At 34.2% G+C, this 52,716-nt stretch overlaps 2 protein-coding genes across 2 annotated transcripts; one reads left to right on the top strand and one right to left on the bottom strand.

Moving 5' to 3' along the window:
- Window positions 1–29,710: 29,710 nt before the first annotated feature.
- tdrd15 (tudor domain containing 15) lies at window positions 29,711–36,396 on the bottom strand. Its single transcript, XM_041064948.1, has 4 exons — window positions 36,341–36,396; window positions 30,559–35,772; window positions 29,917–30,086; window positions 29,711–29,724 (listed from the first exon to the last, which is right to left on the bottom strand). Exons 1-4 carry the CDS (start codon window positions 36,394–36,396, stop codon window positions 29,711–29,713), a joined length of 5,454 nt encoding a protein of 1,817 aa, XP_040920882.1.
- Window positions 36,397–38,233: 1,837 nt separating this feature from the next.
- On the top strand, window positions 38,234–47,854 carry rfx6 (regulatory factor X, 6). The gene is made up of 20 exons (XM_041064677.1): window positions 38,234–38,390; window positions 40,482–40,638; window positions 40,881–41,004; window positions 41,372–41,433; window positions 41,606–41,683; window positions 41,983–42,010; window positions 42,109–42,216; window positions 42,388–42,465; window positions 42,587–42,700; window positions 43,268–43,317; window positions 43,507–43,666; window positions 43,773–43,914; window positions 44,141–44,250; window positions 44,374–44,491; window positions 45,106–45,228; window positions 45,487–45,693; window positions 45,937–46,246; window positions 46,410–46,780; window positions 47,269–47,472; window positions 47,676–47,854. Exons 1-20 carry the CDS (start codon window positions 38,234–38,236, stop codon window positions 47,852–47,854), a joined length of 2,880 nt encoding a protein of 959 aa, XP_040920611.1.
- Window positions 47,855–52,716: the final 4,862 nt, after the last annotated feature.

Genomic DNA, 52,716 nt, shown 5'->3' with positions numbered 1-52,716 from the left:
TTTTGACTTTTTTTGTCCGAAAAAAACGGCATACTATACTATGATGTTTTTTATGACTTTTTGAGGTCAAAAAAATTTTTGACTTTTTTTGTCCGATTTTGACGCCTTACTATACTATGACGTTTTTTATGACATTTTGAGGTCAAAAAAAAATTTGACTTTTTTTGTCCGAAAAAAACGGCATACTATACTATGACGTTTTTTATGACTTTTTGAGGTCAAAAAATTTTTTGACTTTTTTTGTCCGAAAAAAACGGCATACTATACTATGACGTTTTTTATGACTTTTTGAGGTCAAAAAATTTTTTGACTTTTTTTGTCCGATTTTGACGCCTTACTATACTATGACGTTTTTTATGACATTTTGAGGTAAAAAAAAAATTTGACTTTTTTTGTCCGAAAAAAACGGCATACTATACTATGACGTTTTTTATGACTTTTTGAGGTCAAAAAAATTTTTGACTTTTTTTGTCCGAAAAAAACGGCATACTATACTATGACGTTTTTTATGACTTTTTGAGGTCAAAAAAATTTTTGACTTTTTTTGTCCGAAAAAAACGGCATACTATACTATGACGTTTTTTATGACTTTTTGAGGTCAAAAAAATTTTTGACTTTTTTTGTCCGAAAAAAACGGCATACTATACTATGATGTTTTTTATGACTTTTTGAGGTCAAAAAAATTTTTGACTTTTTTTGTCCGATTTTGACGCCTTACTATACTATGACGTTTTTTATGACATTTTGAGGTCAAAAAAAAATTTGACTTTTTTTGTCCGAAAAAAACGGCATACTATACTATGACGTTTTTTATGACTTTTTGAGGTCAAAAAATTTTTTGACTTTTTTTGTCCGAAAAAAACGGCATACTATACTATGACGTTTTTTATGACTTTTTGAGGTCAAAAAAATTTTTGACTTTTTTTGTCCGAAAAAAACGGCATACTATACTATGACGTTTTTTATGACTTTTTGAGGTCAAAAAAATTTTTGACTTTTTTTGTCCGATTTTGACGCCTTACTATACTATGACGTTTTTTATGACATTTTGAGGTAAAAAAAAAATTTGACTTTTTTTGTCCGAAAAAAACGGCATACTATACTATGACGTTTTTTATGACTTTTTGAGGTCAAAAAAATTTTTGACTTTTTTTGTCCGAAAAAAACGGCATACTATACTATGACGTTTTTTATGACTTTTTGAGGTCAAAAAATTTTTTGACTTTTTTTGTCCGAAAAAAACGGCATACTATACTATGACGTTTTTTATGACTTTTTGAGGTCAAAAAAAATTTTGACTTTTTTTGTCCGATTTTGACGCCTTACTATACTATGACGTTTTTTATGACTTTTTGAGGTAAAAAAAAAATTTGACTTTTTTTGTCCGAAAAAAACGGCATACTATACTATGACGTTTTTTATGACTTTTTGAGGTCAAAAAAATTTTTGACTTTTTTTGTCCGAAAAAAACGGCATACTATACTATGACGTTTTTTATGACTTTTTGAGGTCAAAAAAATTTTTGACTTTTTTTGTCCGAAAAAAACGGCATACTATACTATGACGTTTTTTATGACTTTTTGAGGTCAAAAAAATTTTTGACTTTTTTTGTCCGATTTTGACGCCTTACTATACTATGACGTTTTTTATGACATTTTGAGGTAAAAAAAAAATTTGACTTTTTTTGTCCGAAAAAAACGGCATACTATACTATGACGTTTTTTATGACTTTTTGAGGTCAAAAAAATTTTTGACTTTTTTTGTCCGAAAAAAACGGCATACTATACTATGACGTTTTTTATGACTTTTTGAGGTCAAAAAAATTTTTGACTTTTTTTGTCCGAAAAAAACGGCATACTATACTATGACGTTTTTTATGACTTTTTGAGGTCAAAAAAATTTTTGACTTTTTTTGTCCGAAAAAAACGGCATACTATACTATGATGTTTTTTATGACTTTTTGAGGTCAAAAAAATTTTTGACTTTTTTTGTCCGATTTTGACGCCTTACTATACTATGACGTTTTTTATGACATTTTGAGGTCAAAAAAAAATTTGACTTTTTTTGTCCGAAAAAAACGGCATACTATACTATGACGTTTTTTATGACTTTTTGAGGTCAAAAAATTTTTTGACTTTTTTTGTCCGAAAAAAACGGCATACTATACTATGACGTTTTTTATGACTTTTTGAGGTCAAAAAAATTTTTGACTTTTTTTGTCCGAAAAAAACGGCATACTATACTATGACGTTTTTTATGACTTTTTGAGGTCAAAAAAATTTTTGACTTTTTTTGTCCGAAAAAAACGGCATACTATACTATGACGTTTTTTATGACTTTTTGAGGTCAAAAAATGTTTTGACTTTTTTTGTCCGAAAAAAATGGCATACTATACTATGACGTTTTTTATGACTTTTTGAGGTCAAAAAAATTTTTGACTTTTTTTGTCCGAAAAAAACGGCATACTATACTATGACGTTTTTTATGACTTTTTGAGGTCAAAAAAAATTTTTGACTTTTTTTGTCCGATTTTGACGCCTTACTATACTATGACGTTTTTTATGACATTTTGAGGTAAAAAAAAAATTTGACTTTTTTGTCCGAAAAAAACGGCATACTATACTATGACGTTTTTTATGACTTTTTGAGGTCAAAAAAATTTTTGACTTTTTTTGTCCGAAAAAAACGGCATACTATACTATGACGTTTTTATGACTTTTTGAGGTCAAAAAAAATTTTGACTTTTTTTGTCCGATTTTGACGCCTTACTATACTATGACGTTTTTTATGACATTTTGAGGTAAAAAAAAAATTTGACTTTTTTTGTCCGAAAAAAACGGCATACTATACTATGACGTTTTTTATGACTTTTTGAGGTCAAAAAAAATTTTGACTTTTTTTGTCCGATTTTGACGCCTTACTATACTATGACGTTTTTTATGACATTTTGAGGTAAAAAAAAAATTTGACTTTTTTTGTCCGAAAAAAACGGCATACTATACTATGACGTTTTTTATGACTTTTTGAGGTCAAAAAATTTTTTGACTTTTTTTGTCCGAAAAAAACGGCATACTATACTATGACGTTTTTTATGACTTTTTGAGGTCAAAAAAAATTTTGACTTTTTTTGTCCGATTTTGACGCCTTACTATACTATGACGTTTTTTATGACTTTTTGAGGTAAAAAAAAAATTTGACTTTTTTTGTCCGAAAAAAACGGCATACTATACTATGACGTTTTTTATGACTTTTTGAGGTCAAAAAATTTTTTTGACTTTTTTTGTCCGAAAAAAACGGCATACTATACTATGACGTTTTTTATGACTTTTTGAGGTCAAAAAAATTTTTGACTTTTTTTGTCCGAAAAAAACGGCATACTATACTATGACGTTTTTTATGACTTTTTGAGGTCAAAAAAAATGTTGACTTTTTTTGTCCGATTTTGACGCCTTACTATACTATGACGTTTTTTATGACTTTTTGAGGTCAAAAAAATTTTTGACTTTTTTTGTCCGAAAAAAACGGCATACTATACTATGACGTTTTTTATGACTTTTTGAGGTCAAAAAAATTTTTGACTTTTTTTGTCCGAAAATAACGGCATACTATACTATGACGTTTTTTATGACTTTTTGAGGTCAAAAAAAATTTTGACTTTTTTTGTCCGATTTTGATGCCTTACTATACTATGACGTTTTTTATGACATTTTGAGGTAAAAAAAAAATTTGACTTTTTTTGTCCGAAAAAAACGGCATACTATACTATGACGTTTTTTATGACTTTTTGAGGTCAAAAAAATTTTTGACTTTTTTTGTCCGATTTTGACGCCTTACTATACTATGACGTTTTTTATGACTTTTTGAGGTAAAAAAAAAATTTTTGACTTTTTTTGTCCGAAAAAAACGGCATACTATACTATGACGTTTTTTATGACTTTTTGAGGTCAAAAAATTTTTTGACTTTTTTTGTCCGATTTTGACGCCTTACTATACTATGACGTTTTTTATGACATTTTGAGGTAAAAAAAAAATTTGACTTTTTTTGTCCGAAAAAAACGGCATACTATACTATGACGTTTTTTATGACTTTTTGAGGTCAAAAAAATTTTTGACTTTTTTTGTCCGAAAAAAACGGCATACTATACTATGACGTTTTTTATGACTTTTTGAGGTCAAAAAAATTTTTGACTTTTTTTGTCCGAAAAAAACGGCATACTATACTATGACGTTTTTTATGACTTTTTGAGGTCAAAAAAATTTTTGACTTTTTTTGTCCGATTTTGACGCCTTACTATACTATGACGTTTTTTATGACATTTTGAGGTCAAAAAAAAATTTGACTTTTTTTGTCCGAAAAAAACGGCATACTATACTATGACGTTTTTTATGACTTTTTGAGGTCAAAAAAATTTTTGACTTTTTTTGTCCGAAAAAAACGGCATACTATACTATGACGTTTTTTATGACTTTTTGAGGTCAAAAAATGTTTTGACTTTTTTTGTCCGAAAAAAACGGCATACTATACTATGACGTTTTTTATGACTTTTTGAGGTCAAAAAAATTTTTGACTTTTTTTGTCCGAAAAAAACGGCATACTATACTATGACGTTTTTTATGACTTTTTGAGGTCAAAAAAAATTTTGACTTTTTTTGTCCGATTTTGACGCCTTACTATACTATGACGTTTTTTATGACATTTTGAGGTAAAAAAAAAATTTGACTTTTTTTGTCCGAAAAAAACGGCATACTATACTAAGACGTTTTTTATGACTTTTTGAGGTCAAAAAATTTTTTGACTTTTTTTGTCCGATTTTGACGCCTTACTATACTATGACGTTTTTTATGACATTTTGAGGTCAAAAATTTTTTTGACTTTTTTTGTCCGAAAAAAACGGCATACTATACTATGACGTTTTTTATGACTTTTTGAGGTCAAAACATTTTTTGACTTTTTTTGTCCGAAAAAAACGGCATACTATACTATGACGTTTTTTATGACTTTTTGAGGTCAAAAAAATTTTTGACTTTTTTTGTCCGAAAAAAACGGCATACTATACTATGACGTTTTTTATGACTTTTTGAGGTCAAAAAAATTTTTGACTTTTTTTGTCCGAAAAAAACGGCATACTATACTATGACGTTTTTTGACTTTTTGAGGTCAAAAAAATTTTTGACTTTTTTTGTCCGAAAAAAACGGCATACTATACTATGACGTTTTTTATGACTTTTTGAGGTCAAAAAAAATTTTGACTTTTTTTGTCCGATTTTGACGCCTTACTATACTATGACGTTTTTTATGACATTTTGAGGTAAAAAAAAAATTTGACTTTTTTTGTCCGAAAAAAACGGCATACTATACTATGACGTTTTTTATGACTTTTTGAGGTCAAAAAAATTTTTGACTTTTTTTGTCCGAAAAAAACGGCATACTATACTATGACGTTTTTTATGACTTTTTGAGGTCAAAAAATTTTTTGACTTGTTTTGTCCGAAAAAAACGGCATACTATACTATGACGTTTTTTATGACTTTTTGAGGTCAAAAAAATTTTTGACTTTTTTTGTCCGATTTTGACGCCTTACTATACTATGACGTTTTTTATGACATTTTGAGGTCAAAAAAAAATTTGACTTTTTTTGTCCGAAAAAAACGGCATACTATACTATGACGTTTTTTATGACTTTTTGAGGTCAAAAAATTTTTTGACTTTTTTTGTCCGAAAAAAACGGCATACTATACTATGACGTTTTTTATGACTTTTTGAGGTCAAAAAAATTTTTGACTTTTTTTGTCCGATTTTGACGCCTTACTATACTATGACGTTTTTTATGACATTTTGAGGTAAAAAAAAAATTTGACTTTTTTTGTCCGAAAAAAACGGCATACTATACTATGACGTTTTTTATGACTTTTTGAGGTCAAAAAAATTTTTGACTTTTTTTGTCCGAAAAAAACGGCATACTATACTATGACGTTTTTTATGACTTTTTGAGGTCAAAAAAATTTTTGACTTTTTTTGTCCGAAAAAAACGGCATACTATACTATGACGTTTTTTATGACTTTTTGAGGTCAAAAAAATTTTTGACTTTTTTTGTCCGAAAAAAACGGCATACTATACTATGATGTTTTTTATGACTTTTTGAGGTCAAAAAAATTTTTGACTTTTTTTGTCCGATTTTGACGCCTTACTATACTATGACGTTTTTTATGACATTTTGAGGTCAAAAAAAAATTTGACTTTTTTTGTCCGAAAAAAACGGCATACTATACTATGACGTTTTTTATGACTTTTTGAGGTCAAAAAATTTTTTGACTTTTTTTGTCCGAAAAAAACGGCATACTATACTATGACGTTTTTTATGACTTTTTGAGGTCAAAAAATTTTTTGACTTTTTTTGTCCGATTTTGACGCCTTACTATACTATGACGTTTTTTATGACATTTTGAGGTAAAAAAAAAATTTGACTTTTTTTGTCCGAAAAAAACGGCATACTATACTATGACGTTTTTTATGACTTTTTGAGGTCAAAAAAATTTTTGACTTTTTTTGTCCGAAAAAAACGGCATACTATACTATGACGTTTTTTATGACTTTTTGAGGTCAAAAAAATTTTTGACTTTTTTTGTCCGAAAAAAACGGCATACTATACTATGACGTTTTTTATGACTTTTTGAGGTCAAAAAAATTTTTGACTTTTTTTGTCCGAAAAAAACGGCATACTATACTATGATGTTTTTTATGACTTTTTGAGGTCAAAAAAATTTTTGACTTTTTTTGTCCGATTTTGACGCCTTACTATACTATGACGTTTTTTATGACATTTTGAGGTCAAAAAAAAATTTGACTTTTTTTGTCCGAAAAAAACGGCATACTATACTATGACGTTTTTTATGACTTTTTGAGGTCAAAAAATTTTTTGACTTTTTTTGTCCGAAAAAAACGGCATACTATACTATGACGTTTTTTATGACTTTTTGAGGTCAAAAAAATTTTTGACTTTTTTTGTCCGAAAAAAACGGCATACTATACTATGACGTTTTTTATGACTTTTTGAGGTCAAAAAAATTTTTGACTTTTTTTGTCCGATTTTGACGCCTTACTATACTATGACGTTTTTTATGACATTTTGAGGTAAAAAAAAAATTTGACTTTTTTTGTCCGAAAAAAACGGCATACTATACTATGACGTTTTTTATGACTTTTTGAGGTCAAAAAAATTTTTGACTTTTTTTGTCCGAAAAAAACGGCATACTATACTATGACGTTTTTTATGACTTTTTGAGGTCAAAAAATTTTTTGACTTTTTTTGTCCGAAAAAAACGGCATACTATACTATGACGTTTTTTATGACTTTTTGAGGTCAAAAAAAATTTTGACTTTTTTTGTCCGATTTTGACGCCTTACTATACTATGACGTTTTTTATGACTTTTTGAGGTAAAAAAAAAATTTGACTTTTTTTGTCCGAAAAAAACGGCATACTATACTATGACGTTTTTTATGACTTTTTGAGGTCAAAAAAATTTTTGACTTTTTTTGTCCGAAAAAAACGGCATACTATACTATGACGTTTTTTATGACTTTTTGAGGTCAAAAAATTTTTTGACTTTTTTTGTCCGAAAAAAACGGCATACTATACTATGACGTTTTTTATGACTTTTTGAGGTCAAAAAAATTTTTGACTTTTTTTGTCCGAAAAAAACGGCATACTATACTATGACGTTTTTTATGACTTTTTGAGGTCAAAAAAATTTTTGACTTTTTTTGTCCGAAAAAAACGGCATACTATACTATGACGTTTTTTATGACTTTTTGAGGTCAAAAAATGTTTTGACTTTTTTTGTCCGAAAAAAACGGCATACTATACTATGACGTTTTTTATGACTTTTTGAGGTCAAAAAAATTTTTGACTTTTTTTGTCCGAAAAAAACGGCATACTATACTATGACGTTTTTTATGACTTTTTGAGGTCAAAAAAAATTTTGACTTTTTTTGTCCGATTTTGACGCCTTACTATACTATGACGTTTTTTATGACATTTTGAGGTAAAAAAAAAATTTGACTTTTTTTGTCCGAAAAAAACGGCATACTATACTATGACGTTTTTTATGACTTTTTGAGGTCAAAAAATTTTTTGACTTTTTTTGTCCGATTTTGACGCCTTACTATACTATGACGTTTTTTATGACATTTTGAGGTCAAAAATTATTTTGACTTTTTTTGTCCGAAAAAAACGGCATACTATACTATGACGTTTTTTATGACTTTTTGAGGTCAAAACATTTTTTGACTTTTTTTGTCCGAAAAAAACGGCATACTATACTATGACGTTTTTTATGACTTTTTGAGGTCAAAAAAATTTTTGACTTTTTTTGTCCGAAAAAAACGGCATACTATACTATGACGTTTTTTATGACTTTTTGAGGTCAAAAAAATTTTTGACTTTTTTTGTCCGAAAAAAACGGCATACTATACTATGACGTTTTTTGACTTTTTGAGGTCAAAAAATTTTTTGACTTTTTTTGTCCGAAAAAAACGGCATACTATACTATGACGTTTTTTATGACTTTTTGAGGTCAAAAAAAATTTTGACTTTTTTTGTCCGAAAAAAACGGCATACTATACTATGACGTTTTTTATGACTTTTTGAGGTCAAAAAATGTTTTGACTTTTTTTGTCCGAAAAAAACGGCATACTATACTATGACGTTTTTTATGACTTTTTGAGGTCAAAAAAATTTTTGACTTTTTTTGTCCGAAAAAAACGGCATACTATACTATGACGTTTTTTATGACTTTTTGAGGTCAAAAAAAATTTTGACTTTTTTTGTCCGATTTTGACGCCTTACTATACTATGACGTTTTTTATGACATTTTGAGGTAAAAAAAAAATTTGACTTTTTTTGTCCGAAAAAAACGGCATACTATACTATGACGTTTTTTATGACTTTTTGAGGTCAAAAAATTTTTTGACTTTTTTTGTCCGATTTTGACGCCTTACTATACTATGACGTTTTTTATGACATTTTGAGGTCAAAAATTATTTTGACTTTTTTTGTCCGAAAAAAACGGCATACTATACTATGACGTTTTTTATGACTTTTTGAGGTCAAAACATTTTTTGACTTTTTTTGTCCGAAAAAAACGGCATACTATACTATGACGTTTTTTATGACTTTTTGAGGTCAAAAAAATTTTTGACTTTTTTTGTCCGAAAAAAACGGCATACTATACTATGACGTTTTTTATGACTTTTTGAGGTCAAAAAAATTTTTGACTTTTTTTGTCCGAAAAAAACGGCATACTATACTATGACGTTTTTTGACTTTTTGAGGTCAAAAAATTTTTTGACTTTTTTTGTCCGAAAAAAACGGCATACTATACTATGACGTTTTTTATGACTTTTTGAGGTCAAAAAAAATTTTGACTTTTTTTGTCCGATTTTGACGCCTTACTATACTATGACGTTTTTTATGACATTTTGAGGTAAAAAAAAAATTTGACTTTTTTTGTCCGAAAAAAACGGCATACTATACTATGACGTTTTTTATGACTTTTTGAGGTCAAAAAAATTTTTGACTTTTTTTGTCCGAAAAAAACGCCATACTATACTATGACGTTTTTTATGACATTTTGAGGTCAAAAAAAATTTTGACTTTTTTTGTCCGATTTTGACGCCTTACTATACTATGACGTTTTTTATGACTTTTTGAGGTCAAAAAAATTTTTGACTTTTTTTGTCCGAAAAAAACGGCATACTATACTATGACGTTTTTTATGACTTTTTGAGGTCAAAAAAATTTTTGACTTTTTTTGTCCGAAAATAATGGCATACTATACTATGACGTTTTTTATGACTTTTTGAGGTCAAAAAAAATTGACTTTTTTTGTCCGATTTTGATGCCTTACTATACTATGACGTTTTTTATGACATTTTGAGGTAAAAAAAAAATTTGACTTTTTTTGTCCGAAAAAAACGGCATACTATACTATGACGTTTTTTATGACTTTTTGAGGTCAAAAAAATTTTTGACTTTTTTTGTCCGATTTTGACGCCTTACTATACTATGACGTTTTTTATGACTTTTTGAGGTAAAAAAAAAATTTTTGACTTTTTTTGTCCGAAAAAAACGGCATACTATACTATGACGTTTTTTATGACTTTTTGAGGTCAAAAAATTTTTTGACTTTTTTTGTCCGAAAAAAACGGCATACTATACTATGACGTTTTTTATGACTTTTTGAGGTCAAAAAAAATTTTGACTTTTTTTGTCCGATTTTGACGCCTTACTATACTATGACGTTTTTTATGACTTTTTGAGGTAAAAAAAAATTTGACTTTTTTTGTCCGAAAAAAACGGCATACTATACTATGACGTTTTTTATGACTTTTTGAGGTCAAAAAAATTTTTGACTTTTTTTGTCCGAAAAAAACGGCATACTATACTATGACGTTTTTTATGACTTTTTGAGGTAAAAAAAAAATTTGACTTTTTTTGTCCGAAAAAAACGGCATACTATACTATGACGTTTTTTATGACTTTTTGAGGTCAAAAAAATTTTTGACTTTTTTTGTCCGAAAAAAACGCCATACTATACTATGACGTTTTTTATGACATTTTGAGGTCAAAAAAAATTTTGACTTTTTTTGTCCGATTTTGACGCCTTACTATACTATGACGTTTTTTATTACTTTTTGAGGTCAAAAAAATTTTTGACTTTTTTTGTCCGAAAAAAACGGCATACTATACTATGACGTTTTTTATGACTTTTTGAGGTCAAAAAAATTTTTGACTTTTTTTGTCCGAAAATAACGGCATACTATACTATGACGTTTTTTATGACTTTTTGAGGTCAAAAAAAATTTTGACTTTTTTTGTCCGATTTTGATGCCTTACTATACTATGACGTTTTTTATGACATTTTGAGGTAAAAAAAATTTTTGACTTTTTTTGTCCGATTTTGACGCCTTACTATACTATGACGTTTTTTATGACATTTTGAGGTCAAAAAAAAATTTGACTTTTTTTGTCCGAAAAAAACGGCATACTATACTATGACGTTTTTTATGACTTTTTGAGGTCAAAAAAATTTTTGACTTTTTTTGTCCGAAAAAAACGGCATACTATACTATGACGTTTTTTATGACTTTTTGAGGTCAAAAAATTTTTTGACTTTTTTTGTCCGAAAAAAACGGCATACTATACTATGACGTTTTTTATGACTTTTTGAGGTCAAAAAAAATTTTGACTTTTTTTGTCCGATTTTGACGCCTTACTATACTATGACGTTTTTTATGACTTTTTGAGGTAAAAAAAAAATTTGACTTTTTTTGTCCGAAAAAAACGGCATACTATACTATGACGTTTTTTATGACTTTTTGAGGTCAAAAAATTTTTTGACTTTTTTTGTCCGATTTTGACGCCTTACTATACTATGACGTTTTTTATGACATTTTGAGGTAAAAAAAAAATTTGACTTTTTTTGTCCGAAAAAAACGGCATACTATACTATGACGTTTTTTATGACTTTTTGAGGTCAAAAAAATTTTTGACTTTTTTTGTCCGAAAAAAACGGCATACTATACTATGACGTTTTTTATGACTTTTTGAGGTCAAAAAAATTTTTGACTTTTTTTGTCCGAAAAAAACGGCATACTATACTATGACGTTTTTTATGACTTTTTGAGGTCAAAAAAATTTTTGACTTTTTTTGTCCGAAAAAAACGGCATACTATACTATGATGTTTTTTATGACTTTTTGAGGTCAAAAAAATTTTTGACTTTTTTTGTCCGATTTTGACGCCTTACTATACTATGACGTTTTTTATGACATTTTGAGGTCAAAAAAAAATTTGACTTTTTTTGTCCGAAAAAAACGGCATACTATACTATGACGTTTTTTATGACTTTTTGAGGTCAAAAAATGTTTTGACTTTTTTTGTCCGAAAAAAACGGCATACTATACTATGACGTTTTTTATGACTTTTTGAGGTCAAAAAAATTTTTGACTTTTTTTGTCCGAAAAAAACGGCATACTATACTATGACGTTTTTTATGACTTTTTGAGGTCAAAAAAATTTTTGACTTTTTTTGTCCGAAAAAAACGGCATACTATACTATGACGTTTTTTATGACTTTTTGAGGTCAAAAAATGTTTTGACTTTTTTTGTCCGAAAAAAACGGCATACTATACTATGACGTTTTTTATGACTTTTTGAGGTCAAAAAAATTTTTGACTTTTTTTGTCCGAAAAAAACGGCATACTATACTATGACGTTTTTTATGACTTTTTGAGGTCAAAAAAAATTTTTGACTTTTTTTGTCCGATTTTGACGCCTTACTATACTATGACGTTTTTTATGACATTTTGAGGTAAAAAAAAAATTTGACTTTTTTTGTCCGAAAAAAACGGCATACTATACTATGACGTTTTTTATGACTTTTTGAGGTCAAAAAAATTTTTGACTTTTTTTGTCCGAAAAAAACGGCATACTATACTATGACGTTTTTATGACTTTTTGAGGTCAAAAAAAATTTTGACTTTTTTTGTCCGATTTTGACGCCTTACTATACTATGACGTTTTTTATGACATTTTGAGGTAAAAAAAAAATTTGACTTTTTTTGTCCGAAAAAAACGGCATACTATACTATGACGTTTTTTATGACTTTTTGAGGTCAAAAAAAATTTTGACTTTTTTTGTCCGATTTTGACGCCTTACTATACTATGACGTTTTTTATGACATTTTGAGGTAAAAAAAAAATTTGACTTTTTTTGTCCGAAAAAAACGGCATACTATACTATGACGTTTTTTATGACTTTTTGAGGTCAAAAAATTTTTTGACTTTTTTTGTCCGAAAAAAACGGCATACTATACTATGACGTTTTTTATGACTTTTTGAGGTCAAAAAAAATTTTGACTTTTTTTGTCCGATTTTGACGCCTTACTATACTATGACGTTTTTTATGACTTTTTGAGGTAAAAAAAAAATTTGACTTTTTTTGTCCGAAAAAAACGGCATACTATACTATGACGTTTTTTATGACTTTTTGAGGTCAAAAAATTTTTTTGACTTTTTTTGTCCGAAAAAAACGGCATACTATACTATGACGTTTTTTATGACTTTTTGAGGTCAAAAAAATTTTTGACTTTTTTTGTCCGAAAAAAACGGCATACTATACTATGACGTTTTTTATGACTTTTTGAGGTCAAAAAAATTTTTGACTTTTTTTGTCCGAAAAAAACGGCATACTATACTATGATGTTTTTTATGACTTTTTGAGGTCAAAAAAATTTTTGACTTTTTTTGTCCGATTTTGACGCCTTACTATACTATGACGTTTTTTATGACATTTTGAGGTCAAAAAAAAATTTGACTTTTTTTGTCCGAAAAAAACGGCATACTATACTATGACGTTTTTTATGACTTTTTGAGGTCAAAAAATTTTTTGACTTTTTTTGTCCGAAAAAAACGGCATACTATACTATGACGTTTTTTATGACTTTTTGAGGTCAAAAAAATTTTTGACTTTTTTTGTCCGAAAAAAACGGCATACTATACTATGACGTTTTTTATGACTTTTTGAGGTCAAAAAAATTTTTGACTTTTTTTGTCCGAAAAAAACGGCATACTATACTATGACGTTTTTTATGACTTTTTGAGGTCAAAAAATGTTTTGACTTTTTTTGTCCGAAAAAAACGGCATACTATACTATGACGTTTTTTATGACTTTTTGAGGTCAAAAAAATTTTTGACTTTTTTTGTCCGAAAAAAACGGCATACTATACTATGACGTTTTTTATGACTTTTTGAGGTCAAAAAAAATTTTTGACTTTTTTTGTCCGATTTTGACGCCTTACTATACTATGACGTTTTTTATGACATTTTGAGGTAAAAAAAAAATTTGACTTTTTTTGTCCGAAAAAAACGGCATACTATACTATGACGTTTTTTATGACTTTTTGAGGTCAAAAAAATTTTTGACTTTTTTTGTCCGAAAAAAACGGCATACTATACTATGACGTTTTTATGACTTTTTGAGGTCAAAAAAAATTTTGACTTTTTTTGTCCGATTTTGACGCCTTACTATACTATGACGTTTTTTATGACATTTTGAGGTAAAAAAAAAATTTGACTTTTTTTGTCCGAAAAAAACGGCATACTATACTATGACGTTTTTTATGACTTTTTGAGGTCAAAAAAAATTTTGACTTTTTTTGTCCGATTTTGACGCCTTACTATACTATGACGTTTTTTATGACATTTTGAGGTAAAAAAAAAATTTGACTTTTTTTGTCCGAAAAAAACGGCATACTATACTATGACGTTTTTTATGACTTTTTGAGGTCAAAAAATTTTTTGACTTTTTTTGTCCGAAAAAAACGGCATACTATACTATGACGTTTTTTATGACTTTTTGAGGTCAAAAAAAATTTTGACTTTTTTTGTCCGATTTTGACGCCTTACTATACTATGACGTTTTTTATGACTTTTTGAGGTAAAAAAAAAATTTGACTTTTTTTGTCCGAAAAAAACGGCATACTATACTATGACGTTTTTTATGACTTTTTGAGGTCAAAAAATTTTTTTGACTTTTTTTGTCCGAAAAAAACGGCATACTATACTATGACGTTTTTTATGACTTTTTGAGGTCAAAAAAATTTTTGACTTTTTTTGTCCGAAAAAAACGGCATACTATACTATGACGTTTTTTATGACTTTTTGAGGTCAAAAAAAATGTTGACTTTTTTTGTCCGATTTTGACGCCTTACTATACTATGACGTTTTTTATGACTTTTTGAGGTCAAAAAATTTTTTGACTTTTTTTGTCCGAAAAAAACGGCATACTATACTATGACGTTTTTTATGACTTTTTGAGGTCAAAAAAATTTTTGACTTTTTTTGTCCGATTTTGATGCCTTACTATACTATGACGTTTTTTATGACATTTTGAGGTAAAAAAAAAATTTGACTTTTTTTGTCCGAAAAAAACGGCATACTATACTATGACGTTTTTTATGACTTTTTGAGGTCAAAAAAATTTTTGACTTTTTTTGTCCGATTTTGACGCCTTACTATACTATGACGTTTTTTATGACTTTTTGAGGTAAAAAAAAAATTTTTGACTTTTTTTGTCCGAAAAAAACGGCATACTATACTATGACGTTTTTTATGACTTTTTGAGGTCAAAAAATTTTTTGACTTTTTTTGTCCGATTTTGACGCCTTACTATACTATGACGTTTTTTATGACATTTTGAGGTAAAAAAAAAATTTGACTTTTTTTGTCCGAAAAAAACGGCATACTATACTATGACGTTTTTTATGACTTTTTGAGGTCAAAAAAATTTTTGACTTTTTTTGTCCGAAAAAAACGGCATACTATACTATGACGTTTTTTATGACTTTTTGAGGTCAAAAAAATTTTTGACTTTTTTTGTCCGAAAAAAACGGCATACTATACTATGACGTTTTTTATGACTTTTTGAGGTCAAAAAAATTTTTGACTTTTTTTGTCCGAAAAAAACGGCATACTATACTATGACGTTTTTTATGACTTTTTGAGGTCAAAAAAATTTTTGACTTTTTTTGTCCGATTTTGACGCCTTACTATACTATGACGTTTTTTATGACATTTTGAGGTCAAAAAAAAATTTGACTTTTTTTGTCCGAAAAAAACGGCATACTATACTATGACGTTTTTTATGACTTTTTGAGGTCAAAAAAATTTTTGACTTTTTTTGTCCGAAAAAAACGGCATACTATACTATGACGTTTTTTATGACTTTTTGAGGTCAAAAAATGTTTTGACTTTTTTTGTCCGAAAAAAACGGCATACTATACTATGACGTTTTTTATGACTTTTTGAGGTCAAAAAAATTTTTGACTTTTTTTGTCCGAAAAAAACGGCATACTATACTATGACGTTTTTTATGACTTTTTGAGGTCAAAAAAAATTTTGACTTTTTTTGTCCGATTTTGACGCCTTACTATACTATGACGTTTTTTATGACATTTTGAGGTAAAAAAAAAATTTGACTTTTTTTGTCCGAAAAAAACGGCATACTATACTAAGACGTTTTTTATGACTTTTTGAGGTCAAAAAATTTTTTGACTTTTTTTGTCCGATTTTGACGCCTTACTATACTATGACGTTTTTTATGACATTTTGAGGTCAAAAATTATTTTGACTTTTTTTGTCCGAAAAAAACGGCATACTATACTATGACGTTTTTTATGACTTTTTGAGGTCAAAACATTTTTTGACTTTTTTTGTCCGAAAAAAACGGCATACTATACTATGACGTTTTTTATGACTTTTTGAGGTCAAAAAAATTTTTGACTTTTTTTGTCCGAAAAAAACGGCATACTATACTATGACGTTTTTTATGACTTTTTGAGGTCAAAAAAATTTTTGACTTTTTTTGTCCGAAAAAAACGGCATACTATACTATGACGTTTTTTGACTTTTTGAGGTCAAAAAATTTTTTGACTTTTTTTGTCCGAAAAAAACGGCATACTATACTATGACGTTTTTTATGACTTTTTGAGGTCAAAAAAAATTTTGACTTTTTTTGTCCGATTTTGACGCCTTACTATACTATGACGTTTTTTATGACATTTTGAGGTAAAAAAAAAATTTGACTTTTTTTGTCCGAAAAAAACGGCATACTATACTATGACGTTTTTTATGACTTTTTGAGGTCAAAAAAATTTTTGACTTTTTTTGTCCGAAAAAAACGGCATACTATACTATGACGTTTTTTATGACTTTTTGAGGTCAAAAAATTTTTTGACTTTTTTTGTCCGAAAAAAACGGCATACTATACTATGACGTTTTTTATGACTTTTTGAGGTCAAAAAAAATTTTGACTTTTTTTGTCCGATTTTGACGCCTTACTATACTATGACGTTTTTTATGACTTTTTGAGGTAAAAAAAAAATTTGACTTTTTTTGTCCGAAAAAAACGGCATACTATACTATGACGTTTTTTATGACTTTTTGAGGTCAAAAAAATTTTTGACTTTTTTTGTCCGAAAAAAACGCCATACTATACTATGACGTTTTTTATGACATTTTGAGGTCAAAAAAAATTTTGACTTTTTTTGTCCGATTTTGACGCCTTACTATACTATGACGTTTTTTATGACTTTTTGAGGTCAAAAAAATTTTTGACTTTTTTTGTCCGAAAAAAACGGCATACTATACTATGACGTTTTTTATGACTTTTTGAGGTCAAAAAAATTTTTGACTTTTTTTGTCCGAAAATAATGGCATACTATACTATGACGTTTTTTATGACTTTTTGAGGTCAAAAAAAATTGACTTTTTTTGTCCGATTTTGATGCCTTACTATACTATGACGTTTTTTATGACATTTTGAGGTAAAAAAAAAATTTGACTTTTTTTGTCCGAAAAAAACGGCATACTATACTATGACGTTTTTTATGACTTTTTGAGGTCAAAAAAATTTTTGACTTTTTTTGTCCGATTTTGACGCCTTACTATACTATGACGTTTTTTATGACTTTTTGAGGTAAAAAAAAAATTTTTGACTTTTTTTGTCCGAAAAAAACGGCATACTATACTATGACGTTTTTTATGACTTTTTGAGGTCAAAAAATTTTTTGACTTTTTTTGTCCGATTTTGACGCCTTACTATACTATGACGTTTTTTATGACATTTTGAGGTAAAAAAAAAATTTGACTTTTTTTGTCCGAAAAAAACGGCATACTATACTATGACGTTTTTTATGACTTTTTGAGGTCAAAAAAATTTTTGACTTTTTTTGTCCGAAAAAAACGGCATACTATACTATGACGTTTTTTATGACTTTTTGAGGTCAAAAAAATTTTTGACTTTTTTTGTCCGAAAAAAACGGCATACTATACTATGACGTTTTTTATGACTTTTTGAGGTCAAAAAATTTTTTGACTTTTTTTGTCCGAAAAAAACGGCATACTATACTATGACGTTTTTTATGACTTTTTGAGGTCAAAAAATTTTTTGACTTTTTTTGTCCGATTTTGACGCCTTACTATACTATGACGTTTTTTATGACATTTTGAGGTCAAAAAAAAATTTGACTTTTTTTGTCCGAAAAAAACGGCATACTATACTATGACGTTTTTTATGACTTTTTGAGGTCAAAAAATTTTTTGACTTTTTTTGTCCGAAAAAAACGGCATACTATACTATGACGTTTTTATGACTTTTTGAGGTCAAAAAAAATTTTGACTTTTTTTGTCCGATTTTGACGCCTTACTATACTATGACGTTTTTTATGACATTTTGAGGTCAAAAAAAAATTTGACTTTTTTTGTCCGAAAAAAACGGCATACTATACTATGACGTTTTTTATGACTTTTTGAGGTCAAAAAATTTTTTGACTTTTTTTGTCCGAAAAAAACGGCATACTATACTATGACGTTTTTTATGACTTTTTGAGGTCAAAAAAATTTTTGACTTTTTTTGTCCAAAAAAAACGGCATACTATACTATGACGTTTTTTATGACTTTTTGAGGTCAAAAAAATTTTTGACTTTTTTTGTCCGAAAAAAACGGCATACTATACTATGACGTTTTTTATGACTTTTTGAGGTCAAAAAATGTTTTGACTTTTTTTGTCCGAAAAAAACGGCATACTATACTATGACGTTTTTTATGACTTTTTGAGGTCAAAAAAATTTTTGACTTTTTTTGTCCGAAAAAAACGGCATACTATACTATGACGTTTTTTATGACTTTTTGAGGTCAAAAAAAATTTTTGACTTTTTTTGTCCGATTTTGACGCCTTACTATACTATGACGTTTTTTATGACATTTTGAGGTAAAAAAAAAATTTGACTTTTTTTGTCCGAAAAAAACGGCATACTATACTATGACGTTTTTTATGACTTTTTGAGGTCAAAAAAATTTTTGACTTTTTTTGTCCGAAAAAAACGGCATACTATACTATGACGTTTTTATGACTTTTTGAGGTCAAAAAAAATTTTGACTTTTTTTGTCCGATTTTGACGCCTTACTATACTATGACGTTTTTTATGACATTTTGAGGTAAAAAAAAAATTTGACTTTTTTTGTCCGAAAAAAACGGCATACTATACTATGACGTTTTTTATGACTTTTTGAGGTCAAAAAAAATTTTGACTTTTTTTGTCCGATTTTGACGCCTTACTATACTATGACGTTTTTTATGACATTTTGAGGTCAAAAAAAAATTTGACTTTTTTTGTCCGAAAAAAACGGCATACTATACTATGACGTTTTTTATGACTTTTTGAGGTCAAAAAATTTTTTGACTTTTTTTGTCCGAAAAAAACGGCATACTATACTATGACGTTTTTTATGACTTTTTGAGGTCAAAAAAATTTTTGACTTTTTTTGTCCGAAAAAAACGGCATACTATACTATGACGTTTTTTATGACTTTTTGAGGTCAAAAAATGTTTTGACTATTTTTGTCCGAAAAAAACGGCATACTATACTATGACGTTTTTTATGACTTTTTGAGGTCAAAAAAATTTTTGACTTTTTTTGTCCGAAAAAAACGGCATACTATACTATGACGTTTTTTATGACTTTTTGAGGTCAAAAAAAATTTTTGACTTTTTTTGTCCGATTTTGACGCCTTACTATACTATGACGTTTTTTATGACATTTTGAGGTAAAAAAAAAATTTGACTTTTTTTGTCCGAAAAAAACGGCATACTATACTATGACGTTTTTTATGACTTTTTGAGGTCAAAAAAATTTTTGACTTTTTTTGTCCGAAAAAAACGGCATACTATACTATGACGTTTTTATGACTTTTTGAGGTCAAAAAAAATTTTGACTTTTTTTGTCCGATTTTGACGCCTTACTATACTATGACGTTTTTTATGACATTTTGAGGTAAAAAAAAAATTTGACTTTTTTTGTCCGAAAAAAACGGCATACTATACTATGACGTTTTTTATGACTTTTTGAGGTCAAAAAATTTTTTGACTTTTTTTGTCCGAAAAAAACGGCATACTATACTATGACGTTTTTTATGACTTTTTGAGGTCAAAAAAAATTTTGACTTTTTTTGTCCGATTTTGACGCCTTACTATACTATGACGTTTTTTATGACTTTTTGAGGTAAAAAAAAAATTTGACTTTTTTTGTCCGAAAAAAACGGCATACTATACTATGACGTTTTTTATGACTTTTTGAGGTCAAAAAATTTTTTTGACTTTTTTTGTCCGAAAAAAACGGCATACTATACTATGACGTTTTTTATGACTTTTTGAGGTCAAAAAAATTTTTGACTTTTTTTGTCCGAAAAAAACGGCATACTATACTATGACGTTTTTTATGACTTTTTGAGGTCAAAAAAAATGTTGACTTTTTTTGTCCGATTTTGACGCCTTACTATACTATGACGTTTTTTATGACTTTTTGAGGTAAAAAAAAATTTTTTGACTTTTTTTGTCCGAAAAAAACGGCATACTATACTATGACGTTTTTTATGACTTTTTGAGGTCAAAAAATTTTTTGACTTTTTTTGTCCGAAAAAAACGGCATACTATACTATGACGTTTTTTATGACTTTTTGAGGTCAAAAAAATTTTTGACTTTTTTTGTCCAAAAAAAACGCCATACTATACTATGACGTTTTTTATGACTTTTTGAGGTCAAAAAAATTTTTGACTTTTTTTGTCCGAAAAAAACGGCATACTATACTATGACGTTTTTTATGACTTTTTGAGGTCAAAAAAAATTTTGACTTTTTTTGTCCGATTTTGACGCCTTACTATACTATGACGTTTTTTATGACATTTTGAGGTAAAAAAAAAATTTGACTTTTTTTGTCCGAAAAAAACGCCATACTATACTATGAAGTTTTTTATGACTTTTGGAGGTCGAAAAAATTTTTGACTTTTTTTGGCCGAAAAAAACGCCATACTATACTATGACATTTTTTATGACTTTTTGAGGTCAAAAAAATTTTTGACTTTTTTTGTCCGAAAAAAACGGCATACTATACTATGACGTTTTTTATGACTTTTTGAGGTCAAAAAAATTTTTGACTTTTTTTGTCCGAAAAAAACGGCATACTATACTATGACGTTTTTTATGACTTTTTGAGGTCAAAAAATTTTTTGACTTTTTTTGTCCGAAAAAAACGGCATACTATACTATGACGTTTTTTATGACTTTTTGAGGTCAAAAAAAATTTTGACTTTTTTTGTCCGATTTTGACGCCTTACTATACTATGACGTTTTTTATGACTTTTTGAGGTAAAAAAAAAATTTGACTTTTTTTGTCCGAAAAAAACGGCATACTATACTATGACGTTTTTTATGACTTTTTGAGGTCAAAAAATTTTTTTGACTTTTTTTGTCCGAAAAAAACGGCATACTATACTATGACGTTTTTTATGACTTTTTGAGGTCAAAAAAATTTTTGACTTTTTTTGTCCGAAAAAAACGGCATACTATACTATGACGTTTTTTATGACTTTTTGAGGTCAAAAAAAATGTTGACTTTTTTTGTCCGATTTTGACGCCTTACTATACTATGACGTTTTTTATGACATTTTGAGGTAAAAAAAAAATTTGACTTTTTTTGTCCGAAAAAAACGCCATACTATACTATGAAGTTTTTTATGACTTTTGGAGGTCGAAAAAATTTTTGACTTTTTTTGGCCGAAAAAAACGCCATACTATACTATGACATTTTTTATGACTTTTGGAGGTCGAAAAAATTTTTGACTTTTTTTGGCTGAAAAAAACGCCATACTATACTATGACGTTTTTTATGACTTTTGGAGGTCGAAAAAAATTTTGACTTTTTTTGCCCGATTTTGACTGCTTACTATACTATGACGTTTTTTATGACATTTTGAGCTCGAAAAAATTTTTGACTTTTTTTGGCCGAAAAAAACGCCATACTATACTATGACGTTTTTTATGACTTTTGGAGGTCAAAAAAAATGTTGACTTTTTTTGCCCGAAAAAAACGCCATACTATACTATGACGTTTTTTATGACTTTTGGAGGTCGAAAAAAAATTTGACTTTTTTTGTCCGATTTTGACGGCTTACTATACTATGATGTTTTTTATGACATTTTGAGCCCGAAAAAAATTTTGACTTTTTTTGGCCGAAAAAAACGCCATACTATACTATGACATTTTTTATGACTTTTGGAGGTCAAAAAAAATTTTGACTTTTTTTGGCCGAAAAAAACGCCATACTATACTATGACGTTTTTTATGACTTTTGGAGGTCGAAAAAAATTTTGACTTTTTTTGCCCGATTTTGACGGCTTACTATACTATGACGTTTTTTATGACATTTTGAGCCCGAAAAAATTTTTGACTTTTTTTGGCCGAAAAAAACGCCATACTATACTATGACGTTTTTTATGACTTTTGGAGGTCAAAAAAAATGTTGACTTTTTTTGCCCGATTTTGACGCCATACTATACTATGACGTTTTTTATGACTTTTGGAGGTCAAAAAAATTTTTGACTTTTTTTGGCCGAAAAAAACGCCATACTATACTATAACGTTTTTTATGACTTTTGGAGGTCGAAAAAATTTTTGACTTTTTTTGGCCGAAAAAAACGCCATACTATACTATAACGTTTTTTATGACTTTTGGAGGTCGAAAAAAATTTTGACTTTTTTTGGCCGAAAAAAACGCCATACTATACTATGACGTTTTTTATGACTTTTGGAGGTCAAAAAAAATGTTGACTTTTTTTGTCCGATTTTGACGCCTTATACTATGACGTTTTTTATGACTTTTGGAGGTCAAAAAAATTTTTCGACTTTTTTTGTCCGAAAAAAAGGCCATACTATACTATGACGTTTTTTATGACTTTTGGAGGTCAAAAAAATCTTTGACTTTTTTTGTCCGAAAAAAACGCCATACTATACTATGACGTTTTTTATGACTTTTGGAGGTCAAAAAATTTTTCGACTTTTTTTGCCCGGAAAAAACGCCATACTATACTATGATGTTTTTTATGACTTTTGGAGGTCAAAAAAAATTTTGACTTTTTTTGTCCGATTTTGACGCCTTACCATACTATGACGTTTTTTATGACTTTTGGAGGTCAAAAAAATTTTTGACTTTTTTTGTCCGATTTTGACGCCATACTATACTATGACCTTTTTTATGACTTTTGGAGGTCAAAAAAAATTTGGACTTTTTTTGTCCGATTTTGACGCCTTACTATACTATGACGTTTTTTATGACTTTTGGAGGTCAAAAAATTTTTTGACTTTTTTTGTCCGATTTTGACGCCATACTATACTATGACGTTTTTTATGACTTTTGGAGGTCAAAAAATTTTTTGACTTTTTTTGTCCGATTTTGACGCCATACTATACTATGACCTTTTTTATGACTTTTGGAGGTCAAAAAAAATTTTGACTTTTTTTGTCCGAAAAAAACGCCATACTATACTATGACGTTTTTTTATGACTTTTGGAGGTCAAAAAAAATTTTTGACTTTTTTTGCCCGAAAAAAACGCCATACTATACTATGACGTTTTTTTTTTTTACTTTTGGAGGTCAAAAAAAATGTTGACTTTTTTTGTCCGATTTTGACGCCTTACTATACTATGACGTTTTTTATGACTTTTGGAGGTCAAAAAATTTTTTGACTTTTTTTGTCCGATTTTGACGCCATACTATACTATGACGTTTTTTTATGACTTTTGGAGGTCAAAAAAAATTTTGACTTTTTTTGTCCGATTTTGACGCCTTACTATACTATGACGTTTTTTATGACTTTTGGAGGTCAAAAAATTTTTCGACTTTTTTTGTCCGAAAAAAAGGCCATACTATACTATGACGTTTTTTATGACTTTTGGAGGTCGAAAAAAATTTTGACTTTTTTTGGCCGAAAAAAACGCCATACTATACTATGACCTTTTTTATGACTTTTGGAGGTCGAAAAAATTTTTGACTTTTTTTGCCCGAAAAAAACGCCATACTATACTATGACGTTTTTTATGACTTTTGGAGGTCGAAAAAAATTTTGACTTTTTTTGTCCGATTTTGACGCCTTACTATACTATGACGTTTTTTATGACTTTTGGAGGTCAAAAAAATTTTTGACTTTTTTTGTCCGATTTTGACGCCATACTATACTATGACCTTTTTTATGACTTTTGGAGGTCAAAAAATTTTTTGACTTTTTTTGTCCGATTTTGACGCCTTACTATACTATGACGTTTTTTATGACTTTTGGAGGTCAAAAAATTTTTCGACTTTTTTTGTCCGATTTTGACGCCATACTATACTATGACGTTTTTTATGACTTTTGGAGGTCAAAAAATTTTTTGACTTTTTTTGTCCGATTTTGACGCCATACTATACTATGACCTTTTTTATGACTTTTGGAGGTCAAAAAAAATTTTGACTTTTTTTGTCCGATTTTGACGCCTTACTATACTATGACGTTTTTTATGACTTTTGGAGGTCAAAAAATTTTTCGACTTTTTTTGTCCGAAAAAAACGCCATACTATACTATGACGTTTTTTATGACTTTTGGAGGTCAAAAAAAATTTTTGACTTTTTTTGCCCGAAAAAAACGCCATACTATACTATGACGTTTTTTTTTTAACTTTTGGAGGTCAAAAAAAATGTTGACTTTTTTTGTCCGATTTTGACGCCTTACTATACTATGACGTTTTTTATGACTTTTGGAGGTCAAAAAATTTTTTGACTTTTTTTGTCCGATTTTGACGCCATACTATACTATGACCTTTTTTATGACTTTTGGAGGTCAAAAAAAATTTTGACTTTTTTTGTCCGATTTTGACGCCTTACTATACTATGACGTTTTTTATGACTTTTGGAGGTCAAAAAATTTTTCGACTTTTTTTGTCTGAAAAAAAGGCCATACTATACTATGACGTTTTTTATGACATTTTGAGGTCAAAAAAAATTTTTGACTTTTTTTGTCCGATTTTGACGCCTTACGAAACTATGACGTTTTTTATGACATTTTGAGCCCGAAAAAAATTTTGACTTTTTTTGTCCGAAAAAAAACGCCATAATATACTATGACGTTTTTTATGACTTTTGGAGGTCAAAAAAAATTTTGACTTTTTTTGTCCGAAAAAAACGCCATAATATACTATGACGTTTTTTATGACTTTTGGAGGTCGAAAAAAATGTTGACTTTTTTTGTCCGATTTTGACGCCTTACTATACTATGACCATTTTTATGGTATTTTGAGGCCAGTCAAAAAAATTACTTTTTTTGTCCGATTTTGACGCCTTACTATACTAGGACGTTTTTTATGACATTTTGAGGTCGAAAAAATTTTTGACTTTTTTTGCCCGAAAAAAACGCCATACTATACTAGGACGTTTTTTATGACTTTTGGAGGTCGAAAAAAATTTTTACTTTTTTTGCCCGATTTTGACGGCTTACTATACTATGACGTTTTTTATGACATTTGGAGCCCGAAAAAAATTTTGACTTTTTTTGGCCGAAAAAAACGCCATACTATACTATGACGTTTTTTATGACTTTTGGAGGTCAAAAAAAATTTTGACTTTTTTTGCCCAATTTTGACGCCTTACTATACTATGACGTTTTTTATGACTTTTGGAGGTCAAAAATTTTTTTTACTTTTTTTGTCCGATTTTGACGCCATACTATACTATGACGTTTTTTATGACTTTTGGAGGTCGAAAAAAATGTTGACTTTTTTTGTCCGATTTTGACGCCTTACTATACTATGACCATTTTTATGATATTTTGAGGCCAGTCAAAAAAATTACTTTTGTTGGCCGATTTTGACGCCTTACTATAATATGACCATTTTTATGACTTTTGGAGGTCAAAAAATTTTTTGACTTTTTTTGTCCGATTTTGACGCCATACTATACTATGACCTTTTTTATGACTTTTGGAGGTCAAAAAAAATTTTGACTTTTTTTGTCCGATTTTGACGCCTTACTATACTATGACGTTTTTTATGACTTTTGGAGGTCAAAAAATTTTTCGACTTTTTTTGTCTGAAAAAAAGGCCATACTATACTATGACGTTTTTTATGACTTTTGGAGGTCGAAAAAAATTTTGACTTTTTTTGGCCGAAAAAAACGCCATACTATACTATGACGTTTTTTATGACTTTTGGAGGTCGAAAAAATTTTTGACTTTTTTTGCCCGAAAAAAACGCCATACTATACTAGGACGTTTTTTATGACTTTTGGAGGTCGAAAAAAATTTTTACTTTTTTTGCCCGATTTTGACGGCTTACTATACTATGACGTTTTTTATGACATTTGGAGCCCGAAAAAAATTTTGACTTTTTTTGGCCGAAAAAAACGCCATACTATACTATGACGTTTTTTATGACTTTTGGAGGTCAAAAAAAATTTTGACTTTTTTTGTCCGAAAAAACGCCATACTATACTATGACGTTTTTTATGACTTTTGGAGGTCGAAAAAAATTTAGACTTTTTTTGCCCGAAAAAACGCCATACTATACTATGACATTTTTTATGACTTTTGGAGGTCGAAAAAAATTTAGACTTTTTTTGGCCGAAAAAAAACGCCATACTATACTATGACGTTTTTTATGACTTTTGGAGGTCAAAAAAAATTGTGACTTTTTTTGCCCGAAAAAAAAGCCATACTATACTATGACGTTTTTTATGACTTTTGGAGGTCGAAAAAATTTTTGACTTTTGTTGCCCGAAAAAAACGCCATACTATACTATGACATTTTTTATGACATTTTGAGGTCAAAAAATTTTTTGACTTTTTTTGCCCGAAAAAAACGCCATACTATACTATGACGTTTTTTTATGACATTTTGAGCCCGAAAAAAATTTTGACTTTTTTTGGCCGAAAAAAACGCCATACTATACTATGACGTTTTTTATGACTTTTGGAGGTCAAAAAAATTTTTGACTTTTTTTGGCCGAAAAAAACCGCCATACTATACTATGACGTTTTTTATGACTTTTGGAGGTCGAAAAAATTTTTGACTTTTTTTGGCCGAAAAAAACGCCATACTATACTATGACGTTTTTTTATGACATTTTGAGGTCAAAAAAAATTTTTGACTTTTTTTGTCCGATTTTGACGCCTTACGAAACTATGACGTTTTTTATGACATTTTGAGCCCGAAAAAATTTTTGACTTTTTTTGTCCGAAAAAAACGCCATAATATACTATGACGTTTTTTATGACTTTTGGAGGTCAAAAAAAATTTTGACTTTTTTTGGCCGAAAAAAACGCCATACTATACTATGACGTTTTTTATGACTTTTGGAGGTCGAAAAAAATGTTGACTTTTTTTGTCCGATTTTGACGCCTTACTATACTATGACCATTTTTATGGTATTTTGAGGCCAGTCAAAAAAATTACTTTTTTTGTCCGATTTTGACGCCTTACTATACTAGGACGTTTTTTATGACATTTTGAGGTCAAAAAATTTTTTGACTTTTTTTTGCCCGAAAAAAACGCCATACTATACTATGACGTTTTTTATGACATTTTGAGGTCGAAAAAAATTTTGACTTTTTTTGCCCGAAAAAACGCCATACTATACTATGACGTTTTTTATGACTTTTGGAGATCAAAAAAAATTTTGACTTTTTTTGCCCGAAAAAAACGCCATACTATACTATGACGTTTTTTATGACATTTTGAGCCCGAAAAAATTTTTGACTTTTTTTGCCCGAAAAAAACGCCATACTATACTATGACGTTTTTTATGACATTTTGAAGTGAAAAATTTTTTTGACTTTTTTTGCCCGAAAAAAACGCCATACTATACTATGACGTTTTTTATGACTTTTGGAGGTCAAAAAAAATTTTGACTTTTTTTGCCCGATTTTGACGCCATACTATACCATGACGTTTTTTATGACTTTTTGAGCCCGAAAATTTTTTTGACTTTTTTTGGCCGAAAAAAACGCCATACTATACTATGACGTTTTTTATGACTTTTGGAGGTCAAAATTTTTTTTGACTTTTTTTGCCCAATTTTGACGCCTTACTATACTATGACGTTTTTTATGACTTTTGGAGGTCAAAAATTTTTTTTACTTTTTTTGTCCGATTTTGACGCCATACTATACTATGACGTTTTTTATGACTTTTGGAGGTCGAAAAAAATGTTGACTTTTTTTGTCCGATTTTGACGCCTTACTATACTATGACCATTTTTATGACATTTTGATGTCAGTCAAAAAAATGACATTTTTTGGCCGATTTTGACGCCTTACTATACTATGACCATTTTTATGACATTTTGAGGCAAAAACAAAATATGACTTTTTTTGGTCGATTTTGACGCCTTACTATCCTATGACGTTTTTTATGACATTTTGAGGTCTTACTAAAAATATACAACTGCTTTATCTGCGCATGTCGCGGTGTCTCGCGTGTCAGAGGACCATCACTAGTGTTCAGTTAACACGGTTCGAAGTCTAACACGAGATTTAGAATGTGACACACACAGCGTTACGAAATCAAACGACCGTTTATACACAACAGACACACGACAGCAATACTGTACAGTCAATGGTACCTTTATAAGCGGAATTATGTGTCTACATCTTTCAGCCGTCAGGATGGCTGAGCAGTCTCCCCTGGAGGCCTGGAGGCCTGGGTTTGAATCCCACTTCTGACAACGACATTTTACTTCCACACACAAACTAAGTAACACTTTTAATCCTGGAAGATTTTCTGAAACGTAGCGAGAATCCGGTCTGACTCTTACATCACATTAAATGTTTAAACAGTCAGGGACGAATGATACAATGTCCAACTACACTGCAACCAAAACCAATCAATCACGGCTCAATAACGCCATCCAGTGGTGGCGTTATTGAGTTTTCTGTATTCAGTTTTACAACACCACTAATGTACCTCTGAGCCACTACTAGCTCAGAGGAAAAAATATGTGACATAAAAGTAACAAGCCATAAAGATTTAATTTTGCACCTGAAAAGTCTTCACTACATTCAACTCAAATATTTATTCAACATAAGGCACTAACTGTAAAACAGTCAAACCAAACTGTCGAAATATTCCAACTGCTCACAAACGATTTCTTGTGCTTTCACTTATGAGTTAGTAACTGGGTACATTTTTTTGGTTCATCTGGAAAAAAAAAGATTTCCTGTCAAATGAGATCTATTTACAAATGTGAAATTTAAACTTAAAAGACCCCTTGGCTACTTTATAATTAGTTCTCATCAACATGTTTTTTTTTTTACATAAAGCACTGTTGGAACAGTTTAAATGGATATATAACATGAGTAACATGTAAACATGTAACATGTACCTTATTAATGCAAAGACCCTGTATGAGGAAAACTACTTAATCTTGAACTGTTCATTAACTCAGAATTCTTGTGCATTTATGGAAAACAACATAGCTTCTGCTGACTTAAATCTTCAAAAAGTATTCAGGCTAAGTCAATAAAACAAAAAATACATTTCTCCAAAAATAAATACAACGTCTACAAAGTCTTTTAAGGTGAATTAAAGGTAGCAGTAGTATTGGTAAACTGAAGTTACGTTAATATGGTTCTGGACCACCACTCGCATTCAAAATTCTAAGGCTTAACATTTAACAAAAACACCAAACAAGAAGTATCTCACTTGTAATAATGTGAAGCTGGACACCCAGGAAACTGGTGCAAGGCCTCGCTGCTCATTTTAGCCAGATGACTGAACCACAGAGATTCAAATCAGGAAACCTGAAACAGACGAAGACAAACACAGAGTGAGAGGACTGTACAGTACAATGTTATGCTACACTAAAGATCAAAGATCAAAAAGATTTTTATGGTCAATTCACTATATGTGCAGGATACACAGCAAAATCTAAATGCTGTTTCTCTCTCACCAAGTGAGAGGTGCCATTAAGTAAAATAAAGTACGGTTCTTACAATGACTACACATAGAGGAAGAGCTGAGTGGCATCTTCTCCTCAGCTTCATCAGTGGCCCCATTTGAAAGATGTGACTTCCCATCAGAGACTTCTTCATCTTCCTGGCCACACTCTTCCTCAGTGTCGGGGCCTTCAGGAGGGGCTTCACAGGGAATCTGCTCCTGAAATCTGAATATATGAGAGTTAAGGTGAAGTTTTATGTATTCAGCTTGAAAATGTGCACACATTTTTCTTCTGGTGATTTGATTGATTTTTGCTACAATATGCTCTGATTTTAGAACTGACAGGATTAAATTGATTTCTAAAGCATTAAAACATTTTTCCTGCTGCATGAAGTGATGATTGGAGTTCCAGTGTCCTATGGCAGGGAGGACAGACTATGGAAGAAATTACTGAAGGGACAAATGAAAAAGAACTACTGATTATGCTGTGTATCAGCATATATAAAATATAGCATTACTAAAAACAAAATTGTCACGTTTTAAGAATTTCAACGTTATTAATTGTAATATGTAAGATTTTTTTAAATGAGTCCATTTTAAAATATATAGAATAAAAATTCAAAGTAATCTAAATAAAGGGCTGGCTGAAAGCTACTTCCAAAAGAATGTATAGAGTATAGAGACTGACACAAGCATACCTGAGTCCCAACGTGACGTCGATATAATTGGCAAGTCCAGCATCCACCAGCTCCTTGGCAACATGGAGGCCATCTGTCAAAATATCCACCTTCCAGTGTGTGTTTGCCACAAACTCTCTGAAGAAGATCTGGAGGTTCTTCTGGTACAAACACTGCTGGAAGAAGACTGCCGCCTCATCTGTCCACTGTTCGTCCACTCCAACTGGCTTCACCCCTCGCAAAATGCATGGGTACGTCACTTTTGGGAGTTTCACTAGCTCCTCTGGAAGCCTTTTCAGTTTTGAGCAGTCTTTGTATGGTATGCATTCATAATGGCCATAATCCACCAGGTTTAGGACCACAGTGGTGTCAGCATGCACTATTTCAGACCTGCACCACTTGTTCTTGGAGTCTGATTTTACCAGGCAGCAGGTGCCATGGATGAGGTGGGCTTCAGGGAGAGGAGACATCTGACCAGGGAGGTCATCCAATATGATGGACACTTTGTTCATGATTAGAAGCAAGTCTTCAAGAACAACACAGAACTCAAAGGGAGTCGTCACTGCAGCAGCCAAGCCAAAGTAAACTTTGTCTATATCAACAGGAGCAAAAGCAAGTTTCTGAGAAGGGCTCGAGTACAAACTGGGTTTTACGTCTGCTGCTGCATTTTGGGTTTCAGCCAAAATGCAGACTGAGAATGTGGATGTTCTCTGACTCCTCTTTGAATCACTCTTGTTTGCGGTGAGTCTTCTTCTACGGCTCCTGCAGGTTTTTACCTTCAGTTTGGTTGACAGCGTGACACATGGTGTTTTGAGCATGACATTTTCACCTTTAACAGGTGGCACCGTTTGTTCGGATTCAGTGATTTCACTCTCGCTCATTTCTGGTCTGAGGTAGGTCTGTTCACAGGATCTCACTTTCTCCTCTATTTCAGCTGAGCTCGCAGGAACCTCCTTTTCTTTTTGGTTTACAGGACTGTTTTCAACAGCTGCTTGAAGTGCTGCTGGAGGATCAACTGCTTCATCAAGAATCTCAACTTTGACTTCCCAGTGAGTTCCATATTGACGAACAAAGTCAACCATAAGAGGCTTCTCCATTACAGCGTCAGTGAAAGAAGCATCATTTTCACAAGCCCCTGTGTCCAACAAAGAGCATGATATGCTGAATCTTGGCTGAGTGAGATACTCCTTTGGAATCAAGCAGATATTCTCCCTCCCCACAACCGCTGAGTTCCCATAGTCAACAAACTCAACTCTGAAGCGAGAACTGCCTTCATAGTCCTTCACAACAGAACGATACAGAGCACCATCCTCCTCATATTCAGCCAAGACAAGGTCATTGGTTCTCAAAGATGTGGTTGCCTTTAAGGAATTTCTGAAGATACCTGAGTTGAGATCTTCACACATTTTCAAGATAGCAGGTTCATCTTCTGACAGCTGAAGGTAAAAGCTGTTGACTGAGTTGATGTGGGAGACGAAACAATTCGCCCTGAGGCCTGCGCTGATTTTCTTTGCAGGCAAACATGAGAGGAGAGGGATCTCTGTTCCATTTGTTTTTTGTGGTTGTTCTGACTTTGTTTTTTTATCCAAGTACTCTCTTTGCTGTTTTACTTGAGAGTTTTTCCAGGGTTTTATCAGGACACAGCTCTTTGTCTTGTCCTCATTTTGCTGTTTGAGTTTTGTGTTCTTGTCCTGAGCTTCCCCATCAACATATTCTTTTTTGTTTTTCTTTTTTTGGGGTGCATTCCCAACTCGAGTACTTCTCCAGCAGTTCAATGACGGAGAATTTGAAGCCTCCCATTCAGGTTGACTCCTGCACTTGAATGAGGTGTTTGTGTTTCCCGTGTGGTGAGTTCTATGTTCGGTCTTTCTGCTGCTTGTGTCAAAACTGACAATGATCTTTGGTTTAGGTGAAAGACTAAAAATGAGATCCTTCACCTTCTCATTGATGTTAACATCTCCGTCAAACAGCTCAACAATAAATGAACCATCTTCGCTCTTTTGAAGTATGACAGCTTTCACTTGCTTGTTGAGGACTGCTCTATCAAGCCATTCCTTCACATCTGCATAGAGCTCTTTCTTGGACACTGAAGCAAGACAACATCTCACAGCCTGCATGGGTGTGTACAACAAATCAGCAGAGTCCCTGGGAAGGAACATGACATGGGTTTTCTCAGATATGTTTGTGTTTCCATAATCCACAAAAAACACACTGAGATGGAGAGGCGACTGAACTGGATGCGCCAAGCCTCTGTACCATTTGCCATCCAAGTATTTTGCCAGGCACAGCTTCCTCACAACAGTTCTCGCACTGGCTTTCATCATTTTCTCACTCTCCTCCAAGATTTTCTCTTCAAGCTCTTCGATGATTTCAGTGTTTCTCGCAAGGTGGCAATAGACCTCCCACTGACTGCTAACATGAGTCACATAGACTTGTTCTTCATTTCCTGGGCTTAGATCATATGAAGAGTAGACAAAAGACTCAGGTAATGCTGCCGACAGTTGCTTTGTTAAGACTGTTGCTTCTCTTGCTAGGCCTTGTTCCACAAGCCAACCTGTTATGGTCTGTTGGGTCTGGGTGTTGTAGAGGTCCACGACATTGCACAGTCCTTTATTTTGCACATTCAGCTGTGAGACAACTTTACATCTTAGGCCTCTTGAGCTGTTGAAGACAAAATCTTTCATCAAGTTGCACACCTCTGGACTCCAGTCCCCACAGTTCTTGGAGTCAGTAGGTTCAATCAGGTTGGAAAAGCTGCACCTGAAAGCCTGTCCTTCCAAATAGACATATTCAGGTAATATTGCCTGAAGATTATGCTCTTTGATTTTGATGGTAAAGCCACAGTCAACCAACATCACTCTGGCATGACCATTCTGTTTTTCTGTTATGATGGCCCTGTGCCATTTTCCATCTACCGGTGACTTGGCGACACAACAGGAAACCCCTGATTGGAGGGGAACTGTGTTAGCTGAGTAATACTGCTGAATTTTATCCATCAGCTCCTCCAAAGCTGGAACCTTATCTTGAGGCTGGCACCAGAAATCTGATGGAGAACTGATGTAAGAGCAGTGCACTGCAAACTCATACCCTGGCTTGATTCGTAAAGCTCTGAAGCTGGCAGGGGCTTGAGCCTCCTTGATTTCATTTTTGCATGTGTTATCTTCCTCCTCACACTCCAGTTGCTCTGCATCCCCACTGATGTCGGGCGTCACACTAGATCTTGGGCACCTTGTTTCTTCTGTCACACCTGTGTTGTCTTTCACCACAGGCTCTGAGGAAATGTTGTTCCAATATCCAACTTGTTTTGAAGAGATCAGGAGATCGGTGATACTCTGATTGCTGTCACTTCCCATCTCATAGAGGTCGACAACAAATTTGTTTTTTCTCCTGTGGACAACACGGACTAGCAGGACTTTGTTTGAAACAATTTTTCTGAAAAAGTCACAGGTAGCACTGGTCCAGACTTCATCCAAAGGGAAAACATTAGCAAGAGCACAACAAAAGGCAAACGCTGATTTACTGGCAAATGCCTCTGGTATGTTCTTGATCAACATGTGTGGCACTTTCCCAGTGTTCCCAAAATCAATAAAGAGAACTTCAGCTCCATGTTCAAGAGTGTCTGTCACTACACCCCTGTAGAAATTCATGTCTTCCTCATAAACTGCACAACACATTGTCCCAAGCTTGGGATTCACCAGTACATCTTCATCCAGCTTCACTTGACTGAAGTGGTCTGCCATTTTTGTCATCATTTCTTCAAACTCATCTTTGCGTTTTTGTGTCCTGATCCAGAAGTGGCTTGGATTCTGGACATACTCGACATACCCCACAAAGACAGAGTCCACTTGCGCCTCTTCTGCTTCCAGTGCTTTGCCCATGACAGTCTCACAGTACGAATAGCCACCCTGAGGTGACAATTCTTCAGTCTGAAAAACAGACTCAGCTTCCCTTCTGGGAAGCTCTGAAATAGGCTCAGGTTCCTTCACGTCATTATCTTCAGCACCAATCAATGTGATGGAATAGAGATGCTGTTCTTCATCAAAACTACTGATCTCCATATCCAACAGTCCTCCAAGCAAGCCTGCCTTGAGCAAACTCATCTGCTGAGTTTTGACAGCCTCATCCTGATGACTCAGGGAGGAGAGTGAGCATGGTAATGCCATGATGGGTGCCGAAGAGAGATCAGGTGGAAGCCTGTGGATGTTCTCAACGTTGACAGATTCAAAGAATCCATAGTCAATGAACAAAACTCTAACACGAGAGTTGATGGGAAGAAACTGCACAAAGCCTCTGTACCATTTACCATCTTTGCCTTTAACTGAGCAGAGTAAACCCAGGTTTTCTGGAGTCGTCTGTTTAAATTCCTCAGTTTTGTGCTCACTAGCTTTAGCCAGCTTCGTTGACATTTCCCAAAGATCTGTTTCCATACTGACCATCTGGCAGAAAAACAGCCCAGGGTTGACAGCAGCAGTTACTCGCACTTTAGCATGTGTCCCACAACTCAATCTAGGCTGACAGAATGACAGAATCTCTTCATATGCCTGCAAACTGGATGGTCTGAAGCAAAACTCTTGTCCCCTTGGCTTTTCAATGAGTAAGTCAGGAACTGGCTCTATGTTTGGTTTGAGCGGCACCTCTGTGAGCATCTCAACCAACAGGAGGAAAGTATCTGTGTCCACATGCCTTCCAAACCCATGTCTAACAAGGTCACTGTTGATGTCAGGGGCTTCCAATAAAAGGACTTTGTGGGGAAGGAGGGCTTGAATGTAACCTGTGACATTTCTTCCAATCAGATTTGACAAGTATTCTTCCACCACAGAATGACAACTTTGAAGCAGTAACACATTTGCAAGAAAGCCGCAAACTATTTTTGAAGGTAGGATGAAGAGGTCATTTGAACAGGAAGATATGTGGTTGACGTCGACACTCAAGACATTACCGTGATCTATGAGGAATACATCAAACAAGCCTTCTTTTCGGTTCTGAACTCTTCCTCTGTACCAGCGGGCTGAAGCCAAATCCTCTACAAGGCAAAACTCTCCAATATCCACTTCAGCTTTTGTCTTTGGCACATTCTGTATTTCTCCCTGCAAGATGTTATAGTCCAGTTCACATATGGTAAGGTACTGTCCCTGGAAGTGAATCAGGGTGGCTTCAGGGTTCCAGTCCAAGTGTGTTAGCTTGAGGTCCACTGGCCAAAGGGCACATGGTGCTGACGGACCAGAATTCTGAGACCTGCAAATTAAAGAGGCTCATGTTATCGTCCTTCAAAACGTGTGAATCATTTCACATGTTTATGTTAAGAAAAATGAAGCTGTGTCTAAAAAGACTCCTTCATTCACTCAAAATATAACTGACACTACGTAGTTGAGCTGCAACAATTAGTTACTCAGTCTAGGGCTGCAACTAACACTTATTTTCATTTTATTTATTTCATATTATTTATTTTCTGGATTAATCGTTTGGAACATAAAACATCAGATTAGAGTGAAGAATACCCAGCGCACATTTCTAGAGCCCAAGATCTTGTCATCACATGCTTTCTCTTGTCCACCAAAAAGTCCAAAAGCGAAAGATTTAACAAGACTGTACAACCAAAGCTTACATTTGCAAAGCTAAAACCAATAAATGTTTGACTACTATACTTGATAAATGACCTAAATTATCAATTTCTGAATTAGTCAATTGACAGAAAATTAATCAGCAACTACGTTGTTAATACATTAATTTAAATGAATCATATTTGCTAGTTCCAGCTTATCAAATATGACGATTTACAGCTTTTCCACATTGTTTTACTTACCTTTGACGTTTGGAGCCCAGCACTGACTGCATGGCAGCAGCATCAGTAACCGTCATAACCCAAACAGAACCTGGGGGAAAAAATGGATGCAGATAAATATGTGTGATAAGTAAACACAGCCACTAAACCAGCACTGGTGTTAACCTTTACGGAAAATACTAAACGTATATAACTTAAACTAAGCAAGTTTTGGGGAGTCTGGGTTGGATTGTGTTTTGAGCTACATAATTAAAACCGACTTGATTTGTTTGTGGACCACAGCCATTAGTTTACACGTGATGCAGCTTCTATTGTTCCACCCTGACATTCATTCCCATCCCCTTCAGTTTGAGGGGATGCATTTAATAAATCCCGAATAATTTCATTTTGCACCACCTACAGTTTGTTATTTAAATTTAATTGTCAACCCACTACAAGAAACACCAAGAGTAAAAGGCGTTATAGGCATGATCGGACAACGTTAACCAAAGTTAGCGAACTCAGCGTTAAAGAACTCAACGTTCGCTAATGTTAGCATAAATTTGTTAAGAGATTATTCCATTTTACTGAGATAAAAAATAAAAAAGAATCATGTAAAACTCTGGCAAATGGTCGTTTCCCTAAACCCACAGTGGACGACAGGATGTTCGGACTAACTAAAAGTGACTCAGCAGGCTTTTTCATGGCGGTGTGAGCTGACATTTAACTCTGCTAACGGAGCTAACCTCGGTGTGGCGGTTAGCCTCCATCACGGTCGGTTTTCAGTTCATATTAACCCCCGGTAACCGGCAGCACCGGGCAGCTCTCTGTCCACAGCTACGTGACACACTTTCGTGCCTGTTTTCTTACCTGTCGTCCCGCCTCATGTCTGTGATCCAGCCGGTAGCTGAAGATGCTACTGCCCTGTGACACCTGTCTCCTCCTGCAGTCCAGGTCAGAGGTCAGCTCGTTATGGCCTCCAGGTCAGATCTTAAAATACGAAGCAAATATTACAGTGCAAATATGATAAGTCTAATTTATTTATTTATTTTTATTAAAACAATACGGTCATGGAAATTCACGGATCCTTAAAATGACTTATGTCTTAAATCTGATAATTAAAATGTCTTAAAAAGTCTCATTTATGATAATAAATCTTAAATTTTGAGATGATACCTACACACGAGATGTCATACTGACATAGAGCATAAATGCAATGTATTTAAATGTTAAATCCACCAAAATTAGTTGTTTAAAGTTTTGTTTTAGACCCGTGGATTCAGCTGAAATAAAACATTCTTTCTCTGCTTTCCATTATTTAAACAGGTAAAAGTCTCATTGAGCTTAAAATTAATCCCAAAGCAGGTTAACACAAGTGTCACAAACTACTATCTAATCAAGATGCATACACAGGTACTAAAGTTTTCAAAACTATTACTATTACTACCTTTAGGTTTTTACAGGTATATAAGTTCATATAAAGGACCAGCTGACTGTGGGAGGCAGGATGGATGGATGGACAGATGGATGAGGGTTTTTCTGTTAATCATTAATAACTTGGATTAGCCCCAGTCTTCTGTAAATATGATGAATGCATCCACGGCTTCATTAGCTCTGCCTCCCCAGAGCACAGCTTTATTAGTCTGAGGTGGCTCTGTCAGGTTTATCAGCAGCACAGGGAGTTCTTCCATTTCTGTTTGCAGCTGGTAAAAACTCACCAAAATGCTGGAGATGGTGTTGGTGAGCTTTTCCTGGACTTGTGTGAAGGAGGGATTGGCAAACAGTGTTTAAGGATTCATTTGTGTGCAGAGCGGGTTCACAGTCTTTGAGGACAAATGAACTGCAGTGGACTGCTTTTTTTTCACAGCAGACTGACCTCAGTTTTCTTCTTTTTCTTCTCTGTCTTTGGTGGATTTTTAAAATTTGACATTCACTATGCCGATGAAGCGCAGCAACGAGAGTTCAGGCAGAGATGGAGTGTTTCTGATTCACTCTTTAACCAAGAATTTGTGCAGCTCACCAGAGGAAACACTCACAGATTTTAATGGACAGACACATTTTCCTCAGGAAGATGATTCTGGGATTAAATCAGGTAACTGTGTTAATGTGGTATTATTAATGTTGGGAGTTCAGAAAAAGAGGACTCAGACTTTGTTTTACATGGTTAAGATTCCTCTTGTATTTTTACAGTTTTATCTTTTCCCTTATATAATTTCCACTCAAAGTCTTTAAATCTGATTTTTTTTATGGGTAAGTTCTAGCTTTGCTCAGGTAAAAGAGTGGCACCAATCAACCACATGGTGGTGCTACAGCTACAGACTGCATTAACAACAAGGTTACACTTATTTTTTTCCTCAAACTTTTTTGCCCACAAATGTTAATAGGATGATGATGAAAACACATGAAAAGGGATGAAGGTGCAATTTATAAATGACCAAAATCAAAGAAATCAGTAAAGAGAGAAGGCTCAAATGAAGTAAAAACAAATTCGGTCTGATAGTGGTGTTATACAATGCAGCATCATACAATGCATTTTTTTGATTTGTTTTTATTCCCACTCGTCATCCGCTTGCTTCCTTTTCGCTAACTTCGCGTTACCATGGCACCGCTCTAAGCGTTTACTTAACTTACTGGTGCTATTTCGGGAAGTGGAGAGATCTTTAGGTTTCGCACACAAAGCGCATTTAACTATGATATTCTTCATGTCCTTATTTCTGACGAACTGAAAGTAACAGGCGAACGTACTGTCCAACGCTGGATCTGCTGCTGCACTCGTCCCTTCTCTTCTTCTGTAGTAAACCAGAAGCTAGCTAAGCTAACAACAGGAAATGAAACACTTTGCACGGACGTTCCTCTGCTGATCTCGCGGTGATTTTGGCGAATTTGTATTAAAAAAAACAAACAAAACAAAAACACCGCGCGTTACTGACATTTGTACCGAGTAAAATATTACCAACTTTTTTTTGAAATGCCTTACATTACCGCGTTACAGCAAAAAGTAACGCGTTACAGTAATTAATTACTTTTGTAACGTGTTAGTCCCAACACTGGATATTACACTATCTTATGGATACACTGAGGTTACTTGAAGCATCTTATTGCATTTCTAAACTCAGTTTAGAGAACCTATAACCTATTTATTTCTGTGCTGTTTTTAAATGAGTATTAGAACATTTATTCTAATGAATTTGGCCTGTTTGATGCTTAGTTATTGTAGTAGTATTAGTGTAGTATTATTGTAGTATTATTTTCCTAGTTTTTATCGTCGTGACATGACTGTAGTAATGTTCAGATTTGTCTCTTTTCTCACTGTAGGGTGTCCTTTACTCCAGTTTTGCAGGGAGAGACATTCTCCAGAAAAATGCAAACTGTTTGAGACCAAAAAGCAATTAAGACATTCTCAGTGAGCACAATGAGAAGTCGAAACACGGTTACAGTTACAGTACACGTCTTTGAATAGGTGTTCTGGCACACTTCAGACAATGATGGACCATTATTTGAGTCCTTTAACACTGCTCGCACACTTCATTGTTTACCGCACAGGCGCACCAGCAGCAATCTCGGTGAAGGGATATGTGAAAGTACAAATCACTTTCTCAAGGTCAGAAAAGGACAGAAAAATCTGTTTTGGTCACGATCCTTGAGTGGAGAGAACAAGACTTCAAACTAATTTCTTTCATCAGAACAAATGTTTGAATTAACAAATTAAATCCTTGAGGCATGTGAAGTTGCTGGAGACACAGAAGGCACAGAGGAATTACTGAAACAAATTAATCTGGTAAAGAAATGTAAAATGTTCCATTAGTAAGGAAAAATCATTGTAACATCTGATGGATACTGAACTACTACAAGGTTTAGACAGGTATAATTGTAAATGGCATAATCTGTAATGATGATGAGAGAGGAAGGAGGTTTTAGAAGAAGGAGCAAATTAAACTAGTTTAAAACAAGTCTAAATGCAGCATGAGAATAAGCAAAAGATCGCTCAGCTACTCTATTTAATCACATAATCATAATTAATTACCAAGAAAAATAGCAAGAAATATTTACAGCACATGTTTAAGACAAATATTATTATTATTATTTATGTGTAGCTGTCATTTTTGCACAGCTGAACTTGAAAAGTGCACCTGTCTCCTCCTGTGAACCACGTGCTGTGTTTGTCTGCATGTTTTCTCAGAAGCTGAGGACAGTAATGAGACGCCGTCCTCTGAAGAAGACCAGGACCTGGTGGACTTCAACCCAGACCTGACCATCAAACAGAGCATCTCCTCCTCCAGGAAGACCATCAGTCAGATCATCAAAGACAAGAAGAAACAGACACAGCTCACTCTGCAGTGGTAAGAAGTCTACATACTACACCAGTAAAGGAATCATTCGCAAAGGTGTCTGGAGTCACATACTATCCTGTTTGAATCACAGGAACCTTGTGTCCTCCATCATAAAGAACAAACAAGAATGAGAACCTGGAGTGACTTCTTACAGTTGTTGATAACCAGATGTTATAGCACATATTTTTTCTGTTCAGCACATCTGAGTCTGCTTTGCTCTAATTTGATTTTTCTCAATGATGTGTCAACAGGCTGGAGGAGAATTACATCGTGTGTGAGGGAGTGTGTTTGCCTCGATGTATCCTCTATGCCCATTATCTGGACTTCTGCAGGAAAGAGAAACTGGAGCCGGCCTGTGCTGCAACATTTGGAAAGGTGTGTGTGTTTCTTTATGAATTAAACTTGTGTCTGCAGAGTTCTTATGTTCTATTGCACTGGCGTTTGGACGATCCAAATGAAAAGTCATAGATTAATAAAGCGTAAATATCAAACTGCAGAAGTTAAGACCCTAAACATTTAACCTCTTAACTTGTTTTTCCTCAGACTTTTTTTGTTATTCACCGTAGAAGCTACAAACACCACATTATAAGGACACTGTAGAATCCTGACACTGATTCAGTGACAATGATCTGACGACTGACTCACAACATTTATATCTGATACAATAATCTTTCCTTTTCCTCCTTGAAATTGTGGGACAGAGCTGAATTAACCAGAACTTTATGCCCCCTGTTCTCCTCAGACGATCCGACAGAAGTTTCCTCTTCTAACAACAAGAAGACTGGGCACCAGAGGACACTCCAAGTAAATGCAAAATTTAACTTTCAGCCTTTTATGTTCATATTTAAAATTTTTCCAAAAAACTGTCCTGTAAGACAAGAGCTCCAAGATGTTGTAGCACAGTGCAATATTATTTTCTTTTTCATCATTGCACTTCATGATCACACTTTGATATTATTATCTCAACATTTAACAGATATCATTACTATGGAATCGGCATCAAAGAGAGCAGTGCTTACTATCACTCTGTGTATTCTGGAAAAGGTTTGACCAGGTAACATTTAACAGGATTTAGTCCAGTTTCCTCCTTCTCCTCTTCTTTTTCTTCTTCTCCTTTGATGTTTTGTTCCGTAAATTTTCTGCTGCAGTTTGAGTATGCGTGCTAATGACACATGCTGATTTCTTCTGTTTAGTCCATTTGGAACAAATCTGTAAATACTCTAAAAGGAATGAACAGTAGTATGTGTGTGGGTTTTTTTAGACCTCAGTGCCCAAACATTATATATTTATACTGTAAAGTCCCTGATGATTTAACATTTGATCAAAATTGAATCTGTTTCTCTTTCATTGCAGGTTTTCAGGGAGCAAGCTCAAGAATGAGGTAAAAAAAAAAACTGATTATCTTTACTCAAATAAAAATAACATTATCAGGATAAACAAAACATCAAGTGTCTAACTAACACAGATTTCATGTTCCAGGGAGGTTTCACCAGGAAATACTCTCTGAGCTCTAAAACTGGAACTTTGCTGCCAGATTTCCCCAACGCTCAGCATCTTCTGCTGCAGGGAAACATCTCCAGAGAAAAGGTTGGTGATAAACCAGTGTCACATTAATTTTAACACTCACAGAATACATTGAATATTTACTAGAAACAAACAACAAGAAGTCTTCTGCATTTCCAGTGGAAAAATAATTATTTTTAACTATCAACTGTTTTCAGACTAATTTAATGTCAGAGCTTCATTGTCCGTTTGCAGGTGGACACTCTGATCATGATGTATAAAACACACTGCCAGTGCATCCTGGACAACGCCATTAATGTCAACTTTGAGGAGGTGATCATTTGTGTCACATGAGAGCATTTTATTGTTGTTACCTCAGAGTATTAAATTGTAGTGAAGAGATCAATCTTCCGTCCACTCAGACTGATACAACTCTACAAATATTTTGTTTCAGATCCAGAATTTTCTGCTCCACTTCTGGCAGGGAATGCCCGACCACCTGCTGCCGCTGCTGGAAAACCCTGTTATAGTCGACATCTTCTGTGTCTGCGACTCCATTCTCTATAAGGTTGTTCTTAAATACTGTTTCTGTTTCTGTGTGCGTTTTCGTATAAATGAAATCCCAATCTCCATGAGCCCAAAGTATCTGTCCTAATGAAATGTTCTTGAACAAAAAAAAATCAACAAGAAAAAATCTCTGGGGTACCTTCTGTACTTCAGTATGACGTGTTCTTTCCATCCTGCTTACGTGCCGGTATGAAAGCAAGCATTTTGAAGGTCCTTTCCAAAGAACAACCAAAGACTACTGTGGCGTCCTTCTCACCAAAATAGATTTGATTCATCACGGAGAGTCTTTCATTCTCCAGGAGTAGCAATTTCTATGACAAAGAAGGACAAGAAGGAAAGATAAACATAACTCAGTAGGCTAAAGAAGGCATTGCACCCACCGAATTCACATTATATTCATTTAAATGTACTGGTGCCTTGAGCCTATGTTTTATTTTACACTGCTACAACTCAACTTTATGAGTGAAATGAATGAGGGCAGATCCTGTTGTCCTCTCTGGCTCTCTGATAGCAGTGTGGATTGGCAGTGCATTGCTCTGGTTTACTAATGAATCCTTTCTTTTCTCAGGTTTTAACAGATGTTCTGATTCCTGCTACAATGCAGGAGATGCCTGAAAGGTTTGTAGCTGAAAGGTTGTAGTTTTAGCCATAATTCACATTAGTATCCATCAAATTTTACTGACATTTTTTACCCAAGAAACACAAGCATTCAGCTGGCAAGTTCAGTTTCAACTGAAAATAGTTATTTGTAACTACAATGATATGATTTGAGAAGACGTCTAATCTGTGTGGATGCTATTCCATCAGTCTTTTGGCCGATATCAGAAATTTTGCCAAGCACTGGGAGCACTGGCTGGCCTCCTCCCTGGAAAACCTTCCAGAATGTCTTGCAGCAAAGAAACTCCCCATTGCACGCCGCTTTGTCTCCTCCCTGAAGAGACAGACGTCTTTCTTACACCTGGCACAGGTACATTTATGAAGAATAGATTATATAGATCATAGCATACTCTGATATCTCAAAATAAACTAAATTTGGATTTTTGAGGTCTGTTTTCATGTCCCTGTTATTCCAGATAGCCCGTCCGGCGCTGTTTGACCAGGCTGTGGTGACCAGCATGGTGCTTGATATCGATAACGTGGATCTCAGCAGCATCAGCTCGCAGCCTCTGCTCAGCATAAACGCTGGAGACCAGGACCCAGACATCTACTCTGAGTGTAAGACAACATTTTTATTAAGACGTCAGTCGTAGATGATTCACGTCAACAAATCCGTACACTGATCTGAGGACAAAAAGAAGCAAACCATGTTTTTTTCCACAGCATTAAAGAAACAACCATCATCTGTTTCTGTTGCTCTAATACTAATGACAATCTCTCGTAGTAATAATGAAGCTACTTGTCGTCTCCTGTGTTTTTTTTTTTTTAATTTTCTTTTCTCCAGATGACTCCATCACCGTCTTTCAGGAGCTGAAGGAGCTGCTGAGGAAGAACGCCACAGTGGAGTCCTTCATCGAGTGGCTGGACTCTGTCGTGGAGCATAAAGTCATCAAGGTAACAGCTGTTCACCTGCCACTGTGTGTACTCATATTTGTGTGGACACACTACGTGGTCTTGCAAATGTCCTGTTGTGCAACCAGGCAGTTTAGTTTTTTTTTGGTCTTTCTCTCTGCTCAGCCCGGGAAGCAGAGCGGTCGATCAGTGAAGAAGCGAGCTCAGGATTTCCTGCTCAGGTGGAGTTTCTTTGGTGCCAGAGTGATGCACAACCTCACACTCAACAACGCCTCCAGCTTTGGTAAGAAAATCTTCACACAGAGGGGACAAGAAGCGACAAGAGGTATCACAGTTAATCCAACACTATCAGAAAAACGTATTTAAGCTCCATACTGAACATGAAGGCATCATGGTGATTATTGTTTGCGATAACTGTGTCACTTAGCTAATTAATTTTGCGCTCCTTTCTTCTACATCATTCAGTCCACAGGATGTGTTGACCACACACACACACTCTCACACACACAGGGCTAATACAAGACAGCTTGGAGCAGATTGCTACAATAGCGCCATAAATTGTAATGGCCAGACTCACCTTGATTAAACAGAGTCTTATCTGAGGGTCGCGTGCTCTCTGTTCAAACACACGCACACAGACTGCGTGTATGTGAATAAACACTGGCCATTTGGTGGGTCGCTCCCTGAAGTCACAGTAAAGCTCAAACACAGCGGGTTTTCAACCTGTGACCCTGCAGGTCAAACAAAGAGCAGCTTGATCCTAAAGGTCAAACAGAGGAATCCTGAAGTGAGTGCTCAGCTGGAGTCAGGGAGTCCAGATTTGCACAGTGTGATATCGTTTGAAATCTTCGAATCTTTCTTGATTACCTCTTTTTTTTTGTGTTTTGGCTCTGGCAGGTTCCTTCCATCTGATCAGGATGCTGTTGGACGAGTACATCCTGCTGGCTCTGGAGACTCAGTTTAACAATGACAAGGAGCAGGACCTGCGGAACCTGCTGGACAAATACATGAAAAATGCAGGTATCATCAAAACAGACACTAAATACATGAAAATATCCAGCTGCTCACTTATATCCTGGATGTTAAATATGATATCAAGCTAAGGCACATAACACTTAACTCATATGATAATCAGAGACACATCACTGACAAAGAACAGAGAAGAAAACGTGAAAAAGTGAAAGTTAATCAATCAGCATCTTTTTAAGTCTAATTTAAAAATGGCTCATGTTGGGACTGTTCATCCAGGTTTAACTGTGATGCTCGTTCTGCTTTCAGGTGCCAGTAAAGCAGCGTTCATGGCTTCACCTAGTTCCTGCTTTCTTGCTAATCGCAACAAGGCCAATGCTGCTGTTGACCAGTCGGTGAAGAATGAGTCTCTGGGAGAGCACACCTATATGTCTCTGTCCGCCAATCAGCAGCAAAGTCTGGAGACAAGCGCGGTCGTCTACCAGGTGACGGATGCTCCAGGTTTCACAGTTTCAGGTAAATCAAGAAGAAGAAATAGCACAAATTATAATTAATTTAAACTGTATTCTCCACTAATACCTGTTTCCTTTGGTCTTTGAAGTTTTTAAAGCCTTTCACTGTTGTTAGTATCACAGTCTCTGTACGTTCACCAGCTGGTCATCGACTGTCAGACTGCAGTTTGGTGCTGGTCAGGTCGTGTATGGTGGGTTCATCAGTGCCTGTTACATGAACATTTTTACTTTGTCCCTTCACACACAGGTGGTCAGATGGACCTCTCCCAGGTCAGCGGGCCCCTCATGACGCCCCCCATCTCTCCAGCGACATTGGTGCACAGAGGCTCCGTCATCAACCAGGGGCCCATGGCGGGGAGGCCTCTGACGTCTTCCTCTTCCTCCTCCACCTGCTCCTCCTCCTCTTCCTCGTGCCTCTCCTCTCTGAGTTCAATGACCCAGCCCAGCCCCTGCTCTTCCTACCCAGAGACCCTGTACCACTGCTTACCTCAGACCAGCCCTGGTTACTTCCCTCCAACCAGCAGCTCCTCAACCTCCAACTACCAGCCTGCACTCAGGTCAGCTTCATTTATACTGACACTGAAGGGGCATTGAACATCAACAATACCAAATGAGTGTCATCTTTCTCTGATATAATGAACAATATGGATAATGGATATCTCTGATACAACTATAATATAACCTTTTTTCTGTTTTTTTTTTTTTTTTTTTTTGGTTCAGACCTCAGACCCAGAATCAGTGCCTGGCTTCAGTTCAGTCTCAGACTTTGTCCCTGGCCTACCACCTGTCTCGATACCCCTCCTTTAATGACCAGCAGCTGAGTAAAGACTTGTTCTACAATCATCCTCCTCCATCAGCCCATCACTCATCCAGCAGCACAAACTGCTCCCTGACTCCTTATGGTTCTGCGGCCCGACCCACATCCAGCTATAGTTCAGGTTCAGATCCAGTTCAGACCGAACAGGGGCTGGATGCTCAGAGCGCAGCCCAGATTCTGGACTCCGCTGAGGGGTTCGGCTTTGTGGGGGCTGGACTGAACCCCTCGAGTGGTGGGTGTCAGGGACAGACGTACTCTGCCCCGGGACACAGTGGTAAGGACGGCTCGGCTTGTGGGATTAATGTAGAAATTAGTCTCTTCAACTTTCCTGAATTTATTTTAAATTCTGGTCAGGATCTTAAATTTAGCAAAGATTCCATATATGCCCATATTTTCATTACAGGGAAATAAATATAAAATTATGCACAAGACAGCTTGTTATGTTGTTCTATACAGATTTCAGTGTTTTTAAATAAAATATTCAGCTTTATAATATGCACGTATGAGCTTGTTCATCATGAATTACTCATGTCATTTACACAAAGAGGCCTGTAATTTTTAATTAGAATGCAAAATCACTTTTTGCATATTAGGAGTAAAAGTTTTCAGCTGTAAATGAAATTATATCCACTGTAAACTGAACACATCACTTCCTGTGATTGCTTCACATCTTCTCAAACGAAGCAGCAGCAAATGGCACCAGATTATTAACACAGTTCTCAGAAAACAGGAGCTCATTTCCAAACTTTCCTCCTGTGGCAGGCTACTATGGCAACAGCAGTTACCTGGACAGCCAGAGGATGACATCACTTGTTGACCAGCACGTGTCCGTCATCAGCAGCGTCAGCAGTCTGCGTCCCTTCCCTTCGACGTACTCTGAAGTCCACGATCCGCTCAACATCCTGGACGAACCGGGAAGGAAAACAACGGGAGCCTATTTCACGGAGGCAGAAAGTGGAGCAGGTCAGCCGTTGTGGGAGAAGGTAGAAGGTTTGTACTACAGTTCAGAACAGCAGCCTTTGATAAGTTTACAGTTTAAGCATGAAAAACGACCCTTATCTATCTGTAGATTTGTAGACTCTCTACAGAAAAGCTCTTTTAAAATGTGTATAGCTCAGAACTAAACGCTGAAATGTTTTGGTTTTACATTTCTGTTGTTTCCTCCTCAGATCATTCCCTCCCCTCGTCAGGATCTGCTCCCTGCATGTTTGGCGTTCCCTCTCCGTTCCCCTCGCAGGAAACACTGTTGTCTCAGCAGCGTGTGACGTCATCTTCAGACGTGCAGGACCTGGTGTCCTCGCTGCCTCCCATCAATACTGTCTTCATGGGCTCAGGAGGAGTACAGTGACGCCGAGAACACCCACTTCCGCTCGAGTGAAGTCTGGAGTCCAGTTTCCAGCTGAGCAGCCCAGATTCTGAATGTATGTATGCACCAACACTGCTGGATGTTTAAAAACAAGCACGGTGGAGTAAATGAGGGGAATGATGCGACAAAGACACTCAGCCAAATGCAAACCCAGGACATCCGAGCTGTGAGGTGCAGTATGAACCATAGCTGAGGAAGCTGTCAACAGAAGAGCAAAGGAAAGATGTTCATTTGTATGAAAATGTGGATTATTACTTAAAAATCACAGTCACTCTGACACAGATATTTATTCTATCCACTACTGTATATTTCAAAGAGTAATTTTTCCAGTTTTGTGATAATAACAAAAAGTGCTTTTGTTCTTACATGATGCCTGAGGGCTTCCATCTCTTCTCTGCACAAATTCTTGTAAATAAAGCCCTGCAAGTGAGAATGGCATGCTTTTCACTGACTGCAAGACAAGTGGGAAAACAACCCAACAGCACTGCTATCCACACCCGCTCTCAGACATATATTCACTGGCCAGCTTGTATAGAGACCACGCTCGAGTTTGTTAATTCCGAATACCTGAAACATGCAGGTATTGTTAGACAAAAATACAGAATCTTTTAAAATGAAATCACAGATGCTGTTTCCTTGTTTATGAACTCTTTTTTTTTTGTTCATGCCCAGCGTTTGCTGGAATGTCTTTGAGTTTTGGACTGCTGGTTGGACAAAACAAGTGATTTAAAGACTTACTAACAATTGTCTGACCTTTTTTATGATCTAAACAGTTAACATATGAATTGATAATCATAATAATCATTAATGGTAGCCCTGTTTGAGCCAAATTCATCACACTGACATACTCACAGCAACAATACCAACATGCTGCTGTTAAACAGGCATAAAGTTCACCATGTTCACCATCTTACACAGTATTTGGTGTGTTAACATGTACACAAAGTACAGCCAAGGCTGAGGGGAACATCAGTTCTGCAGAGATTTGGTCATAAACCAAAGTAACTGACAAACACACATTTTCTAGATGAAAAGTGTCTCAGAACCACAAATGTTAACCTCATGGTGACAGATGAAGAGTTGGAATCAGTCAGTGGTCAGTCCATTTAATAATGGTTGATGTAAGATACATGTACAGTAGTGGATTTGACTGTGTGGATTATTACCATGCCACTGCCGGTTGCCTGTTTGGACTCTATTTTTCTCATACTAACAATGGAGATACTGGAGAGAACAGAAGAGGGAACAGTTCTCGCTTTTGTCCGACTCTGCAGCAGATTGACTTTCAGTCAATAATAGAACCCAATAGAATCCTTATCTCCTCTGATTCAAAGAGCTCATGTCAAACCACTAAACACATGACACTTTAATGGCTGAACTCGCAGATTACAGGACGGAAGCACAATTGAAGACCTGGGATCAAAGTTGGGAGGTTTTTATTTGTGATTATTTGGTTTCTCTGCGACACAATGGAGCGAGATATGACTGAGATAATAGTGTTTACCAAAATGTTACGAGAACCAACAAAGATAGATGGAGAGGGAGGGTGGGAGGGGTGGTGGATGATGTCTGTACATAAGCTTTTATTATCACACCATGGTGACCTCAGTAAAACACGGAAACATGTCTCCTCTCGAGTTTGTCGGTTCTGGACCAGATGGGACGTCGTAAAACCACAAGATCAAAGGAGACTCAGACAGGAAGGTTTGTTTGGTCAGCTTCCTCTGACAGAAAAACTCAAAGCTTTTATCTGCCAGGGACTGAATTCTTTTTCAATTTTAAGATTTTAGGTGACACTTAAATTATATGTGTGATGTTTAGTAGCAGTAATTTAAGATTTATGGGTTTTTTTTATTGATCAGTTGATTTGTTTAAGGGCTAAAAGACAATCAACAACAGATCACGATGCACACAAACTCAAAAGACCAACATTTCAAAAGATGCAGCTGAAAATTCATCTTGTGGTCACAGCAGCAAATAGTCAAGAACAGATAACTTAAACAAAAACTACAGTAAAGCAGGGTTTTTTTGCTCTAAGCGTCTTTGTATTTAGGGAGGTAAAGCCGTCATATCAGACAGTTAAAACTGCAGACGACTGTTGGATATTAAATAAAAACCCTGATAAATAGGAATCCATACTGGCATGAGTCGGACTGTTTTAGATGAATGGTGGTGACGTGGCCGTTCTCCCTCCTCCCCTCTTGATTGGTTTTTATACGTTATCTACTCAGGAGGAAAAATCCATTTCAGGTTCTCATGCAGCGGCACAGGGACAGATGGTGGCATATGTAATGATTACAGAATCCCCACGTTAAAATACTTTAATTACTAAGTCAATAATGTCTGCAACAATTGCTGGACCTTTAGTGTAAAAACAACAGAAGGCAGAAGGCAAACTTTGGGCCAATGTTTAACCAGAACTTTGCATTAGAGCTGACTGAGGCAGCCTCAGCGTGTTTATGTGTGTGTGTGTGTGTGTGTGTGTTTTAATGTTTAATGCAGGCTGTGCTGCAGGTAGGTTTGTCCTCATATACAAAATGCCTGTTGTATCCGCTGTGAGAAATAACTTTGTTTTTTTTATGGCAGAAACAACCAGTGTGACTAAAATTATAAAAAAAAAAAATTAAAAAAAAGAGCTTATAAGGGAGGTATGACCTTCAGCTATGGACAAAACTCAATTTTACTTCAGTAAAGTATCTGGTCTTAAAGGAAGTTAACAGGTTTAATTCTGCCTTTTAAGACATGCAATATTTTTTTGTTTTAATTTTATTTGTTTTAAGTTTTTGATGAAACTATAAGAATTTACAACAACCTCATAACTAATAAATATCACAGATTATAACAGACGAAGTGAAATAATCCCAGCTACTCATTCAGACCTCCTACTGGTTTGGAGCAGAGGTGTCCGGACTGTTCCACAAAGGGCCGTGTGGCTGCAGGTTTTTGTTCCAACCAATGAAGAGCACACAGTTTGACCAATCAGCTGTCTGAAGACTGAGATCAGCTGATGAAATGAGTCAAGTCTGGTGTGCTGCTACTTGGTTGGAACAAAAACCTGCAGCCACACGGCCCTCTGTGGGACAGTTTGGACACCTCTGGGTTTAGAGTCTTGCGTGGAGAAGGGGCTTTGGGGAGAAGTTGTACTTCTCCAGAAGTCCATCAGGGGGCAGCAAAGTCTCACATTAAACCTCCATCACTGCTGCAGGAGTCTGTTTGACATTAAACCCTGTGGGTTTTGAGGAGAGAGGCCAGATTCAAACAAATGTTGATTGGTTTGGCTTCAAGAAAAGTCTTAAAATCTTAGGCTCAGTCACTTAAACATGAAATCTAAGGCTGTGAAAAACCAAACCACGGGATGTTTTTAAAGAAGAAACTGGGGTTAATTTATTTAGATTTCTATTCTTATCTACCATTTTACATATTCGTATCTCTTGATATATGTGATCAGATTAGTCAGATTGAAAAGTCCATTAAGACATTATTTTTTTCAAAGGGGAACATAAAGTGTGTAGATCACTGTGAGTGTCCACCATTCTGCCTAAAAACGTGGTGCTTGGTTAATATTGTTGTACAATCTATTAAAAATGAACACAGTATTTTACAGTAAAACTGTAGGGAGCTTCACAGAAAGTAGGAGCAGGGTTAGGGTTACCACATCCTCACCACATCCTCCACATCTTTCAGTTTTCACCGGAGTCTCCGTTATCTTTGACCGATTCATTAGGCTGCTTTCACTCCACAATCAGGCAACGGAATTTTAATCCAAAAGATCGGTGTTTCATTGAATAAAACTTTTTGAACTCCTAAAGCAAGTGTTGTCCTGTTGAAATACAGTCTGCAGCTGTTTGGGTTCATAATAATAATAATCTCCCAGAACTGAGCACTGATTGAGGATTGCTTGACAAACTGCAGCTCATATTTGGATCGTGAAGTGCAGCACTTGTTCTTGTAATTGTTTTATAATAGGTCAGTTCTGTGAAGCATGAATGAATGGTGATTGAGTAGCACTCAGAAGATGAGACTTACATTAGCCATTCTACTTCATAAAGAACTCAATTATTAAAACATGACCCGGGCGAATCTCTGCTTAAATACTTGTTTGATATCAAACAATGAAGAATTTAACTGGAAGAGTCAGAAACTCTGAGCGACAGGCAGATATCTCATGTGTAAGGAGATATCACAGGTTTGTGATTTGTGATCCAACAAGGAAATAAACTATAAAATACAATAATAAAACAAAGTGTTTCAGAAAACAGCCTCACAGCAATGCGTATTAAACAGTATGTGCCGCTACATTTAACATAAAATTAAAAAAGATAAAACCAGTGTTTTTATTCTTTAAAACCAAAACCAACAACGAGGATGTTCACAATAAGCAAAATACAAAACATTGCTAGGCTCGCACTTTAAAATGAAAATAAACTGAATAACTGAACCTTCGGGTTGATGACTCCACAGACCTGTGCTTTTGTATTGTCTAGATTTTAATTTATATACAACAAAAGATTTTTCTCCAGTGCTCAGTTTAAAGAAGCGAATCAACTGTTTATTTTTGAAACAGCAAACACTTGTGTCTGTTTGTGAAAGAGAAGGTATACTTGAGTGTGAGCTCAGGTACACACACACACACACACACACGCACGCACGCACGCACGCACACACACACACACACACACACACACACACACACAGAAATACATTCTTACGGTATAAAAGCAGCAAACTATTCACCACAGTCAAGCCTTAATAAAAGACTTCTGCTCTTATAAGACTCTTCCCTGACTTGGCTCACCTTGGCAAGACCAAGAGACATTAATAAGACTTCTAATTACGTCCTTAGC

Source organism: Toxotes jaculatrix, chromosome 19, assembly GCF_017976425.1.
Source record: "Toxotes jaculatrix isolate fToxJac2 chromosome 19, fToxJac2.pri, whole genome shotgun sequence".
Lineage (NCBI taxonomy): Eukaryota > Metazoa > Chordata > Actinopteri > Toxotidae > Toxotes > Toxotes jaculatrix.
The sequence above is the reverse complement of the archived record's forward strand: the minus strand, read 5'-3'. Positions and strand labels throughout refer to the sequence as shown.

Excerpts from the sequence above, each read along its gene's own strand:
- tdrd15 (XM_041064948.1), bottom strand. The coding sequence starts at position 36,396 with ATGACGGTTACTGATGCTGCTGCCATGCAGTCAGTGCTGGGCTCCAAA. Across the intron at positions 35,773-36,340 it reads CTGGGCTCCAAACGTCAAAG|GTCTCAGAATTCTGGTCCGT; the intron begins GTAAGTAAAACA and ends TTTAATTTGCAG. Across the intron at positions 30,087-30,558 it reads GACGTCACGTTGGGACTCAG|ATTTCAGGAGCAGATTCCCT; the intron begins GTATGCTTGTGT and ends TCATATATTCAG.
- rfx6 (XM_041064677.1), top strand. The coding sequence starts at position 38,234 with ATGCCGATGAAGCGCAGCAACGAGAGTTCAGGCAGAGATGGAGTGTTT. Across the intron at positions 43,318-43,506 it reads ATGCAGGAGATGCCTGAAAG|TCTTTTGGCCGATATCAGAA; the intron begins GTTTGTAGCTGA and ends CTATTCCATCAG. Across the intron at positions 43,667-43,772 it reads CTTTCTTACACCTGGCACAG|ATAGCCCGTCCGGCGCTGTT; the intron begins GTACATTTATGA and ends CTGTTATTCCAG.